The sequence below is a fragment of the Trifolium pratense genome, linkage group LG2 (assembly GCF_020283565.1).
Source record: "Trifolium pratense cultivar HEN17-A07 linkage group LG2, ARS_RC_1.1, whole genome shotgun sequence".
NCBI lineage: Eukaryota > Viridiplantae > Streptophyta > Magnoliopsida > Fabales > Fabaceae > Trifolium > Trifolium pratense.
Genome location: NC_060060.1, coordinates 40778117 through 40838445, shown reverse-complemented (window position 1 = coordinate 40838445; position 60329 = coordinate 40778117). Strand labels below are relative to the sequence as shown.

General features: G+C 31.8%; 10 protein-coding genes across 19 annotated transcripts in view; 4 read left to right on the top strand and 6 right to left on the bottom strand.

Moving 5' to 3' along the window:
- Positions 1-2949: 2949 nt before the first annotated feature.
- LOC123908335 (syntaxin-related protein KNOLLE) lies at positions 2950-5165 on the bottom strand. The gene is made up of 3 exons (XM_045958954.1): positions 5042-5165; positions 4409-4930; positions 2950-3664 (listed from the first exon to the last, which is right to left on the bottom strand). The coding sequence occupies exons 2-3, from the start codon at positions 4898-4900 to the stop codon at positions 3188-3190; spliced, it is 969 nt and encodes a 322-aa protein (XP_045814910.1). The 5' UTR covers positions 4901-4930; positions 5042-5165; the 3' UTR covers positions 2950-3187.
- Positions 5166-7947: 2782 nt separating this feature from the next.
- Positions 7948-11812, bottom strand: LOC123907109 (hsp70-Hsp90 organizing protein 3-like). The gene is made up of 7 exons (XM_045957216.1): positions 10698-11812; positions 9236-9524; positions 9028-9113; positions 8672-8895; positions 8499-8565; positions 8348-8407; positions 7948-8260 (listed from the first exon to the last, which is right to left on the bottom strand). Exons 1-7 carry the CDS (start codon positions 11607-11609, stop codon positions 8147-8149), a joined length of 1752 nt encoding a protein of 583 aa, XP_045813172.1. The 5' UTR covers positions 11610-11812; the 3' UTR covers positions 7948-8146.
- Positions 11813-15057: 3245 nt separating this feature from the next.
- Positions 15058-18543, top strand: LOC123910023 (NADH dehydrogenase (ubiquinone) complex I, assembly factor 6). Of its 4 annotated transcripts, none has more exons than XM_045961047.1 (3): positions 15064-15163; positions 17345-17395; positions 17524-18543. In XM_045961047.1, the coding sequence occupies exon 3, from the start codon at positions 17532-17534 to the stop codon at positions 18270-18272; it is 741 nt and encodes a 246-aa protein (XP_045817003.1). In that variant the 5' UTR covers positions 15064-15163; positions 17345-17395; positions 17524-17531; the 3' UTR covers positions 18273-18543. The 4 variants fall into 4 exon arrangements, with proteins under 4 accessions (XP_045817000.1, XP_045817003.1, XP_045817002.1 ...); XM_045961046.1 differs by lacking the exon at positions 15064-15163 and adding exons at positions 15714-16029; positions 16816-16985 and having other exon boundaries at positions 17345-18543; XM_045961044.1 differs by having other exon boundaries at positions 15058-15163; positions 17345-18543.
- Positions 18544-20203: 1660 nt separating this feature from the next.
- Positions 20204-24712, top strand: LOC123908561 (NAC domain-containing protein 7-like). Its single transcript, XM_045959233.1, has 4 exons — positions 20204-20583; positions 22330-22511; positions 22738-23015; positions 23768-24712. The coding sequence occupies exons 2-4, from the start codon at positions 22352-22354 to the stop codon at positions 24353-24355; spliced, it is 1026 nt and encodes a 341-aa protein (XP_045815189.1). The 5' UTR covers positions 20204-20583; positions 22330-22351; the 3' UTR covers positions 24356-24712.
- A 2514-nt stretch (positions 24713-27226) lies between these two features.
- On the bottom strand, positions 27227-29121 carry LOC123911098 (thylakoid lumenal protein TL20.3, chloroplastic). 2 transcript variants are annotated; one of them, XM_045962443.1, is made up of 7 exons: positions 28870-29121; positions 28590-28752; positions 28479-28508; positions 28173-28279; positions 28040-28074; positions 27809-27937; positions 27227-27658 (listed from the first exon to the last, which is right to left on the bottom strand). In XM_045962443.1, the coding sequence occupies exons 1-7, from the start codon at positions 29021-29023 to the stop codon at positions 27467-27469; spliced, it is 810 nt and encodes a 269-aa protein (XP_045818399.1). In that variant the 5' UTR covers positions 29024-29121; the 3' UTR covers positions 27227-27466. The 2 variants fall into 2 exon arrangements, with proteins under 2 accessions (XP_045818399.1, XP_045818400.1); XM_045962444.1 differs by having other exon boundaries at positions 28590-28777; positions 28870-29010.
- Positions 29122-29621: 500 nt separating this feature from the next.
- Positions 29622-33659, bottom strand: LOC123909004 (acid beta-fructofuranosidase-like). The gene is made up of 7 exons (XM_045959771.1): positions 33157-33659; positions 32795-32803; positions 31750-32606; positions 31482-31643; positions 30891-31126; positions 30546-30633; positions 29622-30008 (listed from the first exon to the last, which is right to left on the bottom strand). The coding sequence occupies exons 1-7, from the start codon at positions 33566-33568 to the stop codon at positions 29805-29807; spliced, it is 1968 nt and encodes a 655-aa protein (XP_045815727.1). The 5' UTR covers positions 33569-33659; the 3' UTR covers positions 29622-29804.
- Positions 33660-34647: 988 nt separating this feature from the next.
- On the top strand, positions 34648-39113 carry LOC123909792 (pentatricopeptide repeat-containing protein At4g18975, chloroplastic). 6 transcript variants are annotated; one of them, XM_045960699.1, is made up of 7 exons: positions 34648-34809; positions 35404-35517; positions 35601-35792; positions 35917-36060; positions 37171-37383; positions 38047-38288; positions 38394-39113. In XM_045960699.1, the coding sequence occupies exons 2-6, from the start codon at positions 35488-35490 to the stop codon at positions 38284-38286; spliced, it is 819 nt and encodes a 272-aa protein (XP_045816655.1). In that variant the 5' UTR covers positions 34648-34809; positions 35404-35487; the 3' UTR covers positions 38287-38288; positions 38394-39113. The 6 variants fall into 6 exon arrangements, with proteins under 6 accessions (XP_045816655.1, XP_045816653.1, XP_045816654.1 ...); XM_045960697.1 differs by having other exon boundaries at positions 34656-34809; positions 38582-39113; XM_045960698.1 differs by having other exon boundaries at positions 34656-34809; positions 38563-39113.
- A 265-nt stretch (positions 39114-39378) lies between these two features.
- LOC123909874 (flavin-containing monooxygenase FMO GS-OX-like 4) lies at positions 39379-42841 on the bottom strand. Its single transcript, XM_045960801.1, has 8 exons — positions 42798-42841; positions 41998-42611; positions 41015-41085; positions 40762-40914; positions 40561-40643; positions 40296-40431; positions 40011-40190; positions 39379-39757 (listed from the first exon to the last, which is right to left on the bottom strand). Exons 2-8 carry the CDS (start codon positions 42557-42559, stop codon positions 39575-39577), a joined length of 1368 nt encoding a protein of 455 aa, XP_045816757.1. The 5' UTR covers positions 42560-42611; positions 42798-42841; the 3' UTR covers positions 39379-39574.
- Positions 42842-50544: 7703 nt separating this feature from the next.
- Positions 50545-54531, top strand: LOC123909117 (adenine phosphoribosyltransferase 3-like). The gene is made up of 6 exons (XM_045959890.1): positions 50545-50761; positions 50964-51074; positions 52910-53002; positions 53671-53820; positions 53907-53965; positions 54326-54531. The coding sequence occupies exons 1-6, from the start codon at positions 50680-50682 to the stop codon at positions 54383-54385; spliced, it is 555 nt and encodes a 184-aa protein (XP_045815846.1). The 5' UTR covers positions 50545-50679; the 3' UTR covers positions 54386-54531.
- Positions 54532-59508: 4977 nt separating this feature from the next.
- LOC123909116 overlaps positions 59509-60329 on the bottom strand; it is a 1207-nt gene continuing 386 nt past the window's right edge. Inside the window, exon 1 of the mRNA XM_045959888.1 lies at positions 59509-60329. This exon is cut by the window's right edge and continues 386 nt beyond it. Coding sequence (XP_045815844.1) covers positions 59670-60329 — 660 coding nt within the window. The 3' untranslated portion in view covers positions 59509-59669.

Genomic DNA, 60329 nt, shown 5'->3' with positions numbered 1-60329 from the left:
TCTGTTTCTTTCTTATTAGGTTCAATGAATAATCATTAATGTATATGATGTATATTATAGATCAACACATCGATTATTCTAAAAGTGAATTTTCACTTATAGTAGGAAATGGAGGAAGTATGTTAGAAAAATAAGAATTTTTAGTACTCGTGTATTTATAACAATATGTCTTATTTTTATGCATGTGTCCCAAAATAAAAAATTGAAAAAAAAAAAATATAAAAGAATAGATGAAAACATGGGACACATACACGAAACATATAAGTAATTATATTTTGATGAAATAATAAAATATTACAAAATTTTATGCAATCTAAATATAATAAGTTTTTGAATAAATAATAGATACATAAATGTAATAGGGGTTTTACAAAAATAAAATAAGTGGGGTTAAAATTTACGATACAATCACTTTATATTTTTATCATATATAATAGTCATTCTTACCTGACAGCATGATTTAAAGAGTCATATTTAAAACATGGAAAAAAATGAAATAATTATTATTCTTTGCAAGATATATTGATGGGTACGTATATAGTTGTTGGTACTATTTATTGAGAAAATCAAGATTTTTTGACATGTATATTTTCAACCAACACCAACAATATTTAATATTGAAATGCATGACTATAGTCATAATTAATTCATGAGAATAAGAGAAAATCAATTCGATGTGAATTATCAAATATTTAAAATAGATTTCTTAATTGAAAATAAATAATATATTAATTTTTTTATATTTTCTTTAATTAATATTCATCAGACTTAAATTTCTAGACTAAAAATAAAATTCTTAATATTATATATGACGTAAACTCTATCGGTTTACGAGTCGAGTTTACGTTTCGCTTCCACATAGACTAAATGAGTTGACGTAAAAACTCGATTCTGACAAACTTGTTCTATGGTACTCATAGCATCTCTAAGGTTATATACTATGTAGTAGATGAAGCCTTGTGAGTGAATTTTCTTGATTTTGGTTTTTCATATGTGCAATTGAAAGTTTCTGAATTGGAAGTCTTTAATTTGGGGGTTAGTTTCTAAATTGATCACAGTCTGAATTGTTGATTGTGTCTGAAATTGGTCTCTTGAATATGATTTCTTTTTTGGTTTTTGAATTTCATTATTTGTATTACAAAAGGAGATTGAGATTCTGTTATTTCAGAACATTTTGAATGATTTATTACACATTGGTAATTAATCATGTTTAGTTGAATTTTTAGGTGTGTTTAGATTATGTTATTTCATAACTTTTTGAATGATTTTGACACATTGGTAATTGACTATGTTTAGTTGACTTTTTAGGTGTTTATTTACTGTGCTTAGTTGAACTTTTAGGTGCTTAATTTACTGTATTGAGTTGGATTTTTATGTGTTTGAAGAGATTGAGAATATGTTATTTCAGAACTTTTTTGAATGATTATTACACATTGGTAATTGACAATGTTTAGTTGAATTTTTAGGTGTGATTTAGGATATTTAGATTATGTTATTTCAGAAATTTGTGAATGATTATTAACTCACTCACTTTTAAGTTTTTAAGCAAGTTAATGGTTTGCGAGAATTTTATACTTTTATTTTTGTATTTGAACGTACAATGACGAGAGTGTAGATTATAACAATATAAGATGTAATTGTAAATGTCGGCTCAGATTTCTTACATGTTAATTCTATTCTTTGAATGAGAAAGTGCTTATAGTATGATTAATTCAGCACTGAATATATCTTCATGGTTAATTAGTATGATTATTTAGTGAAAGTTTTCTTTTTCAGGCAAATTGCTTTCAAGCTCAGCTGCCGCTTTATTACGTTGAGATCATAGTTAGTATACTGTTGCCCCTCCTCTCAATCAAGTGGAGATGCCAGCACGAGTGGAGTTGGTGCCAGCCCAAGTGAATATTGAAGATCTGTTTGTGTTGTGCATTCGGATCGAAAACCACACCAATAATACTTTAGTGTGTGGGACAAATGAATTGAAGCAATCAAAACAAAATGGATGAGCAATAATCAATAAATCAACAAAAGCTAGAACTACCAAAAGCGATAAAAGACACGATAAAATTGTTTACCCAGTTCGGTTAAAACCAACCTACTCTGGGGGAGAGAGACCCTCCAATCCACTATCAAACTTCCTTCTTGATTACAAAAATTCATTACAAAAGAGTTGTAAGAATTAGACTTCAATCCTAATTCTACCATTTTCCCAAATCTGTTCCCGTGACCAAGAGATTTCAATGATTAGTGATTACAAGGTGGTAGAAACACTTCGCCAACCCTAGAATATACCCAAAAGGAACCCCCTTTGATCCTAGATTGATGTTGGATGAAGAACCCTAAAAAACCTCACATTTTCTCTCACTTATGCGCAATTTCTGCCCGGGGTGCAGCTTTTTTCGTCTGGGGCGCCGATTTCACCTGGGGCACAGGAATTTTCGTCCGGGGCGCAAAAACAGCAAGTCAGCTCCTGCTCTGCTGAAATTTTTTCCTGAGGCACCAAATTTTCGCCCGAGGCGCCAAACCAGTAATATTTGTTGTCTTCCTCGTTTTCAAGGCAATTTACAACAGTTCCAAAATCGATTTATCGGCATATGAGATGGCATAAATCCAAATACAGCTCCAAAGTCGATTTATCGGTCACTATGGACCTTGGTAAGACAACAAAAACACAGTTTTGTTATAGTTTAAATTTCATATTATTTTAACTTTTGAATGAATGATCATAATCCACATACTAGCGATGAAGTAGAATGTTGGTGAGGTGTGGAGTAGTTTGTATGGTTGTTTTTGAGGTTTGTGTAATAGTTAAGCTCATTACAGTTTTGGTCTGTGCTATTAGCACTTTGGTGTATGACAAGTTGTCTAATCTTAAGCATAACTTGTTCTTGGATTGCTATTTAAAAATAAAGTAGAATGTTAATTATATATTTGGTTTGGGATGCTATAAAGGAATTAAAGTTGCCAATCTTATATTTCTAATTTGAAAAGAGTTTACATGAACATAAGATGAATTGCATCATCAAAAATAATTCAGCACAAATACATGAAAACAAAAGGCAATTCAAACGACGATGAGTCGTCGTACACAACTCAGCAAAGACACAAAAGCTAGAAAAAAAGGACCATGATCAATGCATCAGAGACATTGAATTTCTTCATATTACACATAAAAGAAGGATTTGAACCTTCAAGAACTGCTGAAACTAGTGACAATTGGAATAACAATGATGAGAATAATAATCAGCAAAAGTATTATCCCAATACACATCCATTTCCTTCCATTTTTCTGATATTGTTTAGCACTGTGAAGATTCTTTGTTCCATCTTTAACATAATGAGAAGCATGAAGAACATGATGTTCAATATCATCCATTTTCTCACCTTGTGCTTCAACCATAACAGCCATATCCAAAAAAACTTGATGAAGTTCCAACAAACTCTTCTCAATCTCTTTTGCTGCATCATGTCTGTCTTGTATCTCAACCACAGTTTCTAGAACCTTTCCTCTTCCATGTTCTTGTATTGCCTTTCCTAAAAAACTTTCATCATCGCCATTCGATATTATCTTATCAATCACCTCTTCATCTGCATGTTCTCCTGTCACAGTATAATACCTTCTTCCTACTGTTTCTTTGTATTCACTCATCATTTTCTGCCTCAGTGCCTACAACAAACAAGGTTTCATAAATTAATGTTGTGTTACTTGTTATCTAAGATACACAACATAATCAAACTAAATACAACCTTAGAATATGACATTATCTAAGATTATTTTTAACCTTAATTGAAACTATAAGTCATATATACATACTCATGTGCATCAAAATTAACCTCTTAATAATAGTGTCTCTAAAAATGTGTTTTTAGTCCCTCAAATTTTTTGTTTTCATAGGTTAGATGTAAAAACTGAAGTTGAGTAAAATTTAAACAAAGAACAATTTGTAATATGGACTAAAAACTATATTTAAACATAAAAATTTCAAACATAAAGTACCTAAAATTAAAAGGGGTGAAATATCACATAATTTGAAATTGGTCCTATTTTCTACCAATAAATTAGTATCTGAACCTTAAAAGTTGAAACTTGAAGTAATAATAGTGTTTTTGATTTCTAAAAAACATCATTTAGATTAAAAAATTGGAAATTTAAGCAAACCCTAATATCAAGAAAACACAAGGAACACAATTTAGATTTAAAAATTGAAAATTTCAGCAAACCCTAATATCAAGAAAACACAAGGAACACAATTTAGATTTGAAAATTGAAAATTTAAGCAAACCCTAATATCAAGAAAACACAAGGAGCACAAATATGCATATTCTAAACCTTAAAATTGAGACATAAATTAAAAGAAAGTGATTAATTTGAATCCAAAAAAACAGAGAAATTAACAAGGGTACCACATACCTGAAACTCCATCATAAGCTCCTTGAGCTTCTTACGCAAGCCATTAGTAACAGCAATTCTAGTTCTATAAATTGCAGGTGAACCATCTTTAAGTCCAGAAAGTCTTCGATTAGTGTCATTAGCGCGATCCATTTCTTCTAATTGAGTCCTAATACACCTTGCTTTCTTCAAAACAGTTACAATATCAATATTAATCCTTTCCCTCAATGATTTCAAAGCTTCAGTTTTATGAAGTGACTTGCTCTCTTCATTTGCTTTCTCAAGTTTCGTTAATACATCGCGAATTTCACCCATTTCTGTTCTTACTTTCTCTGCCTCTTCTAAGAACAAATTCATATCAGTTTCTAAATGTGTCATTGAAGATCTTGTTAGTTCAACATCAACACCACCACCTTGTTTTGAAAGACCAGCTTCTAAATCAACTTCATCTTTCATAGCTGCTTTTTTTAGATCAACATAGTTGGTGAACGATTTTGTCATTAAATCATTCATCTTTGATCAATTGGGTTTAATGGGTATTTCCTGCACAGATTAAAAACATAAATTTGAATCAAAAAATGAAGATTGAACGGTAAAAAAAATTGATTTTTTTTTTTGCAATAATAGAAACATGAGATGTGAGAAGTTACTTACCTTTTTGATTGTGAGAGATTTGAGAGAAGAGAAAAAAAAGGAAAGTGAAGATGAAGATGCAGATTGAGAAAGGAAATTTGTGAAGAATCTAGAGGGTGAGATGAAGAAGATTTGAATAATGAAACGAAGTGAAGGTTTTTTATTATGAGTTTGAAAAATGAGTCTAACGGCTAGTTTTTGGAGAATAATAATGAAGTAGCCGTTGCTTATCTATGTGAAATCCAACGGTCATATTTGTTTTATTTATTTATTTTTTGTTCGTTTATAAAAATACGGAAAATATCTATAGCCATGTGTTTTTCTGATTCGTACAAAAGATTCGTACAAGTGAGTAATAATGGAAGAAAAAGAATAAAAAAAACACGGTATATACTTCTAATTTTGGATCACATTTTTTTTTTTTTGAAAACGATTGTTGAGATGTGAGTGAGGATAAAAATTCACATTATTCTTTGTGTATGTCTGGATCTGATGGAGTTTTTTGTGTTAGGGTAAATAGTGTTATACCCCATGCAAAATAGGCGAGTTTTGCGTTACCCCCTGCAAAATATTTTTTTGAGATTACCCCCTGCAATGTCAAGATTCTTTGCGTTACCCCCCTGGCTCAACAAGTGGGCATATGACATGGAAGAATCTTGACGTGGCATGACACATGGAAATTAATTAATTTTTTATTTATTTTTAATTGTCAACTCATTAATTAATGTGGGTTTTTAATTAAAAAAATGAAAAAAAAACTTAAAAGTTGTTATATTTTTATGAACTTACTTAAAAGAAAGTTTTTTTTTTTTTACTAAAAGTTGTTATTATATATATAAAAAAAAATTCTTATTTATATATATAATAACTAATAATAGAGTAAGCAAAAAAAAAATGAAGATGAAAAAAAAACTAATAATAATAATAATAGTAACCAAAAAACTAATAATAATAATAATAATAATAATAATAATAACTAATAATAATAGAGTAACCAAAAAAAAAAAAACACTGCAATCACATAGTAATGCAAGAACAATCGCTTTGCCCTAACCCCCAAATTGAAATTGAAAAGGAAGAACAATCGCTGCATATGAACAGAACGAAAAAAAAAAGTTTCTTTAAATAAAAAAATTTCTTTAAAAAAAAAAGTTTCTTTAAAAAAAAGTTTCTTTAAAAAAAAAATTTTTTAAAAAAAAAAAAATTCTTTAAAAAAAAAAAAAGATTTCTTTAAAAAAAAAGTTACCGTAAAAAAAAAAGTTTTTTTCATTTTTTTTTTTAATAAAAAAAATAATAATTACTGAGTTGGCAATTAAAAATAAATAAAAAATAAATTAATTTTCACGTGTCATGTCACGTCAAGATTCGTCCATGTCATATGCCCACTTGTTGAGCCAGGGGGGTAACGCAAGGAATCTTGACATTGCAGGGGGTAATCTCAAAAAAATATTTTGCAGGGGGTAACGCAAAACTCGCCTATTTTGCAGGGGGGTATGACACTATTTACCCTTTGTGTTAATATAGTTGAAAATATTCTAATTTTCTTTTACAAGTCATGTAACTACAGTTTTCTAACACTAACACTAATTAAGGAAGATAAAAGATGTAATTTTTATATTAAACAAGTATTATTTACGCTTTTAAAAAAAAATACTCAAATTTCAAGATTTATTTATCGTAATTAATTCCTTAACTATCTCCGGAGGCAATAGTTAGCATTTTTTCATTGTTAGTACTCTAATTGTAATACAAAGTTATCAAGAAGTGGAATCGGAAGTAAAGGGAATTAGTGCCTGAGATCATTATTTTTCAGGTACAATAGCACCGTAATTCTTTAACTATCACCATAATTTTTTTAATTTTGGATTATCAAACATGCACTTTATCATTAATTTTTTATTTTTTACTTGGTTTACAATGAATATGTAGATTGAATCTACGATCCTTAACATACTACCAAAATTCCTAGACACTGGACCAAATCAAATGGTATTTAAGAACATAATCATACCTAACTTTGAAAAAAAAAAATAGAATATGATAAAACATACTCCCTCCAAAATGAAATACGAGTAAAAAATAATTAAATTGTGAAAAATACTAAAACGTAGCCTTAATATATTATTTAATTTTGTATAAAAAATAATGTATTTCTTATTTTAAGAAATGTATTTTAAAACATAACTTTTTTTAATATTCTTAAAACACTTGTTAATGTGACTTTAAACAATTTCGAATAAAATAGAAGAAATGATGATGTTTGACATAAAAGAAAAATGAATAATGTTAAATCCTGCGACAAAAACACTAACGAAAATCTCACCAATTACATGTCTACAAAACTCATATGCGATCTAAATCATCTTAACTGTACAATCATCTTCTGCTATCTTCAACTTCTGAAGATCATCTACACTTCTGGCACATTCATCCAACAATTCATTTGCCAAACATGTCATCAACTCACACATCGCGCTCATCAACCGTGAGCACAATGAACTGTTTGAGAATGGTACTGGTATAGAAACAACGAAGCCGCCATGGTTGAAGTAGGAAGGTAACAACAATGGAGGAGGGGACGGTGCTGAAGGGTGTAGAAGGGAGGCAGAGATGCTGAGCCGGCATAAAAGAGAGGAAGACTTAGGTGAATCAAGGAATGAGAGGAACATGTTTGAGAAGTTAAACATGGTGTGGCGGTTCGGTCACACTATATATCGATTCATATTCAGTTTCCGTTTTACTTCCATATTGGCAAACTTGACATTTTGAAATTACTCATTGGAGTTACTGATTTTTGATATTTTGAAAAACAAGTCTGCGTGGTTATAATTAAAGAGGCATTTCGTGAATCGTGAAATATGTTTTCCCCAACGCCCAACCAAAAACATGTAAGAGAAGCAAAACAAATAAAAAGACGAAAGTGAAAGTGATGAAACCAATTACTTATGCTAAAATAAATTGCACTTGAGTTTTATAAATTATAAAAATTCACGAAAACAAAAACAAGTCAAAATTTCCCATTTTACATCCAATAGAAAAATCTATTCGAATATTAAATCAAAGTCACAATAGGAATAATTGTCAATTGCTTTTTGCGAGAGCTGCTGCTGCCATCTTCCATCAAATTTACTTCATCTGGACAATTCCAGCACTGATAAGCTTTTGGATCTTGTCCATCACACCAGGGTTCTTGGTATGTTCCTGTGCAGCCTTTGGATTTTCTTGGAAATCAACCAATACCTGCATACAAACCCAACTCATATTATGAGCACATCTTATCTTATTATTGTGACAACAACACATTATACAGCCAAGAAAAAAACAAACCTGTCTCATAACAGGGTCTTGAAGGATGTTCTGTATCTCTGGATCTGACATTGCCTTGGCCTGCAAGAAAACAATATTTAAATATTTAGCATATATTATATTTAAATTACATAATTTATGATTGCAAAGATTTTTGCACTGTATTTCAAACCTGTCTCTCCTTCAACTCTTCAGGAGTTACATCTCCACGACTGGTTCTATTAATTTGTTGTACACACCTGAAATGGATAAATAGTACATGATTAAACATAGTTTTTTGCAGTCAAAAAAGGAAACTTGAAATATTAAACACATTGCAGGTATTTTGGTCAATCTCATTCATACCTTCCAATGCCATCAAGTAACTCCTGGTTGTTGGGGTCATGTTTCAACCCCTCCCTGTATGTTTCCAAAGCCTTTTCATACTCTTTCATGAAAAACTGAACAGCACCTTTACGGGTATAACCCTTGGTAAAGGTTGGATCAAGCTCAATGCATTTCTCTGCATCCTTTAAACCTTCAGGCATTGCTCCCAGTTTGGTGTAACATGCAGCTCTGTTACTATAAGCCTGAAAGAAATGGAGTATTCATACACATTAAGATACACATTAATATAATCATAAAGATTACCATACCACCTGTATTCAAAGAGTATTACTTACTTACTGCTTATAAAAAAAAAAAAAAAGAGTATTACTTACCTTAGGATCTTTTGGGTTTCTTTTTAGAGACTCAGTGTAATGCTTAATAGCTTCAGGATACTTCTGCTGCTTAAAGTAATCATTACCTACATGTCATGGTAACAGAGTCAATAAATATGATAGTGTTAAAATGCAATTTAGGAAGAAAGGCGTGGAGAGAGATGCTTGCAAGAAATGAAGAACCTGAGATCGGACTAAGAGATTGTACCTTTTTCTCTTTCCTTATCGGCCAATTCTGGATCATAGTATTCTTGTTGTTCAAGCTCTTTCTTAGCCTTTTCAGCTTCATTAAGTTTCTTCAGGGTGTCTGGGTTGCGGTGCTCTGTAAGCGCTTTTTGATAAGTCTCAATGACGGGCTCATAATCTTTAGAGCATTTTGCCGTTTTGCCCATGGCAGTTCCCTTCCTTGTCAAAGCTCTTGCTATCATCTTGTAATCTGATCGTAGTTCTCTTCCTCTTTCAACAGCCTTATCACAATCTTTTATGCAATCCTCATACTGAAAGAATTCAATGAATATTTGTCAGAATGCAAATCACAAGGAACAATTCCCTTTACTTAACTTTTAAAAAACACTGAAATTACTTTTCTTTAAAACACTTTCAAAATGAAAACAAATAGATATACTTTCACCTCACTCCCTTAAAAAAATACTACCAAAAAAGTGTGGGATTCTCCTATGTCTCCCTTTCCCCCCTTCCCTCCCCGGCCCTCCCTTTCTCTCCAGCCTCCCATACAATTACAAAGCCTTAAGGCTCCAACCTTTGTATTGGAGGTTAACTTAGGTTTCTAATTGTGGACAGTATGTCTTAAAAGTTCATTTTTGTGGAATCTAATCATACCATACCGGAGTTAAACAACCCTTTAACATCTCCCAACAAATTTAAGAATCCAGGGATTTTGAGATGTTATATGCCTGACAAAATATTTGGTGATCTCCGATGTATTAGTTTCTCCAATGTATTAGTTACTTATGATATGTAAGCATTAGGATCTGTGTTAGGCTGTATTTGGTCAACTTTCACACTTAGCATGCCATTAACATCACAGCAGTTTTGTTGCTAAAGCTTGTTTCCGTGTTTGATGGTTAAGGAAACTGATCAAATCTTCCTAGTCTATACTTCGGGTGTTTGAATAACATTTGGAAGAGCAAACTAAAGGTGCAAAATTTAAATAGTTCTGTTCTGTCTAAGGTCAATCTATGCTATTTATGCTCCAATACATACAACTAATTTCAATTTTATAGCTGAACAAAATAAAAATTCTAGCTTTTCAATCTAAACTATACACTTCTAGTTGGTGTTATTAGCACTTCTAAGTGTCAATTTTGTCCCATAGTTTGGATTTGGCTTATTTTTGAGCTTATGAAAATAGCTTATGCAAATAAATTAACTTTTCTATTAATTAATAAGTTTTCACATACAAAAATTGTATCTTTTTATAAGCTGTTTTATCATAAACTATCTTGAAAAGCTTTAATAATACATAAAAGCTTATTTATTTGCATAAGTTGTTTCGCATATGTGCCAATCCAAACGGACCCTAAGTGCACTAATAATACTACTAAGCAAATAAACAGTTAAATTATGTTCAAAAAATAACCTAAACTAAGCTAGAACAATTCACAATTAACAAACAATCGAAACTAACAGAAACTCAATAGCATTCATACCTTTCCCATCTCCAAGTATACAGCAGCACGGTTAGTGAGGAAAGATACATCCTCATCATCCAATTCCAAAGCTTTTGAGTAATGTTGAATCGCGGTATCGAAATCCTTCTTCTTATAAGCTGCATTACCAGCCTCCTTTTCTTTCTGTGCCTCAGCCTTCCTATGCTTTTTCTCTTTTTCTTCATCAGCCAATTCCATTGGTTCGGGTTCAGGTTCCGGCTCAGGCTGCTTAGGAGGCTCAGCTTCAGCTGCCCTCTTCCTCTCAGAAGAGGAAGAAGAAGACGGAGAAGAAATATCCGGCATATCAACATCATCACCAGGACCTTTATTAATCTTAACATTAAGCAAAACCCCAAAAGCTTGCATAACTCTTTGATCCTTCAAATACAAGTTCAAATTATTTGGATCCTTTTGAATATCTTGCATCATCTTAACAAAATCAGGTTGTTGAAGATAAACCCTAGTTCCAGGATCAGCGGTAAGCTTAGCCCACATCTCAGGACCAGAAAAAGCATCACCAAAAGGATTAGCCAGAGCAGAGCCGCGGCTAAACCTAGCCGCGGAGGCTTTCTTTGCATCGGCTAAACCTGATTTCAAAGGCTCATTATTAGGATCAATTTCAAGACCTTTTTTATAAGCAGAAACAGCATCATCAAATTGAGATAAACCAAGATGAGCCGCGCCGAGACGACTATAGCCTTTTGACCAATCAGGTTTGAGTTCGACGGTTTTCTTAGCGTCGGTTAAAGCATCGGAGTATTTCTGAAGAGAAGCGTAAGCTGCGGATCGGTTGGAATAAAGGACATGGTTGTTAGGAGAAAGATCGATGGCTTCAGAGAAGTGACGAATTGCGGTTGCGAAGTCACCGGAAGAGAATGCGGCGTTGCCTTTGGCTTTTGCTTCGTCGGCCATAGATGATTTGATTATTGGATCGGAAATTGAATCGAAAGGGTTTTGTTTTGCGAGAGGAAGAAGAAAAGGGTTTAATTTGATTGTGAGATTGAAGAAGAAGAGAGAGATGATGAGGTTATAGGGCAAGTGGGTTTGGGTGGTTAAGTACTAGAGAGTTCTAGTAGGACCTAAGGTTTGGGGTTCTCGAATGTTCTGTGCCAATTGTTAAGTACTCCACTTTACATATATTTATAGAGACTGTACTTTGTTACTATTTCAAATCTTTATTTTATTATTTCAAATCTTTCATAAATCTATTTTTTGTTTTTTTTAACAAAATCTTTTGCTATGTGTAAAAAGAAAAACAAATCTTTTACTATAAGTCTAAGATTATATATGAATTTTTTATTTTTTTTTATAAAGGATTATATATGAATGTTTATTTAAAAAAATTGCATATGAACAAAAAATAAGTTTTGTCAAAAAATAAATAAAAATTGGACAACAAATTGGGCCGGTAAGTTTTTTTTTTATCGTAGTAACTTTGATCCATAATTTCAAATACCTTTTTGGTATTTAGGAGAATATTTAATTGAGCACAATATCAAATAAAAAATATTTGGACATATAAAAATAGAAATAGAAAAAAAAATTAAAAAAGTAATTGAATTATGTGACTAAATTATTTTTTATATAAATTTATATTTGTATGTGCTCGTTTATTTAAAGACTTATCATGTATTTAGTGGTCTCTCGTATTTAATTTGGGCGTAAAAACTCTAATCCAAATAGATAAAATTAACCAATAAACTTGGGTTGTAACAAGTTATTTTCATAAGGCCTGTCAAGTGGTCTGATTGTCCACTTGTCCTATAAAGAAATTGGCTTGTATTGAATGGCCAATGTCTCGTATGGTCGTACAAGTGGACAATCAAACTATTTGGTAGATCTTTAACTGAGGCCGAAGACTTTACCACCGATCGGTATGCTACTTAAGTAGTAAATGGTGTCCACAACACAGGTAGTGCATAGTGTTTCTATTTATATTTATTTTTTTAACATCCGCTAGTAGTGGAACCGTAAAATAAAAAACGAGCAGGGCGCGCGAGAAGTACAGAATCGCCGGAAGTAATTCTTGGAAATCTAATTATAAGCCCAATCCACTTCCTCTCAAGAAGCCCATCATCATCTTTCAATAAAAAAAAAATCAGCAGCTCCATAAAAAAAACGCCTTTGCTGGATTGTATCGTATACAAGCTGAATTGGAGTCGCACTTATCTCAACTTGCCGAAATAACGCAGTCGGAGACATTCGTCGGCGCAATTGACGAAATGCAGCATCTGTACGCTTAGTTCTGTTTCGCGAACTTTCTGGTAAACATAGGCTTGGTTGCATAAACCGCATATTTGCAGCTTTATTTATGTAGCAACAACAAAATCACCGAATCGAGAAAAATCGGAGCTTACACGCTTAAGATTTCATCACTGTAAGTTAAAATCTCTCTATCTCTCTCCATTTTGTTCTTCTCTGAGCTTACATCAATGTGCGATTTGTGTTTGTTTACAGTTTTTCGTTCTGTTAATTGCATGTTGGTGATTTTAGGTAATTGTTGTGTTTGATTAAGTGATTTTAGCAACATCCCTTGTTATAAGTTGTTTTCATAACTATCTTGGAGAATTTATGAAAATAAGCTGGAAAAAAAATGTCAATATGTGATAAACTATGTATACTAGTATAACTTACCCGTGCATTCGCACGGGTTAATGCTCAATGAAAAATATATTTAAATTAATATATTTCATAAATTTAATTAAAATTAAAATTTTTTTTAGGGGCTAAAAGTAAATATATATTGAATATTGGATATTAGTGTTAATAATAGCAAGACATACATCACACATTAATCGTATGATATGGAAAAACACTTAATTCATATTGAACAGTGTTGTGTAAAATTAAGGAGAAAACTTAGGTCAATTACTAACATCCTTTTGGTCATGTTCTCCGCTTAAAATTTAATACATCAACATCTTAAGAGGAGAAAATGGAAAAAATTGTTGATGCGTCAAATTTTAAAAGGAGAACATGACCAAAAAAAAGTATGATATTTTATTCCTAAAATTAATTTATCTGGACATAATATATCCATTAAACTTTACTAAAATAAAAATTAGTTTAGTAATTGACAAATTTATATTTATCAAAGCTAATTTATTTATTGAACTTATAAGATAATTATAAAAAAAACTTATAAGATAAGTTAAAGAGTAAATTAAATAAATGTAAGACCAAAAAAAAAAGTAAATTAAATAAAAAATTGAATATTGTTTGTTAAAGAATGTTACTGATATTGGCATGTTTAATTGACCAAAAAATAAATGGAAGTTTAAAAATAAAAAAAATGGTTGAGTATATCTTCTACAATTATTTTTGTTGACCAAATCTTCTACATTTTAACGTTGAATTTTTTTTTGTTTTTTTGTTTTTTGAGCAAGAAAAGAAAAGGTTTATTTGTTACTTTACTAATTACTAAATAATAGGTATCTAAAAAAAATTACTGCTAAATAATAGCAATAGATAGATAGATATTTATGTTATCTAAGATACTTCCTTTCTCCTCATCACCATCTTGTTCCTTCCTTCATTTCTGAAGAAGCCCCTTCATCACCATGACTCCATTCTTCAAAATCACCATTTGATTCCTTTGTCTTCAAATCGAGAGAAAAAGGCCTTCGTTCTTTATTATTTTAAGAAAAAATTGTATATTCGAAAGTACCATAATGACCTTCCCTTAAATGAAAAATTCCTCCACTATCCTCAATCCTCAACCTACGAATTCGAACCAGTGGCGGTCCTAGGGTGGGGCTGAGGGTGGCCACGGCCCTCCCCCACCCCAAAAAAATATTTTTTTTTATAGGTGTATTATTAAATCAAATATATTATTGATGATTTTAAGAAATTCTATACACGTATTTGTACAAATATTAATGTAAATATTTGTTTACAGTTTATTTTTAATGACTATAAGAAACTCAACATATATATTAGTTCAAAGTATTAGTGCAAATATTAGTTTATATTCTATTATTGATGATTTTCACTCTGTATATTTACGTAGAGTATTATTCTTAAGTTATATAGTTTAATTTTATAATAATGAACTTTGATTTTGTTCGTCCAAAAATAACGTATAACTGATTGAATTTATAATATTAAGTAAAATTAATTGAACAAACGTATATAAATAAGTTCTGGGTTCGATCCCCAACTCATTGTAAACAAAAAAAAATGTATATAAATATGAACATAACATCTTATTTGCTTAAAAAAAAATCTTATTTGAACACAAATTTGACAAACATATATTTTTACACGGTATATTTTTATATATAATATTATTTTCGTATTTAATTTGTATATTAAAAAAAATTGTGGCCCCCCCAAATTATTTTTTCTGGTTCCGCCACTGATTCGAACGATTCTTTCACTGATTCTCTCGCGTCGCCACTCGCCGCCACTGCTGCACTCGCCGCCGGCGCAACTGCTCCGATCGAACGAACTCTCCTCTCTTTTCTGTAAGTTCATCTCTCTCATGTTCCTCATTCCTTCTCCCCTTCGATTTTTGACTCTTCCTCTCTGTTGTTTTGCTTTTGTTTTTGGGTATGTCTTCTAATTTTAGGGTTTTTATTTTGGCGTTGAAGTTAGTAGGATCTTGTTGCAACATTTCTAAATCTGGTGAAGCTTTGTTCTTGAGGATTTTTATTTTGATGTTGAAGTTAGTAGGATCTTTGTGAGAAATCAATTATCAATTGCATGTTGGTGATTTTAGGTCATTGTTGTGTTTGATTAAGTGATTTTAGCAACATCCCTTGTTATAAGTTGTTTTCATAACTATCTTGGAGAATTTATGAAAATAAGCCGGAAATAAAATGTCAATATGTGATAAACTATGTATATAAGTTCAACCAACAATTCAAACTGAGATATCGATTTAATTAATTATCCGAATTTTCGCTATTTGATGAAAATGAAATTGCTGTCAATCCTGTCATAACATTGCAAGCAGTTATAAATTGTCTAGATACTTGAAGATTAGGGATTAGTCATAGCTAATAAGTAACTGGTTATTCGGTAGCATGGACCTCGTTCCGCTGCTACTCAACCCAATTGTCACATATCCTGATCACTGGCGGAGATAGGGCCCGGCCTGCCTGGGCACGTGCCCGGGCTTGGCCCAATATTTTTTTTAGTCTGGGAAAGAAAAAAAGACAGAGGAAAGGGCAAACACGTGACCTTTCTCTCTCTATCTCTCTGCTTGCTCAACTCGCTTCTACACCGCCCCACGCACGCCACCGCTCGCCTTCACCAGAAAATCTTCGACCACCATCACCTTTCTCTCTCTATGCTCGACCAAACCACCGTTCTCTCTCTCTCTGCTCGGGTACACTTGATCTAAATCTATAATATTTCTAGGTTTTAGGTTTTTGGGAAATTTTAATTTGTTTTTTTGATTGATTGATTGAATAAATATAGATAATAGGGCTGTAAGTCAACCATTTCATGTTAAAGTTTGGTTTTTTATGATGCTTGATCTTTTAATTCTTCACAAAGAGTATGAAAATGAGTATTTTTAATTTGGGGGTTATTTAGTTTTGATTCAAATTGGTTTGCTTGTTGTGTTGTAAGTTGTTGTTCTTCTTTTAGGATAGAATAATGGATTGATAGATAACAGAGTTAATTCATTTTGTGACTGCACTGCACCTCAGACTTGTTGTCAATTTGTTTTACTAGAATATATAGGATGAAGTCACAAAAGGAATAATATATGAAAAAAGACCTGTTTTCACTGATCCAAAACTTAAATGGTTAGTTTTGTTTTGATTGAATTTATTCTATCTCTATGTCTATGCTTTGGTTTGCTTCTTTGTTGCCATAAGATTAGTAAATAGAACTTGTTGCAGTCTCTTCTTAATTGTGTTGTTTGCTTGAGAAAGAAATATAACTAATACTTTTTAGTTGTACGATTTAGAAATCAACAATTACTACGGTGAGAGAGAGCGAATTCGGATAATTAATTTGCAAGCAGATGTTAGTTTTAATTTTGGGTCAGTTTGGTGGAAGTGATTAAGCTTCTAAGGCCTGAGAGGTTATCTAGTGGCATGACGTGAGATCCCAAAACCTTATTTTTCTCCGGAGCGTCTGATGCTGGTTCTTCTTTTGATTGCAGTGTTGTTTATGGGCGGATTTTTAGCTTTGCTTTTTTTAGGCCTGAGCACTTATATTGGAAACAGGGCTGCTACTCTTGCTTGTTGTTTCTTGTTCTGGTGTGCCCAATTTTGGAAACAGGGCTGCTTCTCATGTTTTGTTTTGCTTGTAACGGTGTGCTTATTTCTTATGGTGTGTAGGCTGGTCCTATTCCATATTAGTTTTAGAGCAGGTTAAGTAGTTTATATTTTAATGATGTGCATAATTAGTTTATGTATACGTTGCAGTTTTAGTGGGAACAAACATCAGTCATCAAATACCTCTTAAGTTTATAATGCTGTGCTTGTGTGTCTACATTTTTATTTGATAGAAAAATATTAGTGGGTTATGTTAGTTTCCAGAGATTGAACTCTAGACCGACTTACTAACTGAGTTGTCTGCTTAGGACTTGGGTGTCTACATTATATCTGTGTGTGTATAATGAAATGTATTTGCAACTTATATTTTAAAATATATGGTAGGATTTTAATTGATGTAAATTTCATTTGTAGGCACTAACGTGAAGATTTAATGAGTGGTGGTTCTGCATCTAGCAACTTAAGGTCAGCTCTCTCCTATTGCGTTAAACAAGTGAGAAGTTATGATTATCATCACTATCTTTGCCTTCTTGAACTGCCTCCATCTATGCGAAAGGCTGCATTTACACTCCGTGCCTTGAATGTCGAAACAGCTAAAGCTATGGATGTTGCTTCAGATCCCAGGATTGGCCTTATGCGTCTTGTGTGGTGGCAGGAAGCCATAGACAAATTGTTCGCCAATAAATTAATTGAACATCCAACAGCACTGGCCCTGTCACACGTGATAGCAGAGTCCAAAATTAGTAAGACATGGTTGAAACGATCTGTTGAAGCCCGGATCAACGATGCAAGAAGAGAGGCTACCGACATTCCAGAAACTATGGAAGAATTGGAGAAATATGCTGAGGACACTGTATCTACTATGCTGTATTTGACACTTCAATCTGGTGGTATCATGTCTACTGCAGCTGACCATGCAGCCTCACATATTGGCAAAGCTAGTGGCATTCTTTTGCTGCTTAAATCGCTGCCTTATCATGCTGGTCACAACCGACATTTTTCGTACATACCAAGGGCTATAGCATCCAAGCATGGGCTAATAGTTAAGCAGGGTCAAGAAGAGAGATGGTTGGATTCTCGTGAGGGTCTTTGTGAAGCAGTTTATGAAATGGCATCAGTAGCCAATGCACACTTAAAAAAGGCACAGAAATTAGCCGGGAGTGTGCCTGCTGAGGCTCTTCCAGTGCTCCTGCCTGCTGTGCCTGCTCAGGTTCTCTTGGATTCCTTACGTCGGGTGCAATTTGATGTGTTTGATCCAAGGCTAGCACGAGGGGTACTGGGAATACCACCTTTGTGGTACCAGCTTCAGCTCAAGTGGACTTCATGGAGAAAGAAATACTAAACTAGTTTAGTTACCTCGGGGTTACTCAATCCTTGGGGATCCAGAATTTTTTTGTTGTGTGCTAATTGTTTAATAAATTTATCGGACCATGTAACAGAAACTAGATTCTAGAATGCGCTAATTGTGGCGTGCAATGTATCATTTTAAATGAAGCCTGGGTATTTTAAAGGCTAATATTATTGTATTTGAGTATACATAACATGATTTGGTGCTCAAAGCTTAAAGAAAACTTCAACTGCTCTTTACAGAAAGAGCTGCATGGTGCCTAGAAGACAAGGTATGGTTTCTTGTGATTTTCTGCTGCAAGTTATCTAGCTCCCCTGTTCTTCATTCTCTTGGCTCTGACTTTTGGTATTCGCGAAACACGTCTATGATGTCCCCGGAAAGTGGAGACTACTCTTTAGGTAGATTTTCTTCCTATCAATGTCTTTGATTTTCTTGTTTAGGTAGTTCTTTCTCCCTGGAAACTATTACTTAGGTGTTTTGATTTTGGCTTTGAGGCAAGACTATTCTATAACCATTTGCTGTTCAGATTTTTGGAATGTCATTAAGTGGCTTACTGATGATCTTTCTCCTTTCCATCAATATGCTAGTTGCAATAAAATCAAACCACTTATAAATGTTGTTCGGAAGAATTTGTGAAAATAATTTATAACTTATGTGAAAATAATTTGATCAAATTAAATTGTTTATTCAAACAGAGATAGAAACATTATTAGCTCCAAGAATTAAGCTTCCATATAGATGGTTTTTTGTTGTTGTGATTAGCTTCACTAGAAGCTTTTCTTTGTTGGAAGATTTAGCTCATTTTTTTTCTCTTTCTGATAGAAGCTTTATCCCTTTTTTTGTTAAAAGAAAAAGACATTGCATACGAGAAGTGTCTCATCCGCATTCCTTAGCTTAGGGTCGGTTGGTGGGCCCAGGTCTTGGATTCGATATTAGATTACAATTATAATTTGAGTTTGATATTGTTTAGTGTTAAAATATTGCGGACCAACCAACCAGAGACAGCGTGCAGTTTCTCCAACAGAATAAGAATGATTATTTCTCTATTGATACAAAATAATAAATTGTTGTTTCTCTATAAACGTTTAAATAGTGCTACCATAACCCTTTTCTTAAAAAAATAATAATAATAATAATAATAATTCTTGCCTAAAAAGACTAAAAAGAAAAACATAGACTCATAATGTAGTGGAATAGTATTATGGGCTTAGTTTATTTTTCAGCTTATGCAAATAGGTTATGCAATATAAATTAGGTTTTATGTATTTTATAAGTTTTCAATGAAAATTGTGTTTTTATAAGCTATTTTATCATAAATTAACTTAAAATAATGCATAAAACATAATTTATATTGCATAAGCTATTTGCATAAACTGAAAAATAAGCTAATCCAAACAGACCTTATATCTGATTGAAATTATTTTTTACCATGTTATAGTATATATACAAAGTTATCATGGTTAATTTCGATCGAAGAATCTGCTAAGTACAAAATGTGATTTTTCTCCTTTTCGAACTAATTTTTTGACATAAATAAGCTGATAACAAACCTCTAACCATTTATTTAAGGAGTTTAACGTTTAGACTAATACATATAGTTGATATCTTATAAGATATTTAGCAGTAGTACAACACAATCTTTGTCTCTATGTTTTTTGTTTCCTCTCAATCCTTTTTAATAAAGAATGTCCATTCGTGCTCACCATTTGATTGCTTCATTCCTTTTCACTTTTTTTGCGGTCCTTGGGCCCTTCAACCTGAAACGTTAACACCAAATTAATCATTCTTTTGGCATCATCATCAGTTGCTGGTGGGTGGAATATCTCTCTCTACCCTTTATTTTATGAATGAACTCAAAGCTTTTCCAATAATCTAGCTCCAACTCAATAGATAATATAAGGAGTGAGAAACTTTATTTTGAGAGTGACACTTTATTTGGAGTTTATATATCTCTTCTTGTTCTCTTCTACTTTTGCTTCCTACCTATTCAATTCAACATTTCCATTTTTTTTCCTCCTTTTTCCTTCACTTTCTCAGTGATTCTTCTTAGGGATTGATCCATTTTGTTCAATTCCCTAGGAATGAATTACCATTGATTGCCTTTCTTTTTGTGCTTTTTTTATTTGTCTCTTTTGGATTGTTGGAAATACTTTTTTGGTGATTTTTTATGGTTGATGAAAGGTTAAAAAAGATTGTTCTCTAGTCTAGTGCATATACTATTATCTTGTGAATTTTGTGCTTCAAATTTTGAGGTAATTTCTTTCAACAGATCTACACTACACATTGGAGGAGATCATTAATCAAGGTTATTCCTTCTTCATCATCATCGTCATCTCTTAAATTTAATTAAGTGTTCCTAATCTAATACTTTAAAATTTCTCTCGATCCATATTAGATACAATATTAATCATGCTAGTTAGCTTAGTTAACTAGTATCAATAATATAATATGATATCTAATAATCAATTTATTACGTGTGCATGTCTCCTACTAAATTGTACATACCGAATAATTTTAGATTACTTAATGTCAAATTTTATAAACATGATTTATGATTTATATGCGGTAAACAATTATCATGTGTTATAATATTAACTAAGTTGACATTGTAGTGTCTATTGATCTTGTCCTATATAAGAGGAAAAAATAAATTAACATTTATTAAGAAAAACAAAATAATTTGAATAATGTCTTTTAATTTTTCTTAAAATAAATTTCATAAGAACTTGTATAAATAAATTTAATTGGTTATTAATATAAATAAAATAAGAGCAAGTGAGCAAATTAAATATAATTTACATTTGATTTATTTGATTTAGTTTTTTTCTTTATTATATGATTTTTTTTATTATAATTTAGGATAGAGGAGTATATAATGTATGTCCAAATTAATAGACATATAAAAATGTTAACATGTGTTTTTAGGGCACATGTTAACCTAATCCTATAAATAAACCATTTCCATTAGTAAAAAAAATAAACCATAGTCAAGTCAAATGCTAATTAAATGTCACTTAGTGTAAGTGTGCATAAGATCATCTTTGACATGCATGTGTGTTTTGGTTGGATCGTTTATAGTCCATCAACACACCTACCGTCAAATCACATTCCTTATTTGTTCCTTTTTATTTCACACCAGACAACATTAATCTCTTTCCATGCCTAACCTCAACAGACTACTATTGTTTTATCTGCATGTGATGTGATGATATATTTTTCCAAAAGTTGTTTAATCGATTGTTTGTATAATCACCTTCTAATTATATTAACTCATTTTGCCTTATAGCACTAAGCCATTATGAAATTATGAATAATAATGGAATAAGTTTGGTGCTCTAATACCAACTTATTTTGTAGACTAACTAATTAATTGTTTGGTATATCCTATATAAACTTATTCATGCCTTGAATCATTACATTCTACAAAGTGCCTTCTCTTTTGTGTGCTACAAGTTTAGTTGTCACGAGAGTTAACAGAATGATATACTATTCCTTTTTTTTTTCTATAGATAAAGTAACAATTACCATTTAAAATCTACACATACAATTATAAAGTTTCTAGTTTAAATCCGGATAAAAATATTAATTCTAACAATATTAGTTTTTCATTTCTTATGTAGTGTGCTTTATAGTAACTACATTTATAGCAATATTCATTCTAACAATATTCCATTTCTTATAATAACTTATAATTTTGCCAAAATAATTTAACATTATATTTAAACATGTTCTCACAAAAATTCTCACGTATTTTTTTTGTTTCTATATGTGAGAATTTGCATAAAATAAACTCAATGATCGATAAATACTATACATTTATCTTTAAATATAGGATCATCTTGATGATTTTTTCTTGACCATTTTGACAGGATCATTTTAAATTTTCAAATGTATATATTAGTTATTTATTTTCCAAAATATCTTAATAAATTAAGTATGTGGTATAGCCACATTATTCATCACATATACAACAGAAGAAAGTTATCAAATTTAATGTTTGTAATATAGAAAAGAAAGGTGATATATCCTCTTGTAATATTAATGTGTGCAGGTTGAATTTGAATTATATAAATATGAACAATTTCTCACACGTTCCTCCTGGATTTCGTTTCCATCCCACTGATGAAGAACTTGTTGATCACTATCTTAGAAAAAAGATAGCTTCCAAAAGAATTGATCTTGATATCATTAAAGATGTTGATCTCTATAAAATTGAACCGTGGGATCTACAAGGTATACTCATTATTTACAATGCTAGCTCCTAGCCTCCTACACCCTCCAATATCACTATTATAAGGCGAAAAAAATATATTAGATTCATAGAATAACTATGTACCAGATACATAAGTTATATTATGAATCTAAACAATATTTTTTGTTTATAATAATGATCGGAGGATGTACTTGATTGACTCATTTATATAATTACTCACATTTGTTAATTTGTCACTTTATGTAGAATTATGCAAAATAGGAAGTGATGAACAAACAGAATGGTATTTCTTCAGTCATAAAGATAAGAAATATCCAACTAGTAGCCGTACAAATAGAGCTACAAAAGCAGGATTCTGGAAAGCAACTGGAAGAGACAAAGCAATTTACTCAAACCATATTTCTTTGATTGGAATGAGAAAGACTCTAGTTTTCTACAAAGGAAGAGCACCCAATGGACAAAAATCTGATTGGATCATGCATGAATATCGTTTAGAAACTAATGAAAATGGAACTACTCCTCAAGTAAGTAATAGTACTTTTTTTTTTTTTAACGGAAAATATATTATTAATAATAACTGATTTATGCAGTAAGAAATAATACTAATAAGCACATAATTAATATTGCCTTAGCTTTTTCAACAAGAATATATTTTGATTTTCCCTCTATCTTCACAAGTATAGAATTTGAATGCAAGTAGATGTAGTTGAATTTTGAACCTAAGCCCGCGAACCTTTTGAATTTGATTTTAAATTGAGGCTGCAGTCGCGGTTGCAATATAGTGTTGTAAAACTTTTATATTACATTAAATTATTACTAACATATATAGCTATTGCAATGCCATTGTGGAAATATCTAAAATTAAGGGCGAAGCTAGGGGAGGGCAGACAAGCACATCGGGCCCTCCCTCTTCCCCTATTTTCTTAGTTTTTATTTTATAAATGTTCATTGATTAGGCAAAAATTTAAAATCGTAGAAAGATTATCCTTTATAAGCTTAATTTAAATATTTACCTTTTTTTAATAGCAAAATCAAATATATTGATGATTAATGAGAGTAGTACAAATAAACTCACTAATCGGAAAAAAAATACGAGTACTCGATTCAAACAAGTACAAACACCAAAGAAAACTAATATTAAATTCTAAAACTTTGTGTACTGAATTTCTGAATCCATCCCTGATTAAAACCGTTATATTGCAGCTGATATTTTGTTGCAGGCCGCAATTTAAAACTTTCATGATAATAATTTTGATCTTGATTGCAAATTTTTCAGGAAGAAGGATGGGCTGTGTGTAAAGTGTTCAAGAAAAGAATAGCTTCAACAATGATGAGGAGAATGGATGATTCACCATGTGGATATGATGATCAAGTATCATTCATGCAATCAGAGCTTGAATCCTCTCCAAACAGAATTTCTCATGCATCATACCAACAACATTACCCTTGCAAACAAGAATACTATGATAGATTTCAATACAATATAGCCATTAATAATGATGCTAATAATTTCCTCCAACTTCCACAACTAGAAAGCCCTAAAATTCCTAATAATTTTCAGTGTTCATCATCATCAACATCACATTCACTCACTACTCATCAAGAACAACAATATTATAGCCATCAACAAAATATGCAAATGCTTTATGGTGGTAGCAATAATGATAATCAAGCTGCAGGATTAGTGGAGCAATCAAGGGATTGGAGAGTACTTGATAAATTTGTTGCTTCTCAGCTAAGTCATGATCAAGATGCTTCTAAGGAAAGTACTAGTTATTGCAATGTGGATGAACAAATTGCTTTGCTAGCAAGTGATGAGTCAAAAAAATCTGAAACTAGTCAGATTGATCACATGTGGAAGTGAAGATCTATATATATGAAGATGCTTATTATATATTATAGGGAAGTATAGTACAATTTAACTCTATATATATCAGTCCAAGTTTAATTGTGTAAATATGAAACCCTATAGTTGAATATTTCTTATGATTACTATGAGATGAACATATGGTGCAATACTGCCACAGTATATTATGAGTGGTGTATTAATCCTTTAAATTGTATTCAGAGGTTAGAATGTGATTAGGGCATGTTGGCATATAAGTGTCCTAACAATTTTATCCCATTTATAATTATTTCATTTTGTATTTGAATTGAAGTATCTCTGTACTTCTCTTATCATCGATCTTTCTATCTAAATATTATCATTCTTTTGGTGGAACTTTTTTTTTTAATACTCTTGTGAGTTTTGATGGATATGATTAGTTTTTTAAATTTTACTAGCTTATGACGTTATTTTGATAATCAGGGTAGTTTATAACTTATTATTTTTCTCTCTTGATCTCTGAATTTTATCCCAATTATCTTAATTGAAAAATACTTAAATATAGCTCGGTGAATTAATGTTAGTGGTGTGTATTACAAAATTTGTTACTACCTCTCTCCGCCCTAAAAATAAGACACTTTTAAGAATTTTACTTGTCCCTTAATGTAAGAAACATCAAATGTAATTGAAAATTTAAAACGGGTCTTATAAAAGTGGCAAAAAAATATTCAAGAGATCCTATATTCAGAAACGAACACAATATTTAATTACTTAAATACATCGAGTGATAAAGTGACTTGGTGGTTTGAGAGGAGGGGTATAAGAGTCGGAGTAATAAGGAAGTATGTCACGAGTTGGATCGATTCCTCTGCTAACAAAAATAACAGCCAACAATATGTTGAAAGATGTCAACATCTTAAATAAATTTTTGGTTACTTTAATGAATTAATTTCTACTGTTGAGGATGGGGGCCACATTGGTTTACCCAAAAAAACAAAATGATATTTGTCATCTTAAAAAGAAACTTATGTATGCAGAGTAGAGAAATTCACATTTCATTTTTCTTTTTTCTTATGAGGTGTAGTGATCTATAACTTATGGAGGGTGAATTAAAACGGGTAGAGATGTATAAGAAAAATGACTAATACTAAGTAGAAATGCAGTATGAAAGATTCATAAATATATACTCGCAAGGTGTTAGTTAACTGTTAATAAAGGACTCTCCTCCCTAAAAATACCAATAATATGCTAATGCTACATCAGATTAACATACATATGATGAGTAAGGCATATTTATTTATTTATCAAAATCACATAACCAACGATATTAATGAAACATTGTATATAGTATCATCAAACTTACTCTATAAATGAGAGACTCTAATTAATCCATTCTCACAACGCTTACCTGTGTCACTGTGTGTGTGGGTGGCTTTCTCCTGCTGAAATTAATATGATTCCTCTATTTATAATATAACTCGAATTCTTTGGAAGAGTGTACAAAGTAATTCTTAAACACCTAATCTTCCTCATGCATGCTGTCATTCAAGGGGAGACATTAGTAGTAATATAGTTAGTTCTTCATGTTATATGTGTCATTTAATATTGACCACATTCTTGTGTTGTGTTGGAGTCAAACATATCAAAGTTAATTCCTTTGAATCCTTTCAAGCAATGCATATATGCCACGACACAATCATTAGGCCTGCACTCATCAACTATATATTAATCATAATGCAGGATGAGGCAGGTGTAGAGCTGTAAAAAATGGGCCGCTGGGCCGGGCCATTAGCCCAAGGGCTTAGGCGGATCGAGCCTCAAAAAACCTAGCCCAAATGGAACCGGATCTTTTTGGCCCAAGCCCATGCGGCCCAAATGAAAAATGGGCAGGGCTAGCCCATTGGGCTTCGGGCCGGCCATTAACGAAAAATTTATGTCATTTTTGTAAAAATAATATCAATTAAAACATAAAAAATTATCATCTAATCGAAAATTTATTATAAAAAATATTGTTAAATGTGTAAACATAATAAAAAGGGTCATATGTACCTACAACTCTTTAAAAACTTAAGTTTATAATTTATTTATTGTATTTTATTTTTTTATAAGAATCAAACTTTAGTTTAATTGACATGGGCCGGGCTAGGCCCATTAGCCCACATGGTCCATATGAACTGGGTCGGGCTCATAAATGTGTAGCCCAATAATATTTGGGCCGGGCCAGACTAGCCCATATATATTGTCGGGCCCACTAGACCGTTTTGGGCCAGCCCATTTGATAGCTCTAGGCAGGTGCATGTTACTAACTTAGTTATCAGATTCATTACTTTTAGATAAAGTTTACATAAAATGTCTGACTAATATTCAAGTGTCGGTTTAGTGATAAAAGTTTGATTTTGTAATGTCAAAGAATAGAGTTCAAATTCAACAGTTATAAAATATTTGACTGATCCGTAAAAAAAAAAAAAAAAAAAAGTGACTGAGGTATTATTCTGTTATTGACCATGTGAATGTGATCAAGCTCTATGTTAAGATATAATACTAGCATCACTATGAATTTGTTTAGTGTTTTCTTATCTAAAAAGAAAAAGAAATATATAAATATACACTTTTTGTTCCGTATTAGCTTAATGAAAAAATTGTTGGATTCAAGCATTGTTGTCACATATATGTAGGCCACACACAAATCTTAGTAGATACTCCTAAGTTCCAACAGAAATGATGGTGGTTAAGCAAAGTCTTCTCCTAAATGTTGACTTCAGAAATAATGTTTATCCACCAATAGGCTAAAGTTCTTTCCTAGTGAGGTAATGTACTTAAGTTATTTTTTGTTTTTTTAATACTAGTAATAATAAATCATTTGGCTTATTTCAAAAAAGAATTAATATAATGCTTGTTCACCATGATCAATTCTACAACATAAAGAATATGTAAAAGGTACTATTTCATCATAGAATTACAATTTCCTAAAAGGAATATCCACACATAAATTTAAACAAGAAAATGATTTTCAAAGATCATGAAAATTTTGTCATATATTTTCAATGAGAAATCATGGCCAAAACACACATATGACATTAGCCTCAATTGTTTGTTCTCCCTGATATATTTACAAGAATATGGTCTCATAGCAATCATTGCTCAAATTAACTACTTCGAATCGCAAAGGCCTGTTGCTTCATCGCAGAAACCATCCCGGTCGAGCAATTTCTGCGGTGGAGCACTTAACAGTGGAGATGATGGGCTGCCATAAGCATTTCGTCGTTTGTTCCCACAACCTAAACTTGCTCTTGTGCTTACTCCTGTTACAGGGTTTGTGCCACTAGCATACTTGCATAAAGCCTACATAATAATTTAATCAAATATATGTCATAATCAGTCACATGTTGGATAAATTCTGCACCAAGAAAGAATTTTATCATTCGACCCACTACAGGCTACAGCCTACAGCCGCTACTTAACAACATTTTGTACTAAATTCAGTGATTGTACCTGCTTTTGGAGAAGGTCCAAAACAGCATCACTAAAGTCGGCTCCTTCAATGACGGCACCTCCTAGGTCACTCCGTGTGAGGACTGTTCTAGCAAGAATTGCATTGGTGAGATTCGCTTCATTAAGAACCTGTACATCCCAAAGAAGAAAATTGAATATATATTAAAAAAATCAAAGGATTGGAAAACATACTTATTGATAAAATTTATCAGTTTGATTTGATGTAGTTACCATTCGATCCATCAACGTATCACTCAAATCAGCACCTAAAAATGTCGCGCAAAAAAAACCAATGAAATTATAATACTACATTGTAAAGTCATTAGGTACTTTTTACATATAGAACTTTGCTATAAACTTATACCAGTAAAATTTGCCTTGTATGCAACAGCTTTTTCAAGATATGCACCATTGAAAGTAGAACCACTAAAATCGGATTCTCTCATGTCAGCAGATGTGAAATTTGCTCTTCTGTAACATTAACTTAGAATAGTCATTAAGAAAAATTATTTACTTGATTACTGCGGATTCCTGCAGTTTTTTACCATCTGAGTTGTACTTACGGACAACAAATTATTTACTTTATTACTATAATTATGTGATTTCAATTGACAATACATTCATCTCACAAGAAAAATTTAAATAACACAAGGCCTAATTAAAAGATTACCTGAAATTTTCATTCACATGCACCGTTTTCCTGCATTATAATAACCCTAACGAATTAGTAATCCTAAGTATATAGTGTTAATTATGAAATAATTAAATGAGAGAAACAAACTTAAGGTCTGCTGATCCAAATTGTGCAGCAGATCCAATACCAAATTCACCCCTAATGTCAGCCTCAAATTTGTTAAGATCAGCAAGGGCAGACATGTCAGAAGTGAAAACAATAACAGCAGCTGCCAACGTGGCTGAAACAAGTTTCCCCCATTTCTTGGATTCTACATTAGTACATGGCAGCTCAACCTAAGTCATCATTGCATTACAACTCTAATTTCTTTCTTTAACATTGAAAAAGTGATTAAAAAAAGTACTATATAGTTTATAGTACAACTAACCTTGAGGATTATGATTGTTTAAGTTGATTTTGCAGACAATTTGAGAGGACTTTGAATGAAAATGCAGTGTGTTTGAAATCTTGGAACTTGAAGGATAAGATGAAACATGGTGAGAATTAATTGAAAGTGGTGAGAATGAATTAAGTGCCATCATCAATAAGGAAGATATTAGGCAACAAGATTTGATAATCTTGAGTTCAACAATTTGAACATGAAAGTGCAAGAAGTGATTGGTTTGGTGGTAAGTATTAGCACACGTGTTCAAGTGTTATCCACTTTCTGGTAATGCCACATGTCAAATATTTGTACTTGGATCCAAATTCCAACTTGAAAACATTGTGTAATAGGTCTGGATTTAGATTCTGTGCACAGTTGACTGCACTGAGTCACTAAATCTGGACCGTCCGATCAAAATCAGACGCTCAGATTTTAAGATCAGATTTTAATTATAAAATCTTATCTTAAACTTTGGACTGTCTGATCTTGATCAGACGGACTGGACGTAGCCGACTGCACTGCAGTCACTAAATTCATGACTGCACTGAACCCAAATCCAATAGGTCTTCTAGTAATTTGGGTTAAGGATTTTTATCGAAAGAAAGATCGATCTTAATAACATATCAAATTAATGATTGATCTTCTATAATATTAATAATAATGAAAAAGTATACAAAAAATACGACACATTCTCTCTCTTCCCTCATAACACGTAATTCGAAACATGCGAAAAAATATTAAAAAAAGCAAAAAGTATATAAATGTTATATATTTGTTTGATATTTGTGTTTGAATAACATTTTTGTTACAAATAAGCATAAAAATGATTTGGACAAAAATGAGGGACCAGTGAGCTCTTTGCTCAGCAATAATCCAAAACTTAATTTGGATTAATGAGAAAGCCATTCCCCTAAATAATTGTAACTTATGGGTATATCTTAACTCTTCAATTTAACTTGTTTATCGTTTATGAATGCAGAATTCATATGCCAAACATTGAGTGAAGCAGTAACAGTGGCCTCAGTAGCATTATTAAACAAGAACAATTGAGCATTTTCATAGATTGCTGTTGTTGGATAAACCCTAGAAGTCACACATGTTCTTCCACCTTGAGCAAAACTTTCAACTATAGAATGGTCCACCTAAATTAATAACCACACATTCCAAAATCATATGAAGTTTCATTAGTTGCTCTGGTTTATGTGCATATATAAGATAAAACACAATAATTCTATGACTATGAAAATCATTAAAATTCGAAATTTTTGTTTTTAGTTCATATAAAAAATTTCTTCGAATTTTAGTTCCGAGAGTATGTTTCATCATTAATTTTAGTAAAAAAAAACTATTATGTGATAAGTTTCATCATTAGTTTTAGTCCTTACAAAAATCAAAATAAATGAACAAATTTTAAAGATACACTACATGTAATAAGTTAGAAGTTTCTGAAAGAAAAAAAATTAGTTTCAAATTTAATTTTTAGGTCCATATTTCTATAATGTTAATTTCTTGTTGAAAAAATTTAAATTTTTGGGATGGAAATATTTATAATGTTTTAAGTATGTCTGCAAAATTCGAAAGGTGCATTAAGCCGATTTATAGAAACTAAAACAAAAATTTAAAATTTTATAGAAATTAAAAACTTATTTAGCCAAAAAAAAAAATGCAATTTAACTTACCAATATTCTTAGAGATAGCTTCTCTCCTTCAAGTACTGGAACAGTGCTTCCAAAGATGCTCTTATCAACATCAGTTGCCAAAGAAGACCTACAAAAAATATATAATAAATTCAATATATAATATTTATAGTAATTTAATTTTTTGTGTTACCATATAATAGGTAAAAGAAATTCACTATTTATTTCCTCCAATAAAATATACAAAGAGTCGAAGATTAAATTTCTAACTACTTATTTAAGGGTTCAAAACTCTTTCCATTTGTATCGATCTATTATTGGTCTAATGTAGCACCAAATAGAAACAATGCTACTTCAAATTGAAAACAAAAATAGTATAATATATACCTTGATTGATCAGAGCAAAATGAAGTCTTGAGATTCCCATTGCTTCCTTTAACAACATAAAAGTAAATAGGAGTATATTCAGAAAGACCTTCATCTGCTAGAACCAATAGACCAAAAGGTCCTAAGGCACCACGATTAGCTGCTCCTCCACTGGTTTCACAATTGTACTCCTCATTGGTTTGCTTTATCTTCTCTATATCTTTTTTATCAATGTTAAACTCAGCTTCAATGTCTAACTGTAACATTGAAAGATTCAATTATATGTCATTGAGTTAACTTGCCTTCTTAATTATCTATTTAAAACAAGAAATTTCATGCACACCCACTTTTTTATATACTTGCAACACCAGGTTAATCACATACAAAAATATGATTAATTCAGTTGAGTACATGATTAATTCAATTTACGTTGAAAATTGTTGTTAATTCAAGTAGTTGAATTAACCATAATTTGGTCTGTGAATTAAATTAATCATTTATTCAACTGAATTAACCACATGTTATAACGTGACTAATCAGGTGTCGCACAAATGTAAAAAAAAAAAAAAGGTGTCCATATTGAAAACTTTAACAAACAACATGAACACAAACCTGTGATGCTGATCCAATATTTAGTAACACCACAGACCCTGGCATCACCTTCTCATTATGGAACTTACATCTTTTCATTCTCAATCTCTCCACCTCCTCAACAGGCCATTGAAGTAAGTTGCTACCAGTTTTTTTATCAAACACTATAGTCCTTGGAATACCCTGTATGATTAAAACAAAATCAATGTAATTCCTAACTAATTAAACAATAGACTAAAAAAATTACATATATTTCGTTTAAATTTAGACCAGATACATAACAACATACCATGAGTGATGCCCAACCTTTGGCGACATCGGCGTCTTCACTATCAGATTCTCCAATCCAGCTCCACAACACTCTTCTCTCTTTACTTTGATCATAAAATGTCTTGGAAGCATAAAATACACCATAATCATATCTCAATCCAGTACCAACATCCTTATTGGTATCATCAGGTACGAAATCAACACCATTTTCGTCATAAGTTCCAAGAGCATAGTAATCATGTCTATCATCATCCAAGCTAACTTTCATCACATATTTCACATCATCACCTCTAGCAGAAGTATCCAACCCAATATCCAACTTAGTGGACACGGGGAAAAAATCAACACACTCCCACATGCCGGTTTTTGGCACAGCGTGAAGTATACCTTCGATACGCTCAAAAGTCTTGAAATCTTTCGTATCATAAACTAAAGCAATGCCGGTTTTGTTCATTTTAGAACCAATCGATATGCGCCATTTACCTTGAGAGGTAAGCCAGGCTGTGGTAGGATCACGAAAATCGTATACCTCAATTTCAGGGGGTGGGACTAGAACTGGATTTTTCGGGTATTTGATCCAATCGATTAGGAGTGGATCAGAAAGGTCGGCCGGGTAGGCAAGATTTTGTACTTGTACCAATGCGTCTGTGGCACCGGTGTATAGCATGATGATATCACCGTTGGGTAATATTGTGGCGGAACCTGTCCATACACCATTTTGATCATACCATTCATCTGCTACCATTGCTAGTGGAAGATGAATCCAATGAATTAAGTCCCTTGAGACGGCATGTCCCCATACTATGTCTCCCCAAAATGCACCATTTGGATTGTATTGGTAGAAGAAGTGATACCAACCCTTGTAGTACAATGGACCTATAACAAAACAAACACACTCATTAGGCTCAAAATGTTAAATTTTGAAGTCTAACTCGTAAGTTCAGCTCAAATGGTAAAAATACGCTGCAAATGTAATATCTCAACTTTTTAACATTTTGTGTGATTTTTACTGCTAGACTCATTAGTAAAAGGAAAAGTATAATACTCAAAGAAAGTGTTCTTACCATTAGGATCTGGAGCAGAGAAAACCAAAGTCCCACATCAGATGAAGCCAAGTTACCACCCAATAAGAAAGGAAAGAAAAAGTTAGTGTCATAAGCATTCAACCATAATCAATTTTTCTTTTTGCTGGCATGAAAAAGAAAGAAAAATATATTGATCATTGTACACAATGACAAATTGACAATTGCATATGGACAAGAAATCGCTTAAATGCGGCCAATACAACCTCAAACGTTGCATTATGTTTCTACAACATCAAAAAAAATGTTATAATTCAACTAAGAAAGCAACAGCAAATCTTTATTTAAAATCAGATAAATTTGATCGCTGATCTAACTTAAATATAAGCAAAAAAAATAATTACCATTCATCCAATTCTCCTCCGGTTGGAAATGAAAAGCTGTTCTCTGCCATGCTAACATAGTATTGTTCCAAGGAAACAACATCCCCCCAATGTTGTTGCTCTTGGTGAACAACCTATTCGATTTCTCCGACACCCCTGCAGAAACACCACGTGAAACCGGCTTCCATTTGTGCGAAGGAATTGTTTTTTGTTTCAAATCTTCGTTTGAAGTTAATGTTGTTATATTTCCATTTGATCCCTTGTAGCCATTGAATGCAACCAAGGAAACTAGCACTAACAATCCACAAAATACCACAGGCCTCGCCTTCCATTTTCCGCGACTCTCCACCGGAGCTTCATCCTCGTGGGGTCCAATGGGTAGGGAAACATAAGAAAAAGGGACATCATGATTAGAGTTGTTTGTTCTATCCATGATTATTAAGATAGAAACAACAAAATTTGATAAATTTATTTGAGGAGACTAATTAAGCAGCGGAGAGATTGAGATTAGAACCTCTCATGCATGCACGCTACTTCTTCCTCTTTCTTTCATATAAGAGAGAAAATTTGTTAGAAAAAGACGAGATGATGATAAAAAAATTAACAAGATGAAGATATTATTCGTTGGATGGAGATGATACAAATCCTCGGATACCAAATCAAACAACTTGGTATGATATGCATTTTTTCTAATGCCAATGATTTCGGCCTCACGTTTTTGTTTCCTTAAATATGGTTGATTTTGTTAAGAATAATGATTGTTTGACTTTTGTTTTTTCTTTAATCAATTCTTACAATTTCTCTCCTAGGGATGGAAATGGCAGCATATTATTATAGTATAAGGAATTCAGATTGCATGCAATCAGCTAAATTTGGACCGTTCGATTGAAATCAGACAATTTAGATTTCAAAGTTTTACTGTTTTGAAAAATTAATATTGCACTAGATTTGTGTGTCCAATTTTAATCTTACGACTAGAAGTTATGACTACAACCTGACTGCACGGTTCTTGACTGCATTGGATCCAATTCTATCCGTGTCTATATACTGGTAGTTTGGAGAAAAAAGATATTTGTACTCAATTTTAATTTTTTAAAATATTTAAATTTCTAATCTTAAATCTGTTCGATCTTATCAAACGATCTTGGTTGTACTGAAAACATGCGGTTAGGATGCAAACTAAAATAAATCCAAATCCCTAGTATTTTTTTCACAAACTCTTATTATTATATATTAAATTAAATTTTGGTTATTATTAAATGTTGTATTAACTTTTTCAGTATTTTACTTTTTTCAGGAATTTAAACTTATTAGTTTTCATTAATTTTTCATGCATATATAAATAATAGATATATTTTTATTATAGATTAGAATTAAAATAGAATTTTATATAAAATCAGATTTTTTAAAATAATTCTAAAATATATGTACTTGATTGACGCAGTTTTACGCGATAATCAATCCTAAATGTTAATTTATCATACGGTTAAAATTTTAAAAATACAATTTTATAAAATAAAATGATTTAAGCCATCGATCAGAGATTGGGCGGTCCTCCCTACTCTTCACACAGACACGCGCGACCCTTCATCACTTCTCCCACCGCCGCTCGCCGCCCCCGCCAAATCAACCACCACTACCCGCCGTCCGCACTGTTTCTCTCTCGCAGTTCAGGTCTCTCCTCCCTCTTTTCTGATTTCTTATTTGTTTTGGTTTGTTGTTGTTAAAACTTGAAACTGAAACTTGAATGAATGAATGTGTTGTTGAAATCCTGAATGATTTCTGGTTCTATGTTGATATTGTTGTAGTGGACAAATTCCATAATCGCAAGTAGGATCTTTTCGAACTAGGTTCCATTTTATTAGATTGTAGAGCTTTTTTTTTTCTACTTATTTTCAAAACTCTCAGATTGAGTTTTTTTGGAGACAAGTCAAAGAAACAACTCATGCTCTTGCAAAAAAAGTCTCATTTTTAGCTCATATCCACATTTCCATTGATATTCTCACTTGTATTCATGATATGATATCATTATTTATTGAAATGCTACAAGTATTATTTGGTTAAAAAAAGTATAGACACTTTTTTGCGTACAAAGTGGTATAGATTGTTTGTAAAATGTCGCGGGATTTACATTTAAAGGGTGTGCGGGATTTACATTTAAAGGGTGTATTTACATTAAAATAGATAGTGAATGGTAGCATCGATAAAAAAATGTTATTACAATGGCCCAAATTGATAGTTATTTTGATCATGGCCCAATTCTTGCAGGAGAAGAACGGAGAAAGAAAAATCAACCAGAACAGCGTGTAACTTCGAAAGTTTGTTGATTTCGGCAAAGAACTATCAACTACCATGTGGAGATCACCTCGATTTTCTTATCTCGTAAGTTCCTCTTTCTGTCTCTCTACCATTAGCTTTGTTGGAGCTATGTTTTCTCATGAAACTCATGTTTTTCTGTTTTCCAGGTTACTAGATTGAGCCAAGTGAACATAAGTGATGTTCGATGCTGTTACAGTCAAATGTTGTCTCAGCCATCTAATTTGCAGAAAAAATCTGAATCTCTTCCTTCTGACCAAAAAGCTAGTAGAGAGATACCAAAGCATTATATGGGGGAAAATCTATCTAGAAAAGATAGAACCAAGTTTCTTCTCACCACTGTAAGTATAATAGTTATGTCTGTTATCATAGTTAATGAATATAGTCTTGATTTTGAATTTTGATACTTTAAAGTTTCATTTTCTGTTGTTTTAATTAATCAAACACATAAATCTAATGATGCAGCTTAGCGATATTGATGATAGTAAGGAGGCTATTTATGGTGCTCTTGATGCATGGGTTGCTTGGGAGCAAAATTTTCCAATTGGTTCATTGAGAAATATATTGCTTAGTCTGGAGAAGAAACAACAGTGGCATAGGATTGTTCAGGTATGTATCACTTGTGTGTGTGTGTTTCCTTTCTTTCTCTTCTCATGCATTATCCTCGATTCCTTGTCAAAATAAAGCATATCAAATGACTAGGATGAAATGGAATTGAATTATATAGACTTAGAGAAATATTATTTATTACGAAGGATTTATACAAGAGAAGAATGCATAAAATATGATATTTGACTGATCAGCCTAACAGATTTGACATTGTCACCGCCCTCAAATTCATCATATATGTTTAGGTGTTTCTAAGTTCATGATTTTGATAAAAATTATGATGTCAGTCCTGAATGCAAGCAAGTGATGGCTTTTTCTTTCTTGAGTTGCTCCTTCTCATGAGCTTTAATTTGAGCAATGGTAGGATTCTCTCTCAATGGTTGTTGATTAGCTTCAGAGATCACAACATTCCATAGCTCATGAGATCTCAAATAAAACTTCATCTTGACATCCCAAATGTGATAGTTTTCACCATTCAACATTGAGATTGCAGATGAAGAATTGTGGGAAATAGTTATATTTGCACCACAACCTAAAAATTTTAAAAAAAAAAAACCGCTCAACGATAACTCCATAAAAGCTCTAAACAGCATATGATTTATTTGATTTTGGATAGCAATGATTAACTAAAAGTAGAAAGAAAAGGATTGAAATCTGCAACAATAACAACGACTATCTAAATTTTATCTCAAACTTGTTCAAATTTCAAATAAGATATAATCTCATAGATCTAACAGATAAGTACTTTACTTTTCATATACTTCTATTGATTAGTTAGTTATATCATGCCAGAGTTTATCAATTTTTCATTACTCATTTGCTTGTAAATTTTTTTGTGGTATATAGTCACTACCATGACGAAATTGGCTTATTTTATCTCCTTTCTTTTGCGGATGAGGTTTTATTTTTACAGTTTTTCTTTGCCATGTCTCTATTGTGGCCTGATATGTTTGCAACTGTTCATGTTAGTGTTAGGATGTATTTGTGAGATTCGACTACACAAATATGCCCGCTAGTCGCGTATTTATTTTTGTGAAAAAACACAACCAAAAAGGAATTTCTGCCGACCTTAGTATTATTGACTCTGGTGCTTTTAATATCTTATTTAAGGTAATTAAATGGATGCTGAGCAAGGGGCAGGGGACAACGATGGGAACATACGGTCAATTGATTCGAGCTTTAGATATGGATCATAGAGTTGGAGAAGCACACAAATTCTGGGAAATGAAAATTGGCACTGATTTGCATTCTGTTCCTTGGCAGTTGTGCCATCTCATGATATCAGTATATTACCGAAACAATATGCTGGAAGATCTTGTTAAGGTATGCTTTCCCAAATAGTGGAATACAATTTTACTTTTATTTTAATCATGTGATTAATCATGTGGCTGGTTGCTGGCCTCATTTAGTAGAATAAAGCCAGGTTATTAATTTCTTGCATGCTATTATTAGTTTCTTTTGGTTGATTGTTTCATGGAACAAATCTTTTACAGTAGAAACAGAATGATATGCTCTTTATTTGTTGATGAGAGCTTAATTAATACAAAAAATATCGCAGTGTCCTTTCAAACTTAGTTACTGGTAACTGTTATTTGGAGTTTTATTGTTTTCACTATATTGCTCTTTTCTCCTACTTAAAATTAGCAAAATTTTGACTAAAATGAAATTGTAGTATAGTAGAGAAGTTGAATATGATCAATGTCAGAGGATAACAAAATGTTGTTTAGTATTAATAAATTTGTGTTATTAATTGTATATAAAAGAACAGGATTAAATACTTTACTCAATCATTTTGAATTTCCATGGTATTGAGGGAACAAATAAAAAAATATCTTATGTCAGTTGATGTGGAATTGCACATTGTTATACTACCATAGGTAGTACTTAGCTAGCATCCTTTACTCTTTGTTTGATAGCTATATACGGTTATAGTTCGATTAACACATAGTCAACCTTTGTTTCATGTCTTGTGCTTTTGATTAAAAGCTTTTCAAGGGTCTGGAATCTTTCGATCGTAAACCTCGGGATAAATTAATCATTCAGAAAGTGGCAAATGCATATGAGACGTTAGGCTTGGTTGAAGAGAAAGAGAGGATAATGGAAAAATATAGTCATCTCTTCATAAAGGAAGGACCAAGACCAACCAGGAAAGGTGGAAGGAAGTCGGGTGCAACAAAGAAGAAAGTGCAGCCCAATGAATCTAGAAAGGACTCTGAGGAAAAGTAGCGGTAAGGTAGTATTGTATACTTGATTAAACTGTTAAAATTGTTTGGTCAGTTTCTTTTTTAATCCTGTACTGGTATCATTACAAAATATTGCATGACAAATTTCAGGGCTGAGCTGCAAGACAAAATTAAGTTTCGTTATAGAAGAAAAATGCATTTCTGTTTCTAGACAGAGAACTCATTCTAAATTTTTGTTGTCACCATTTGAATTTTATGAAGATAGGAGCCAGGCTGTTTATTTGTCTGACTCATTGACTGCACGAAATATTAAATCTAGGTTCGATGACTTGCAACAGGATGTGGGCTTTATTTGGTACTATATTCGTTCTAACAGCATCAGCCAACTTGGGGAGAGGATAGTTCATTGTTCAAACAATTTGTTTTGGCTTTTCCCGAGCTTGGAATAGAACAAAACATTATGCACTTGGGAAGCATGTCCGAGATAATATAATTTGAAAAATAGCAGTACCAACTACCAAGGACATTGTGTAGTAAACTTTTCTGCTCATCAAAGTCTTCAATGTGTGGATACCGACTCTGATTAATTGCATGGATGCTAGAATGTTACTTTGTGTAGAACAGGAATTTCATTAACTGCATATTACAGATTAAACGCGCGTTTACTAGTTTCCAACTCGTAACCAAACATACTAAGTATATTAATTCTTTGATATGTATTCTATGATGTTAATAACCCAAAGCTTCTCTATGCTCAATTGTTATGCTGATTATGCATGTAGATTAACAACTTATGAATTCAATGTTCCAAACCCAATCTCGATGCCAAAGCTGTTACAAGTTTGCAACAAGGTTTATACTTTATAGTTACTGATAACGAAAGTCTGGTGACTAATAGCCTAATCTTAGTACATTAGCTATTGTCTGTGATCATTAACTCAACATTCATTCCAAATAAACAAGTTCACATTCTAGTTATGTTTATATTCTTCAAATAAAAAATCTTTCTGTGAAGGCATTAATCCATACTGCAACTATTATTTTAAAGAGAAACATTAAAAAAATAAAATAGAAAGTGATTAAAAAATAGTAATATTAAAAATATAAAAAAAAAAAAAAAGTGATCACATCATTATCAGTTTATCACATCTTCATTACTTGATGAATAATTATTGAAAGTATTCCAAACATATATAATTACATCCTTATTTTTAGGTATAAAATTTTCTTTTCAAAACTGCACGGTAAAGCTGACTTTTGATTGTTAAGAATAACACCGGAGCAGAGCGCGTTAATAGCTTGTGCTTGGTAAATCTCAAAACAATACAACATTAGAACTTATAATTATCAAATTCATGCTCAGCTTGTAGAACCAGTTCATCATCGTCCCACTCATCGCGATAAGTCTCAGGTCGCAAGAGCCTATTCTTAGATGTAGCCATATACATTTGCCTTCTCCACTCTTCCATAGCAGGAACACCACACTGATCCGCAAGCCAATTATTGTAGTCCCACTGCAATATTACACACCCTCTAACATATCAGGTTTCTGTTAACGAATACTAATAACTAGTTACATTTTTTGCAGTGTTTCATGTTGGATGCATTTTAGAAACAAATCAAGGTTAAAAAAACAGTATATTTTGGTTCTGTCTAATCATATTTGAATTCCTTTTTTGGGCAAGTGTTACCTAAGTTACATATATACTATAATACAAGAAGAAACATGCTAAAAACAAGTTGATAAAACAACTAACAGAAAGGCACCTGAGTAAGGCCTGTGCTCATATTATGAGTGTGATACTTCGGAATGCCAGATGCTTCAAGTGACGAGTAAAAAGCTTCAATATCTTCGGCCATCTCCTCTGCAGAAGGAAGCGCAATTCGATTAGACAAAACTCCAGCTATCCATTTGCTCTGCAGTTCAAACAATGGGAAGGGAGCAACCTGCAATCAATTCAATGCACTTGTTAATATTAGGATACCGAAGAATCAAACATAATTGAGTTGATTTAAGACGATGATGATGAAAAACCCTCACAAGGGAACAACCTTCCAAGGCAACCCAACAAATGAAAGCCATGGTGCTAATGTCGGTGGGAAAACATGCTTGTAGAGTGGTCCTACACGATTGTCATCTACGGTCACTACACCGTTGGTTTCAAGGAAAGGAAAATCAAACTTGTACCTGAAAAAGGAACAAATGGACTTCAACGATGGTGCCGTTTTTTCTTTTAATTAATCTGCATGATTTTGTCTCAATTGTAGAGATACTGGTTTAAAAAAAATTACTAATAGGAAATGCTGAGCATCATACCCTGTGCAATGTACAATGAAGTCAGCAACTACTGCATTTCCATCTAGGAAAACCACTGTACCATCTTCATGAACACGTTCAATCTGCATTGTTTTATAAGATCAAGAAGATCAAACAATCTAAGCAACAGTTGTCAAACAAGTTTATGGATGTTAATGTCATGATGGCCATCTAATTCTCACCATAGATGACAAGTTTTACCATAGAATGAAGCCACATGTTAACGTGGCCAGGTAACTTTCCAAGCTTATCATCTTCAACAGATCTAGCTGCAATATGAACTTCTTTAGCAACGGTTGCCACATCTCGAGAGATATCGACCGCACTGGCAGCACCACCTATTAGAACTACAACCTACTCAACACAAAAATTGGATAACGAACCATGAATGTAATTTCTTACGATGAATTGTTTTATTTTAATAAGTTAGAGACGTTCTACATAGAAAACTCACTTGATCTTGAAAGGGCTCAGGTGTCCTGTAATTATGGCTATGCATTTGCTTCCCTGGCCATGCATTAATGCCTGAAAAGAGGCCATCCAAATTGCTAAGCTGAACTTTTTCATAATTTGAATGTACTAGTATCATTTATCAAATAACATAACTTCTATTGTTTTTTGGTCAAATATTGTGCTAGACTCACTCGCTAAGCGTGGAGAAATGAAAAATTTCAGGATCAAATTATGACCCCTCTAATAATGTCTATGATAGTTATCAACTAAATTATATTTATGAGACAATTTTCTATTTATTTATATCCGAGTATAAATTCATGGTGACCAATATTTAAAATTATCAGGAGAAATTTTAACGACCGTCCGATAATGTTTTTTAAAAAATAAAAATTTATGATTTTGTAATGCTAAAAAAAATGAGTGAAATGTCAAATACCCCTGAAATTTCAACCCTAAAATTTGAAAATAGGCAAATAGCCCTCTGAAATTGTAAAATATCAATCAAATTGCCCCTACTCCATTTATTCCATCTATTTTGATGATTTGACTACTAACTGCATACATGCCACGTCACGTGAGGGGCTAATTGATCATGATACACGTCACAAGCGGCTAATCGACTAAAATTTACAAAATCAAGGGGTTAATTGACTGAAATTAGAGCAATTAGCCCCCTTGTTTTGCAAATTTTAGTCAATTCTCCTGTGTGACATGTACCCTAATTAATTACTCCTGTGATGTGGCACCACGTTGGCATGTACCATGTATGCAGTTAATCGTCACGTCATCAAAATAGGCGGAGTAAACGAACGATTTGATTGACGTTTTACAACTTCAGAAATATTTGCCTAAATTTTGAAATTTCAGGCTATTTTAAATTTCACTCCTAAAAAAAGCTTTGTAGATGTGGAAGAGTGTGGGCCATATATAAATAAGAAAGAGACACAAACAAGAGAAGTGGACAATACATAAATAACTAACCAGGAATATGAGGAAGTCGAGGTTGAAAGTAATGTCCATTGCAAACAACAACAGCATCATAAATCTCATCCACACAATCACTATCAACTGATCTAGATCTCACCGTCCATTTTCCATCTTCATCCAATCCAGCAAACACAACCTCCGTCTCAAGCCTCACCAAATCACCAATCTCAAAATCCGCAGCAAAATCCTGCAAATACATCAAAACTTCTCTATGACTCGGGAACCTTCTAGAATCTCTTCCTTTCTCTTCTTTTCTTCTAAAAGGGTAATCTCGGAAACCCATATTCTCCCGAGGCAGATTGGTTCGGAGTGAATTGTATAGGCTCGAATGAACTAACCTCCGCTTCGGGTCCAAACCAAGTGGGTCGGATTCTACTTCTGGTGTGTAAACCCATGATCCACCTACTTGGTCTCCTCGCTCGAAAACTACTACCTGATGTCCTTCTCGACGGAGCTCGCGCGCTGCAACTAAACCTCCGGCGCCGGCACCGATTACTGCCACGTGGCGTGGTGTGAGTAGTGGAGTTGCGGTGGACATGATGAATTTAATTGGCATAAAGGAGACTAACTGGTTGGTTTTTTTGTCTTTCTCAAATAATAAAATGAAAGGAGAATGTTAACTTGTGCCCTTAAGGCACATGTTAAGGAAGCAAAAATAGAAATTATTAAATGCTAATTTGTGCATTTTGACTTTTGAAGTATTAAATTTCTTATATCATTAAATGTTGAATTTCTATTTTGGTATATCTTAACATGTGCCCTAAGGGCACATGTTAACAAGACCCAAAATGAAATAATCAAAATGAATCGTTAATGTAAAGTGCTGGAATGCTTACAAATGCGACCATATTCATTCACGTGAAGTAAAATTATAATAAAATCAATAATATATTTTCCTGTCAAAAAATAAATAATACAATATCTAACATTTTACGGGCATAATGTGAGAAAATTACTTATTTTGGACACGTTTGAATTTATGTTATTTTTGAGCTTATGAAAAATTGAAAATAGTTCATGTAAATACGTTAATTTATAAGTTTTTATTAATAAAAATTGTAATTTTAGAAAAAAAATTCATAAATTATATCGAAAAACATATAATAATACATAAAAATATATTTATTTTAGCATAATTTATTTTGCATAAATTCAAAACCAAGTTAATTCAAACATGATTTTTCTTTTGTTACAAAGCTAAATAAAAAGAAAAGGAAAAAGGAAACTACACTCTCTAGTCGGTCATATCTGAGGAAGGGCGAAGAGGGCGACTTTTTTTTTGTTACAAAGCTAAAGAAAAAGAAAAGCAAAAAGGAAACTACACTCTCTAGTAGGGTCATATGTGAGGGAGGGCGAAGAGGACGATGACCCTAGGCCCCTAAAATAACTTTTTAGGGGTATATTAATATTATATATGCCAAAATAAATAAGGGCCTGTTTGAAATACTTATTTTTAAGCTTATGCAAAATAATTTATACAAATAAATAATTTTTTTATGTATTATTATAAATTTGTCAAGGTAGTTTATGAAAAAATAGTTTATAAAAATCCAATTTATGTTAGTTGGAACTTATAAATTAACATAATAAAAACTTATTTATTTGCATAAGTTGTTTTGTATAATCTCAAAAAAAAGTTATTCCAAACAGACCATAAATACCAAATTTTTTAATGGTTAAAAATAATATGCCTAAATAGATTTTGAAGATTTTAAATTTAAATATATTTTAGATTTATATTTACAATAATACCGTTAGAAATAATTATTTATATTTACAATGATATATCATAAGAAATTGCAATCTAAATTAAACGTGCGTTGAAGTTACAATAATAATGGGAAAAAAAAGTGGAGGGTATAATGTTGTACTTTGAAAAATATAGAAATGAAGATTTTTCATCTAGCATTAATATTGTCAAAAGTCTTGCATTTGAAATGAATTCAAATTAGACGATTGTTAACATGATAGTAATTTCATTAAAAAAAGTAGATTTTAGCGGTTGAATTCAATGTTTTTTAAGAATTCAAATTAGGCCCAAATTATAAGTTTGCCCATAGACCACCAAAATCATAGAAACATACATGCTCTCTAGAACCAAGTTCCAGTAGAGTTTGCAAAGAGGAGCTCCCTTTAACCATGCAGAGGGGTATGATGAACCAAACGATCTAAGTCAGAATAGGTTCCAAGTTTAGCAAGAAAGTCAGCACAAGTGTTTCCTTCCTGAAGAGTGTGGGCAATACGCACTTCTTAATTAAGCTTAAGAAGATCTTTTATGTCTTGAATCAGAGTAGCGTACTTATAAAAGTAAACAACCACTTTTATCCTTGAAAGTGTCACTCGTTGTCATAACTCTCCCCCGGATCAACAAAAAACATTTTAAAGACTCTGAATCAACCTTTCGGTTAGCCAAAATCATCTATGCCGTTATCTTAAATCACAAAGATGAGATCCACATAAATTTTATTCGATAAAAGCGCAAGGAAGTATAAGGGAATAATTTATCTCATATGTAATTTACACATGAAAGAGTAAAATGTTATCTATCATCATTCAAATTCATTTGATCTAAATTTACACTTTTGATTCGAGAGCGGAAGTTAGAGTCTAGTGGCATAGCTTTAGGTTGGGTTGGTGTACTTTTTGGTAGTATGGAGATTGAAGAGTATCGTTCTAAGTATGAGATTAGAAGTTGACCTCTATTAGGTGGTGTCGGTTTTAGTTTTCTTCAATAATGTTCCGCTTATATACATCGCCTTTATTTTTGTAGTTCTGTTTCTTCCATTCTATGTTCGTCTTGTACAAAAATCAATTTTAATAATAATAATATATTTTGCTGTTAAAAAAAATACACTATATTTCAACATATAAATTTCATATGAGAAGATTTATTTTGGAAAATATAATTATGCATGTAGACTGGTAGAGTAGCGAAGGGACCATTTATAAGAAAATCGTTTGCTTTATTTAGGGGGTTTGTAGAGGGCAGATTCCTCCTACCTTTTGATGACATACGCCACCTCCATCAACAAGCAAAGGGTCTTTTTGCTCAGTTCCCTTTCTAGATCAACTTCCTTTTTTAGATTTTCTACAGTATATATCATGCAGGATTACATTTGGTTTGGTACTGTATTCATTACAGTAATTAATTTGACATTGCTTTCGGGAAATTAAAATAACCATAGAGAAGGGGACATTGATTTGAAGACAGTGCTACTAACTAAAGATGCACAACGTAGCCAACAACCGAATGGGTCTCCTGTCACTGTCTTAAATTTAAGGATGTAATCCAATTATCAATTATGTACTACTAGTAAATTATATATTCACTCTTTTAAAATAAATGATAGTATAACTGAAATAAAAATGTGTTCTAAAATATTTAATTTACTACTACTAAATGAGGTGGTTAAATAAGTAAAGAAAGATATTGAGAAATTTGGGTTAATGCGAAAGGGACAAGAGATGCCTACAGAATATTACTGTGGAGATTTGAAAGCTACATTTGATACACAAATATTGAGATGGGGTAGTCACAGATTGTGTAGTAGGAAGTAGTAGTAAAGTAATTCATCCGATCTTATATATAAGAGAAGTTTTGTTTTTCAAGTTCATTGTAAAATGAATGCATTTAGACTATAATATATAAATATATTCATTTTACAATAAATCTAAAAAGTAAAACTTCTCTTGTATATAGGATCAGAGAGAGTATTACGTACTAGTTATTACAGCTGCCTTGGTGGCTAGCTAGCTGGATAAGGCGCCAACACTAGTCAACAGTCTTTTAATTTAGTGCCTGTACCTGTACGTGCAAGACAACACAAAATCTAATTATCTACCGTATTATATAGTGATAATTAGGATTTTTTTCTTACTGTACCCCCACTTTTTTTATTTATTTTCGTAATACCCCTAGTTTCAAAATAATTTCCGTAATACCCTTTTTGGGGACAAAATCTGGCGCGAGCAGGTACAAGATGATGGCGGAAACGAGGATTCCACCATGTAAGGATGAATGGCGGAAATGGCAGGCCCGCCATGTATGCACAGATGGCGGAAATGACAGTCCCGCCATGTGCAGGCTCGTTTTCCGTGTCTGCGTCAGAAAGCAGGCTATTTTTTATTTTTTTGGCCAAAAATGGCATTTTTTAATTTTTTTTTTAAAATAATTATAATTAATAAAACTAATTGAAACGTTGAGTTCTCGGTGATTTGAAGTTGGCGTAATTATAATTAATAAAACTAAACATTATTAAAAATAAAATAAAATAAATATATACATTGCGAAATATATTTTATTAAAATAGTACTAATAATACACACTAAAACTACATGTGTCATAACTATCGAGAATGTCCTAATGCAAGCGGACCCTCTGGTTAACCGTAGTTAATTTTATTTTTTATGTAATTTCTTTTGTACGTGTTTACATGGTAAAATGGACGGTAGATATCATTAGTCTGTTGCGTCACATGCATTCAATTCAAAATTCCAAATTAAACCACTAGTAATTGTTTTGTTTCAACGGCTATGTAACATAAATATTCAACAGTAAAAGAGCAGTGAAAAAATGGACCGTTGAGGGGGCATAATGGACACTTCCTTCATCTTCAAAACATCATAAATCTTTCAAATATGTTGAAATTAAAATACAATCTTTTTGAAGATAGTGAACGTTGTTTGGCAATGTCACGCACTCAAAGAGGTCAAGTTGTTCATCAAATGTACGATATAAAAAAATGACATAATATAAAAAATAAATCACATACAACAACTTAACCAATTTTTTTTAAGGTCACGTACAAACGATAGTGGTTCTTTTTCAACAAAGGAAAACATCAAAAACCTGCTGTATGACGCAGGCACGGAAAATTTGCCATTAAAAAAAATACCCATCGATATGAAGTTGATTTTTTTTAGATATGACTACAAAAATTTTGCCATTAAAAAAAAATGGTTACAAAATTTTACTTCATTGATAACTAGTAATAGACCCGTGCGTCGTAATGTTACGCCCTTAATTTATTAAGTCACGCTTTGCGATAGCAGACTGAATAAAGAAATTTTTAATTTAATAAAATATATTTCGCAATGTATATATTTATTTTAATTTTTTTTAATAATGTTTAGTTTTATTAATTATAATTACCGCCAACTTTGAATCACCGGGAACTCAACGTTTCAATTAGTTTTATTAATTATATTTATTTTAAAAAAAATTAAAAAATGCCAATTTTGGCCAAAAAAAACGTAAAAAATAAATAAAAAATAGCATGCTTTCTAACGCAGGCACGAAAAACGAGCCTGCACATGGCGGGACTGCCATTTCCGCCATCTGTGCATACATGGCGGGCCTGCCATTTCCGCCATTCATCCTTACATGGTGGAATCCTCATTTCCGCCATCATCTTGTACCTGCTCGCGCCAGATTTTGTCCCCAAAAAGGGTATTACGGAAATTATTTTGAAAGTAGGGGTATTACGGAAATAAATAAAAAAAGTGGGGGTACAGTAAGAAAAAAATCGATAATTAGTACTTCTAATTGAAGTACTACTTAATTAGTACTTCTAATAACTAGTTAAAGAATATTATCATGGATGTAAGTCTTAATCTCAATATCATATTACAAGCTAGGCATGTTGAGAAAAGGAGAATTGTGCGTTTATAAGTCGTATACTAACTAGAAGGATAGTCAAGCTAAAATATTTTGTTGTTTTGTATGATGTTTGATAAACGAAATGTGATTTGAATTTCTAGATAGCTTGTATTTGAAACATAATAATTATTTTTTCATTTTAGTAAATGGCAAGAATTTTGGTTTTTGTCCAATTCTTTCTCCCCCAATTTGGCCAATATCATGTACTATTTTAAAATAAAATACACTACAATTGGAATAGTATTGTCCAAATCCTTATTGTTTTTAGCAGATTAAATACACTCTTAATGTACTAGTATATATGTAAATTATATATAAGCAGCATTTTAAAATGGTTGTTTGTTCCTATTTTCAACAACACTATTTTATCCGTGTGCAAGTAAAGTATGGTCTAAAGTAAAAAAACGTTGTAGTGTTTCTTTCATATATGTCTCATTAAGTTTTTTTTTTTTTGCTTTGTATGCGCTATACTACTTTTTTTTCCTCTATTGAATTTTATTTTATTGTTTTTTTATAAGATTTTTAATGAGATAATTGTTTAAATTTTTTCATTATTCGAGTTTTGGTCTAGTCCTGTCTACCTCTAATGATACCTCATTGATTTATAAAAGACTTAATTGTAATTTTAGTTGAAATTTTAATAATATGTTCTTTAGTTGAAATGTCTTGTTTCCATCATTGATACTTCATTGGTTTATAAAAGATTTAATTGCAATTTTAATCTACTATTTTCACTATTTTGCGGATTTAGTCTTCTTATTTCAAAATTTGACAGTTTTAGTCTAATAAATTGTTAATCTATGATATGTTTTAAATAAAATTTGTAAAAAAAATATCTTACAATTTTAAACCTTCATATAAAAAAAAGTGAACACACAATTTAATCTCTTACAATTTCTTGACAGTCCAATCTAGTCTGCTAAAATTAATACTCACATTAGTTTTTAACATAAAAATATTTTTCAATTAATCCTTAATATAAAAATATTGTCTACTAATTTGAGTATTGCAGAAAAAAAAATACGAGGGTTAGGTTAAATTGGGTCATAATGCATTTTATTTTTGGAATATTTTTTTTTTATTGACACAATTTTTGGAAATTTGTAGAAAAAATGCATAATGTTCCAACATGTATTTTCCTGTTGTGAATCGGTGGAATAATTGTCTCGTAGATGAACGTGGTATAATGTAGCGTACATGGGAAGCAAGATACCGTCGTCATATGCGTAGATGTTATGACCAAAAATATTATGCTCGTGATTGTCTTTGTATAATTTTTTAAAATATACTACTGTATTTATTTAGTGAAAATAAATTATTTATTTATTTATTTTCATATGAAATGAAATTATTACTAACTAATTTTGTAGTAGTCATTGCGGTTCTTAATATAAAAATAAATTTGACCAAACTTATGTACAGTTTCATATCCACAGTTCTTACTGTGTTAGATACATGAGGAAGTTATTTTTTTTAAAAACAATTTCTTTTTTCTTTTTTTAATTAAAAAATATAAATAACTATTTTTTTGTGAGAGGAACAGAAAAAACTGCATCTAAAGAAATGCATATAAGTTTTGTTCAAATAAATTATTTTTAGGTTTAATAAAAAATTAATGTATTTGATCACGTAATTTGATTCTTATATTGATGATAGAAAGGAGTATTATTCATATACCAAAATTATAAATCTACCTATCATAAAAAAATAATTATAAATCCACCGACGTTTTTTCACTCTTCTTTTCAAAAAACGATTTAAGAACCCATTTGTATGTGGGGTTATTATACATTATGAGTGACGGGAGCTAGCTACTTATGTTAGTTGTTGTTTTTTAGTAAAATATAAAATGTTAGTTTGTTTTTTAATTAAGAATTTCCATTCACTTCGTAGATCTTAGTGGAGTGGACCACTAATCAGAAAAGGAAGCTTAAGAACTTGATGATTAACACTATTGATCACTTGGTGCTCGTTGCTCAACTTGTTGATATAATATCATCACGATGGTGTTTTTTTTTCTTTTTTTTCTCAACGATGGTGTCTTAAAATTAACAAATACATCAAAGGATTTAAAGTTCAATTATATTAATGATGATGTTTATTTTTTTTTTAACGTAAAAGAAGAAGTATAATCATCACCATTAATACAATTGAACTTTAAAACGAATTGCATATCAGTTGAAATCGACGTGACAATCAATTAAGGGTAGTTGAATAAACATCAACTAGCAGCTTATCGAATGAATATTAATGTAGTTAAATACAAGGAAGTTTAATCTTTTTCAAATTTCCTGGGGTCTAAAATAATCATTAAGAATATAGACTTAAGACTTGGTCAAAAGATAATAAAACATTAGTCTTATAAAACATTTCCTGTACTCCCCATGTTTATAATGACACTAGTCTTATACGTAGAATGCAAGGATCGTAGACACCAGTACCGTAGAGGAAAACTGCACACTACAAGTGAGGTTAAAAAATACTCCCTCCATCCTAAAATATAAAGGAAAATTGGTCAAAGAAAATTGTTTTATTTGGTTAAAAATTTGAACTAAATACATTAACTTTTATTGACCAATTTTCTCTTATATTTTGGGACGGAGTTATATTCCCGATCTTACCTAATCAGAATGATTCTGGCCAAAGGATACCTCTCTATACGGCTGATGTCAAAGGATGAGAGTGTACCTATGATTTATTTTTTTTTGACAATGTCGTTAGTAAATTTAAATTTCTACTTAAGCATGTCGTTAGAGATTTAATTTTTGCATTATGCACATACCAAAAATTCAATTAGAAGGAAGAACCCACTTTTTACGTTTCACAAATTCTCCAACGAAAATGTGTCTTTTATACTGATATCAAACTTTATTTTCCAACAATGCGCACACACAGACTCTCTCTCTCTATAAATATAGTACATAGTAAATTGTTATCCCCACTTTCTCCTTTCATTTTCTTCTTCTCTTCTCTTCTCTGTACTCAACTCATCACTTGTTTGCATACACACACACACAATGTCGGCTTACACAGACCAGGATCCTCGTCTTCACGGCATCAAAACTCAAATTCGTGTCGTCCCCAATTTTCCTAAATCCGGTTTGTTTTCTACTTTAACCATAAATTAACTTCTCCTTTCTCTGTTTCTCCCTCGTTTGTTTTTTACCAAGGAACTAGCATCTCTACCCATGAGTCTATTGATTCATTTTTTAATATTTTTTCTCCAATTTTTAAGCTTTATTGTCTTAGAGATAATGGGTCGTTATTTTTGTTTCTGATAGTTTTGTTGCAATGACAACAGGTATCATGTTCCAAGACATTACAACTCTGTTGCTGGATCCCAAAGCTTTTAAGGACACAATTGATTTGTTCGTTGAACGTTATAAGGGCAAAAATATTTCTGTTGTTGCAGGTAAATAAATAAAAAGACTAAAATGTTGCTAATATTTTTAATCCAAATAATAAATGGATGAACTTCAACTCCTTTGTTTTTTTCATTTTTTTATTAATAATGTTAGGGTGTCATCACTATCCTTAGATTGAAGGTGGTGGGGTCCACCCATACAAGAAAGTTGGGTAGGACTATAGTATAATATTATTGCATTCTTCATTGAATAATCGATGTATCCGTTCATCAGATCATCTGATAGATAGTGTATTAACTATTCGGTTATTGCATTCTCGATCACTTTTATTGAATAACTGATGTATCAGTTCATCAGATCATCTGATAGATAGTGTATTATTAACTATTTGGTTATTCAATTAATGTAAAAAGTGATTTTTGTTTATAATATATATTGGTGTAAGGTTCTTTGTTTTTGGTGGTTTTTTTGAGTGCTTTTAAAGAGACATGATACAATGGAAGTAACTGTATATTTTGTGAATGATTTTTTGTTTGACTTTGTTTATGCTTTAGTGGGTGGTGCCATTGATTGTTTTCTTAAGTTTTCTAGCTTAAGTGGTTCTAGTTTCTTTGTGGATCCATTTGTCTTGGAGGACCATTGATTGATCAATTGATTTCAACTTGTGTAAAATGGACCCACTTCACGCATGTTCCAACTTGTTGGATTTTTGTGGATTTATCCCTCTTCCATTATTATTATATTATGATTTGTGGGTTCCTCCAAAATACTGTTGGGGTGACTTTGAATTCTATTTTAGATTTCAGTACTATACAACTATGCATCTTGTTTGTGTTTTAACCTTTCAGTACTATACAACTATTATTATTAGAAAATGAATAAGAACACAATAGGGCAGTGTGTGACTTGTCCTTTTGTGTCCACATTAGGATTTGGTGGGGGTTTGTCATTATATTTAGATGTGTTTTGTGAGACATACATACCCGGAAGCTTCTCTTCAATTATAGACTCCAATGTAAGATGAAGAATTTTACAATACTTTTCATGTGTTATTATTGTTCTTGTGAACACGGTAGAGACAATGCAATATGTAGAAGCCGGAGTTTGAATATAAGATTTCTCAGTTATATTATATACCTTAAAAGTTGAACTTCTAACCAGTAACCACAGACTACTTAACCAATTTTTTTTTTTTTTTTCATGTGTTAGTTATCAATAGGTATTTTGGCATCATTACATCTGTAATGTGTTGGCATTGCTATTGTTTTGGACTTTTGGGTGTTTGTTTGCATGTCTATGAGCTTGGGGTCTTTGTGATAGAAATAAGCTTGAATAAGCTAGCATTGTTATAGTATGGACTATTTCTTTAATGTTTGGATCCCATGTAGCTTTTCGGGTCGGCTTATTTAAACTTTATCTAGTGGCATAAATACTAGTGTGATTATCTGGGAAGAGTTTATGGAAACAACTAATAACATGTCCGTAAGTTATTTTCAACTTATTTTTCATAAGAGTTTATGGCTTATTTAATCCGTGTCTACCGTTCTATCCATTTTCACTTTTGTTTAATGTTGTAAGTTGTAACCTTAATGCTGTTGTATAATCAATATTTTGGTGCGCTTCTTACTTCTATGGTGATTATCGTCTCTGTAAGTTATTTGTACTATTCATATTTTTTAATGACAAACAATGAAGATTATGAGATTAATTCTTAGAATTCCTTGATTTGAAGCAAGTAGAAACAAAATGGTAAAACTGATTATTTCATTTGACCCTTTCGTCCATTGTTTCTTGATGGTTTTGAACATATACTCAGCAATAGTACATGCATTGTTATCAAATCATGTGTTGTGAATTAATTCTTCTCATGTTTATTATTCAGGAATCGAAGCTCGAGGATTTATTTTTGGTCCTCCCATTGCCCTGGCAATAGGAGCAAAGTTTGTACCCCTAAGGAAACCGAAGAAGTTGCCTGGTATACTTTGACCCTTGATTTTATTCTTTTTCCCCTCTTTACTTGCATCACTATATATGCTTATTGTTCTACTACACAATTTTATCAACACTCAATTGATTCTTCACTGTTTCATCACTTCACAATCCTGCATAGCATGGTCTAAGCAAATGTGCAATATATTTATGAGAATGGTTCACGAGGTTGTTCCTTACTTGTGTTTCAACATTGATTGCTAGTATGTTAGTTAATCCGTTTCAAACGGAAATAAATACTTTTCAAGGTACAAAACTTGATTTCTTCCTCGCACAATTGTGCCTTGATGCGTCCTGCAGTCAGAGAGGATCTGACCGTCAGATTACATTTTGCATTTATTCTCTTATTCAATGGCTAATTTAACAGAACATTTCTCATCAATAAGTTAGTTTAACTCCTTTCAACTTTCAGTTAAGCACACTTAAAAGATTTAAGCTTTTTGTTAATTTATCATATCAATTAGTACTATTTTCTTGAAACATTTTTGTTTTGGTCAAAGATGGTCCAAATTATATTAAATTGTGCTTTGGTAAATGAAACTTGATGTGTCTTTGTCAGGCAAAATCTTGTGACAGGCAAAAGACTAAAAATAACTTTGTCCCATATATATATAGTATATATTTTCTTTATGGTAACAAAATCTTGTATGTCAGGCAAAGTAATATCTCAAGAATATATTCTGGAGTATGGAAGGGATTGTCTTGAGATGCATGTTGGAGCTGTTGAAGCTGGTGAACGTGCTATTGTGGTTGATGATTTGATTGCAACTGGTGGAACACTTGGTGCAGCTATGGATTTACTAGGTGATGACCATGTCTTTATTTTTCATATCTTGTCTTACTTTATGGATTTCCTTCATTAAATTCATGTTTTTTTTGTTGTTTTTTAGAACGTGTGGGAGCAGAAGTAGTTGAGTGTGCATGTGTCATTGAATTACCAGAACTTAAGGTATGTGCATTTTTTATTTTCTCAATATATTTGTCTTGGTTTAAAAAATATTTTAAGTTTTTTTGTTTAATTTTTATATTTTGTTAATCCCTCAATGCATGTGTTTTTAGTCAATATATTTTATATTTTTGGGATTAAAAAATTGATTTTGTTAATCTTGTAATTATCGTTGCTCCTTGGTCTAGAGTGAAAAATGAAAATAGGCCAGGTCGATCAACAGGGGTCTAAAGCCTAACCTATGTCAAACTCAGCGACTATATTTTCTTAGTTAGAATAGACGATATTAAAGTTTTTTTTATAAGCATATTTAACTAAAACGATCAAATGTTTGTATGACCATGCTGAATATGAATGTGACAGGGTCGTGAACGTTTGAATGGGAAACCCTTGTACGTGTTGGTGGAATACTTTGATATTTGAGGTCCCGTTCGACCCATACAATCAAGTTGTGGATTTGGGAGATGACATTTAGTCGACAATTTCACATTTGGAGTCCCATCCATTCTTGCTTGTAGTATGAACAATCAAATCGATTCAACTAATTAATGAATTTGTATGACCTACCACCCTTTGGGTCTCTCGTCTATAGCTGTTATCTCACTATTTTTTTCTAATAAAATTATGACATGACAAGAATGAAAATTGGGCCCAGACAAGATGTGCCTTATAAATTTTGCATGGAAGATAAACGAGTTAATGTAGAAAGATGCATTTACTAGGACCTATTGTGATATTATTATTGACAGATTCGAGTCGTGTGTGGTCACAATTTTATGATGGTTCAAATTTTAAAGTAGAACCATGTTTAAAATATAGATTATCTGATCTTGATTTGACGATTGAGATGCATGTTGCACATAATCCAAATTTGCATTATCACGTCATCTTGAAACAATCCATTCAATTTTGTGTCTTTGAAACATTCCATTCATTTTATGATTTATATTGGTGAAGGGTTGAAAATTTATAAAGAGTCTCACCACTTTATTCACTACTAGTTAGTATATTATGATGGCAAAGTTGCTCATTAAGCGATTGTTTTTGCGAGTTTTCTCCACATCAAATTTTGTCAGCAAGAAAGTTTAATAAATGTTGTTTTTGAAATTGAGACTCGAAAGACTACTATCATTGAAGGTGTTCGTAGCGGGTGATATGAATGCTTGATATGCGAAGATTGATGGCATGAGTTAAAAGTTGCCGTTATGCAAATGTGATGGAGTAGTCAATAGATTTTTTTCGCCAAATTATATGTTAATAGGAAATCAGAATCATATCACTCGGAATAAAGTTTTTAATAATCCCTTCAAAAAATATATATAAAATAATTAATAAAAGAAGACAAAAAATCAAAAGATTGGAAACTAATCTAAAAAATGGTCGTCCTAGTTAGAGCTTTTTGACAAGAAAAACGAACTAGTTAGAGAAAAACGAACTTCATTGTTCTAGCTCTAACTAGGTCGTCCTAGTTAGAGCTAGAACAATGAAGTTCGTTTTTCTCTTTACCAAGAAGTTTGAACTTGAAAGAGAAAGACCTCTTCATCGTAAATAGATCTATTATTCATCAAGCAAAAGAAGGAATTAGGCAAAAGAAGAAAAATTAAGAGTGTGAAAGCAAATATGAAAGTACGGGAGGTATGTTTGTTGGATGTGGGGGTACACCATCCTAACTCTTGAGAATAATACATAAAATCTGTTTTGGGCTATCGTTTTAAAGTATGGGCTTACTTGCACAACTAAAACAAATTAAATGGGCTTAGGAGTTAGTAGTTTGATCATGATTTCTCTTTTCACTCCTAAATTTATTTTTTTGCGTAGAAAATTTTGGAAAATATTTTTCGAATTTTTTTAGTGAAAATTTTAGAAAATATCAGAAAACATTTTCTTTTCTGCATGTTTGCGTGAAAGAAGAAATTTGGGAGGTGAGAAGGGAAACCATCTTAGATCATCTCTAACAAGAATTTTATCAGTTTTAAACACTATGCATCTGCTTCATAATGTTTATTTTGATTGGAGCATACCTATGCGTCAATCCGAGTTCTATAAAAAATTACACATTACCACCTCATTTAAGCTACCATCAATATAGAATCAACTATGTTTGTAATCCACCAACAAAAAAAATTAATTAAGCTACCTTATCTCATGTTTAAAAATATTTTGGGTTGTATAAATGTGATGGGGTACAATAAAATCCACTGAATAAAAGATAAGGTATCCAAAATAAATTTAGAATATGTCTACTAGAAATGCTCTTAGAGCTTGTGACACAATGAATTCATAAAAGGAAAGTTTTTCTTCTAATAGAAATGGAAATTGGAAAGGGAATAAGCAAAGCAAAAGGAAAGAAAAACGTAGCAAACTAGGAACTAAGATTGTGATATGAATTTCTGTCAAAGATAGTGAGTCATGTAGTTAGTTAAATTGTCAACTAATTATCTCACATCCTTTCATTATCAAACAAGTTAATATTAGGATAATTTTTTGGACCCCTTTACTTGACTTGTGCTATATACTTCCTTGATCAAATTTGTAGCTCTTGAAGTTGAGAGTGGGACCCTTTTTTCTTAACAATAACTTGAAAGTTCCAAACCATCCCTTTGTCTTGTCATGTGTTTCCACTTTGATTACTTATCCTTACTCTTTACTCTATTTCCATTCGTTTTAGGTTTAACCTTTGATAGTTGATTAATTAATTTGATGCTTTTCAAACGGAACTTAAATGCATTTTGTTTTTATTATGTATTTTTCTAGGAATAATAATGCACACCAAACACCGTCACCACCTTTTTTTAGGCTATTATCGCTACTTATGATCTTCTACAATTTTTTTATGGGTAACAGTAACACATATTTTTATACGAATAAAGAGAAAATTAATATTATCAACAAAGTATTGATCTAAGTGATAAGATATTTGAGTTTCTCAAACAACTTATTAGAAGTTCGATATCTGATTCTTGTGTATTAAAAAAAATTAATTGGGAAAAGAGAACTTTGGTGTGTTGGATCATGAGAGGAGTCTAAGAGATTGTTCACATTGGACTAAAAGTGACCATGCACGTGAGTTGAACAATACATTTTTTATTCAAAACTTGCATTAGGTTTATGTGTCATCTTATTTATAAAGTGTGAAATCTTCATTTTTCTAAGCAAATTGAGATTTCGAATATTGCACTTGCCACACAACAATTTCTCCCTTAAACGTGAGCTATTCAATAATTTATGTCCCCTCAAGCAAAAACTTTTTGCATCCATCCATACTCACTTACATAGCCATTAGCTAGACTCAATGAGATACGTTAGCATTCTTACCAGTTACCACCTTTATGAGAAAAACTTGCACAATCGTCAACTATCAGTTATACTTACTACGATTATAAATTCTTATTTTAATAGTGCCGGGTTTCGAACCAAATAACTCAAGGTTGAAGAACATTTCTTTAACCAAGTAACCTCTCGGAAACAGGCCCTTATTATTATGTACATTTTGAAGAAAAAATAACTTGTCATTATCTCTCTGGTGGAAACATTTGATTTGTTGTGTAAAGGAGTAACGCATAGTTCATAGATGTGATTTATTTTTTTGTTTTATCAAAATTCATGGATGTGAATTGTGCATGTCATGCCACCTATTTTTATTTTTGTTTTGACTTGCCAAATGCCAACGACTCTTTGTGGGCATTTAAAACATTTTAGGCCACTTTTTGGTTTTGACAATAAATACAACATTTACACTAACGAATAACTCATTGATATTTATTCAATTTGTTTTTTGAGTAGATGATATTTATTCAACATTATTCATATATGAGATATGAGATGAGATGAATGACAGGTAAATCAAATTAATTAACCAGTAAAAATTAATTTACAAAACGAGCTTGTAATGCACATTTACAAACACAAGTTTAGCCCAACCCCAAAATAAAATATATTTGGAGCACACGTACACAAATAAAAAATAAATAAATTATAATTTAGTTACATCACTTTATATAAATTACTCGATTTATTTTTTAATTTTTTGAATTCGTGTGTTTATAAGAACATTTACAATAAGAGTATCTTTGAGTATTTCATAGGTTAATAATCCGTACTTTAGGAAGGCGGATTGAATTGAGATTTTAAAAGATTTTTTTATGATAAAAAAATCTTGTGGTATTCAATTTAGACTTTTACAAAAGTTAGATAAATCCTGTGGTATTCAATTAAGACAATCAAGATTTTTTTTTCAGTGCAATAAAATCTATTGGTGTTCAATTGAGATTTCTCAAGACTTTTAAATGTTAACTCTCGTATTCAAAAGTGTATCGATTTTTATGGATATTTTTGTGGAATGAATTTTGAAAAACTTTTTAGTTGATAATACACATAAAATACTAATCCAACAATCTCACTCAAACCCTTAAAACTTTGTTATAAACTTTCAAAAAGTCAATTAAAATCTCATAAAATTAATATAATCTCACAAAATCTTTTAAAACCGTCAAGATTTTTTTTGTTAAAATTGTGTTGTGAAATCTTAATCCAATACACCCCCTTAATTTTTTTTTTTTTATGATTGTAGTTTCATGACATGACATAGAGAGTATCAAAATTGATGGTATGATACATTATTTAAGATATCGTATCATCAATTTATAATCATCAATTTAAGTTAGGAAATTAAATATAGAAAGAACTACTTGTTAATAATGTAGAAAACCCAAAGTGGTATCAACGTTGAAGCAAAATATGTATGAGTTGAATAAATATTACATGTCATTGTAGGGATCACTTGTGAGTAATGTATGATACTCAAAGTGGTATCACTATTGGAAATGTTCTAACATGTGTTATTTAGAATTGTGCCTAAGCAAGTATTTTGGACCGGACCAGCTGCCTGGATAATTGATTTAAAATTGGACAGTTCAGATTCTAGACTAATAAAATCAACCGTAAATTAGCTCCTTAACCATTTGGTTATGAGTTTGATCATCGGCCAGTGCGTATGAAGAAACATTTGTTAGGAGAGATCAACCCCTTAAATGAATCTCAATTACCTCGAGAAAATTAATCTCTACGATTACACACTTAGATGTGGTGGATACTTTTGGTTTAAAAAAAAATCAACCATAAATGATCTCAAACATTGTTTATAGACTAGACAGTTAAAAACAGTAAATGCGTGATGCACTTATGTAATCCAAACCCAAGTATTTCTCCATATTCAGATATACATGATTTAATGTAAGTGGCTGATCTTAGCACACCACGTCACATAATGTGTGGAGGTATAATCCAAATAATCTGCAGTAACTTGATGAATTTGACTCAATAAATCTTACTACTCTCATATCTGATATCATATTAAATTTCTAAATAGAACTTACTTCATTTTTACAAAATCAGATTCTTATCAAATTTCGTGGAAGATGTGGGTTTTTTGCCCCTTACTATTGTGAGTATAGGCTATAGACCCAGAAAGTTATTAAAACAAATTAAGATAAATAAAATAAAGAAACAATAATGGGTTGATGAACAAATGCAATGAAAAAAAGCTATTCGGAATCACCTCAACTCAACAATCAGCATTCATAGATACATACAAACATCCAAAATCAAAAATAAAAATAAATCAGGAAAAAGTATTTCCTAAAAAAAACTAGAACTATAAAAATAAATCAAAGATTAAATTTAAAAACGGTAAATAATTTTTTTTTCTTTACAATTTATAAATGATAAGAAAACAAGGCAAAACAGCACGCGAATCAAAAACTAACAACTCGCCATTATCACCACTCACCGAGTCAAACCCAACTCGTCCATCCAACAACGAGTCCATAAACCCTACTTGCTTCGAAACCCGACCCGCTATGACCCGACAAACCAACATAGCCCTTCTTCCTCTACCACCACCAGAACTCTCATGTGCTCCACCGCTACCGGAAAATGTGCAGATCGCCGTTCCTTTTCCACCTGGAAACGACCCCACACAAGCTCCACCGTAGGGTCCACCGCCGGAAGTAGGACCCAAACAATGAAACCTCATCACTTCATTCCCATCCGCAACACACCGTGCATTCTCTTCATGATTGTTCGTGTTTACCGAACCAGATCGGTTTTTCACCGTTTCACGATACTCTTCAAACCGGCTCACCGTTCTTGACCCGTTATGAACTTTAAAAATCATCTCAACCCGACCCGAAAAAGTTTTCGGACCCCAACTTGTATGGAAAATAATCTCAACTACATTCCTTGAAGGATGTCCTTCTGTTAGCTCTGTGAGAGAAGAAAAACGTGGGTCCGGCAGGTCCGGCGACGGAAGGTGGCGGTTTGCGGTGGTTGAGTTTGCACTTCTAGAACGGTTTATAGTAGTTTCAAA

Bases quoted from the DNA above. Each gene is read 5' to 3' on its own strand.
- LOC123910023 (XM_045961044.1), top strand. From the start codon at position 17,364: ATGAGTGGTGGTTCTGCATCTAGCAACTTAAGGTCAGCTCTCTCCTAT.
- LOC123909874 (XM_045960801.1), bottom strand. From the start codon at position 42,559: ATGCCAATTAAATTCATCATGTCCACCGCAACTCCACTACTCACACCA. The intron at 41,086-41,997 runs GTTAGTTATTTA...GCCTCTTTTCAG, and splicing joins TCGACTTCCTCATATTCCTG to GCATTAATGCATGGCCAGGG. The intron at 40,915-41,014 runs GTGAGTTTTCTA...TGTGTTGAGTAG, and splicing joins CTGAGCCCTTTCAAGATCAA to GTTGTAGTTCTAATAGGTGG.
- LOC123911098 (XM_045962443.1), bottom strand. From the start codon at position 29,023: ATGATGGCACTTAATTCATTCTCACCACTTTCAATTAATTCTCACCAT. The intron at 28,753-28,869 runs GTTAGTTGTACT...GTACTAATGTAG, and splicing joins AAACAATCATAATCCTCAAG to AATCCAAGAAATGGGGGAAA. The intron at 27,659-27,808 runs GTACAATCACTG...ATTATTATGTAG, and splicing joins TGGACCTTCTCCAAAAGCAG to GCTTTATGCAAGTATGCTAG.
- LOC123909792 (XM_045960699.1), top strand. From the start codon at position 35,488: ATGTGGAGATCACCTCGATTTTCTTATCTC. The intron at 35,518-35,600 runs GTAAGTTCCTCT...TCTGTTTTCCAG, and splicing joins CACCTCGATTTTCTTATCTC to GTTACTAGATTGAGCCAAGT. The intron at 37,384-38,046 runs GTATGCTTTCCC...TTTGATTAAAAG, and splicing joins TGCTGGAAGATCTTGTTAAG to CTTTTCAAGGGTCTGGAATC.
- LOC123907109 (XM_045957216.1), bottom strand. From the start codon at position 11,609: ATGGCCGACGAAGCAAAAGCCAAAGGCAACGCCGCATTCTCTTCCGGT. The intron at 8,566-8,671 runs GTATGAATGAGA...TATCCATTTCAG, and splicing joins TTACTTGATGGCATTGGAAG to GTGTGTACAACAAATTAATA. The intron at 8,408-8,498 runs GTTTGAAATACA...GTTTTCTTGCAG, and splicing joins AAGAGTTGAAGGAGAGACAG to GCCAAGGCAATGTCAGATCC.
- LOC123909117 (XM_045959890.1), top strand. From the start codon at position 50,680: ATGTCGGCTTACACAGACCAGGATCCTCGTCTTCACGGCATCAAAACT. The intron at 53,821-53,906 runs GTGATGACCATG...GTTGTTTTTTAG, and splicing joins TGCAGCTATGGATTTACTAG to AACGTGTGGGAGCAGAAGTA. The intron at 53,966-54,325 runs GTATGTGCATTT...TGAATGTGACAG, and splicing joins TTGAATTACCAGAACTTAAG to GGTCGTGAACGTTTGAATGG.
- LOC123908561 (XM_045959233.1), top strand. From the start codon at position 22,352: ATGAACAATTTCTCACACGTTCCTCCTGGATTTCGTTTCCATCCCACT. The intron at 22,512-22,737 runs GTATACTCATTA...CACTTTATGTAG, and splicing joins TGAACCGTGGGATCTACAAG to AATTATGCAAAATAGGAAGT. The intron at 23,016-23,767 runs GTAAGTAATAGT...CAAATTTTTCAG, and splicing joins AAAATGGAACTACTCCTCAA to GAAGAAGGATGGGCTGTGTG.
- LOC123909004 (XM_045959771.1), bottom strand. From the start codon at position 33,568: ATGGATAGAACAAACAACTCTAATCATGATGTCCCTTTTTCTTATGTT. The intron at 30,634-30,890 runs GTATATATTATA...TATTTTTTGTAG, and splicing joins TTTTGCTCTGATCAATCAAG to GTCTTCTTTGGCAACTGATG. The intron at 30,009-30,545 runs GTAAGTTAAATT...TTATTAATTTAG, and splicing joins AGCTATCTCTAAGAATATTG to GTGGACCATTCTATAGTTGA.
- LOC123908335 (XM_045958954.1), bottom strand. From the start codon at position 4,900: ATGAATGATTTAATGACAAAATCGTTCACCAACTATGTTGATCTAAAA. The intron at 3,665-4,408 runs GTATGTGGTACC...TGTTTGTTGTAG, and splicing joins AGCTTATGATGGAGTTTCAG to GCACTGAGGCAGAAAATGAT.